The sequence below is a fragment of the Tenrec ecaudatus genome, chromosome 5 (assembly GCF_050624435.1).
Source record: "Tenrec ecaudatus isolate mTenEca1 chromosome 5, mTenEca1.hap1, whole genome shotgun sequence".
Classification (NCBI taxonomy): Eukaryota; Metazoa; Chordata; class Mammalia; order Afrosoricida; family Tenrecidae; genus Tenrec; species Tenrec ecaudatus.
In genome coordinates, this window is record NC_134534.1 from 100,484,063 (window position 1) to 100,556,151 (window position 72,089).

Here is a 72,089-nt window from a genome sequence, read left to right on the forward strand (position 1 = left end):
TGAGGTTCTCAGCTTCTGTAAAGACTTACGACCTTGGGAACCTACAGGCACAGTTCTACGGTGTCCTTTCAGGGGTCCTCAAACTTCTTAAACAGGAGGCCAATTCATTGTCCCTCAGACACGTTGGAGGGCCGGACTATAGTTTAAAAATAAAACTATGAACAAATTCCTATGCACACTGCACATACCTTATTTTGAAGTAAAAAACAAAATGGGGCAAAAGCACCCAGCGTGCCGGATAAATGTCCTCTGAGGGCCATTTGGCCCACGGTCCATAGTTTGAGGACACCCTAGATTGATATAAGTCAGAATCGACTTGATAGTGTTAGGTTCCTGGGGTGGTTGAGCTCAGTTCTTCCTTAGCAACCCTGAAAGAATTCACATGGCAGAAGCACTTTTGTAAATCCAAGTGACTTTTATGAAGGAAAGTTTCAGGTACCGCAGTCTCAAAAAGTACTTGCTATCCCCAGAAAGCAGGCCGGGCTGCATGGCAGGGGTGGGGAAAGTTTGCAGCTGAATATGGCGGTTCCATGGGAGGAATACCTGAGCTGGAGTGCAGAACCAGCTGAGGAGCCATGGCAGGAACCCCCAAGGGCCTCACCCTCCACTTGCAAAGCACATGAACAAGGGAGTGCAACAAAGAGCCCAGGCCTACTTCTATCACCTCCCAACACCACTGGCTGGTTTAGGCGCACTTGTGTGATGTCATATTCTGTGTGACCGGGTGGACCTTCCACCTGGGCCTACATGACTTGGGTGAGAGCATGCTCAGTTCTGAATTTTGCCATAGATGTCTAATTAGTGTGCCTGATGTATTTCCAACCCCTTTGTTGTGGCCCAGACAGCTCATTTATGGTTAGAGTTGGCATTTGGGAAGACAAGCCCTAATCTAGCAAGCTGTCAATAGCAGTAAGTGAATGGAATTAATACTCAACTCATAACCATAAATTCAATTCTGACTCATAGCGACCCGAGAGGATAGGGTAGAATTGCCCCCTGAGGGTTTCTGGGCCTGGAATTCTTTACAGGAATAGAAAGTCTCTTTTTTTCTCCTTCCCAGTGGCTCCAAAGGACTGACCTTGCAGGGAGATGTCCAGCGGGTGCCAGCAGGGCTCCTTCACTGAAAATCTCCGCTAGTTTCTGAAGGGGGAGGGAAATTTTGAGGAGGCCGTCTGTGGCAGAGTTAACTCTCCATTAAAGCCAATGAGCTTTTCCACATCTCTCAAAAAACAAACAAAAAACTAAAGTGAATAGTTCAGATCAATACGCTGTAGGTAGAAGGACCTCCCACCCACCAAACCAAACCATGCAAACAAACAAACAAAAAGCCTGTTGCCTTCAAGTGAATTCTGACTCTTGCTCGCCCCTTGTGATGCAGAGTACAATTGCTGCATGAGGTTGTCTAGGCTGTACCCTTTATGAAAGCAGATGACCCCTTCCTTTTGTGGTACAGCGAGGTGGGTTTGAACTAATAACCTTTATATAAGCAACACTATTCAGTGATCTATGTCAACTAACGTGTCAAAGCATGTAAAGGCTGATCCACGACCCCCACTTCTCTCTTCCTCTGCTGTGATGACCTGGAATCCACCGTTTGATCTGGTGGCACCATATATGTGAAGCAGCCCGAATCACTGAGTGACTGTGTGCAGGACAAATACCCTGTAGAAATGCCGTTCCGGCGTCAGAATTTGCATGAACAAGAAAGAAACTTCTAGATTTTAAGCCACTGAGGTTTCAGGGGTAGCTTCTTTCTGCAGAACAGACTAGGCGATCGTGACTGATCATCTCTTCACAGGGTTGTTCTGAAGAGCTTCTGGAGCAGCTTGCTCCAGGGGAGCTGCCAAAGCATATACCTACACTTTATCTGGGATTGTAGGTTGTAGTACCAAAGTTTTTATTTGCCAGGGAGGCACTGAGTAATTTTTTTTCTTCTGAAAGCAGGACAATAGGTACGTAAGTTTGGGGCCATATGTAGCTGGAGCTGAAAGTCTTCTTACCTTGCAGTTTTCTTTGGTAAAGATAGACTTGTTCTTAATGAAATCCGTGAGCGCAGCCAGTCAGTGTCACAAATGATTTCTGAGGAGAGGCCAAACAGCTAAGTCAAGGACCAGCCTACCATTCTCTTAAATGCTGTCTCATGCTCTCATCTGCTCTGACGTGTCTGCTCAGGGGCATGTTGCAGCCACTGGGTGGGGCTTACCATGGGCACTGAAAATCATAGTAGGGGATATTAGTGGATTTACATCAAGAAGACCTGACTTCTTGGCTATTGCTCGGGGCCACAGTTCCCAAGACAATCAGTGTCAAGAGCAAAACAAAATAAAACATGATGAGGCCTCAGGGGCTGGGTTGAGCTGGATATATAACCCAAACCCCTTTCTAACAAAACCTTCCCAAGAAGAGATTGCTCTTTTCCGTATCTAAACAATTTTGTTTAACACAAATTCTGCTGAGGAACCTTCTGGGAAGCAGAAGAAAATAAATCTGCCTTCCTTTGAATTAAAATGGGTTGGGTCCAAGCCCTGTGCAGTGTGTATTCTTATCATAATATCTAAAGGAGTCTGACTTCACCATTCTTAGCTATTAAAAAAAGTTCCAGGCACAATAATTCAATTTAAAATCACACACAAGGAGTAGTTCATATTTAATACAATTTATACAGGTATTGCAGGTACAAGGGAAGTACTTGTTAACTGCCAGGTTGCTGGCTTGAACCATCCAGCTACTCCGCAGGAGGTATTCTGTTTCTGTGCACATTTACAGCTTTGGAAGCCCACTGGGAGAGCTCTCCTCTGGCTTGAGTCTGAAGGTACTTGACAGCAGTAGCTTTTTGTTTTTATAAAGTTATAAGGCTTTCTAGAACAACAACAAAAATTCCTTTTGGAAGTAAGCCAGAGCTCAAACCACAAGTGACATGCTTTAGTTGTTTTCTGTCCTGCGTTTGGTAGCACCCCTCTCAACGATTGTGCACACCAGCATGGTGGTGAAGTGGTGACCTCGGGGCTCTCACTCCCCTGGCTTCACCCTCGGTCTCCTCACTCATCATGTGGCTTCACCCAACTCACGGAGCCTCCTGCAGGCTCCTCTCCCTGCCTGTGTAAAAGGGCGAAGGAGACAGACTTCCTCAGAGCTGTGCTTTAGAGAATCCTCCGAACATACACAGCACCGCCTTGAATAGGGCAGCGCTACATACATGACAGCTACTGTGTTATTGTTAATGGTGATGGTGGGGTTTTCATACCAAAAAAAAGAGCCCTGAATGGTTTATGTAACGAGTAAGGGAATAAATAGACCTTTCTTCATCCCCTGCATCTTCATTATTCTATTACTCTCTAATTGCAATATTAGAGGCAAAATAGGCAGAATTCCCACCTCTTGACAGTTTGTGCACATTGTGCGCATGCATGTGTGTACATGTGAGTGTATCTGTGCAGTGTGTGTGCACGTGTGTGTGCACATGTGCACTGGAGCCTAGCAGCAGCAGGGGAGGCGCCTGTCTCTCTTCAGCAGTATCTGCAGGTGTAACGAGAAGTAATTGATCTGTTCAGGGAGCTCCTGAGATGGACTCAGGGAAGGAGCAGCAAGTAAGACATAGTCATCTCCCCCATATGTAGATGAGGGGACGGAGGTGGGCGGTAGAGAAGCAGCTCCTCAGTAATGAGATCACAGGGGAAAGGCCTTGGATGAGGTGCCAGACAGCCCTGCTCTCCCAGAGAGGGTGGGGACTGGGAACGAGGCTGCATCCTGCCTCGTCAGTTACAGTTGCTGTGTCACTCTGGGAAGGGAGGCAGATGAGGCAGAGAGCTTCCAAAATCTCTCATCTCCAGTCCTTCTAGGTGGATGTGGGAGGGTGTGAGGACGGCCAAACTGGAGGGTCAGGGTTGATCGCCTTGCAGTGTGGAGCCTGGCCTGGACCTGCATTGTGCAGGTGACCAAGTAGCTTTGGGGGGAAGGGGTCCAGGGGGTGGGGCTTTGTCTACTAAGACCCACAGCCACACCCTGTATGGCAATGTTGGTATGCAATGAGCAGAGACTTGGGACAACGTGAAATGGACCATCCACTTCACTTGGAAAGACAGGAGGGCAAAAAATCAGATCGGGAGATCTCGTTTGCTGCACAGTTGTGAGAAGGGAAATATTCGTGGCTTCTCTCACACATTAGACTATATTCCTCCCCAGGCATCAAGTAGGTGACATGAATGCATTGATAGCCTAGAATCTGTCACCTGGGAGGCAAAACAGAGTCAGAGTCCTTATTAATCACTTGGAGATTAGCTGAGGAGTCAAGAAGCCAGGCATGAGGCTTTCCAGGGCGTCTCAGCCTGCACAGGAGACCTTTCCTGGGTTGGACAGAAGTGCTGCCATCTTGAAACTCAGATAGAGTAGTTAGAAAATTAACTGACCTAGTACAAGATCTATTTACATATATCAAAAGATCCTGGGTAATAACATCTCATGTTTGTGCAGCATGCCACTTTTGTCAAAGGGCTTTCTCATTAATGTCTTACTTGGTCCTCAAATGAAGAGGCCTTTGGTCAGGCATTGCTGTGTAATTTTGGACGTGGTAACAGCTTTGGGTGGAGTACTGGGCTTGGAATCAGACTGTCCAACCCACAGCAGGTCACTTAGCTGCTCTGGATTGGTTTTCTTCCTCTACGAAGGTCAGGACTTGGACTAGACCATTTTCCCAGTGGCAGCACTGCTGACATTTTGGGCAACATCATTGCTGTGGGGTCGTCTTTTTCCCTGCACCCGGATGCTAAGCGAGCATCCCTGGTCTCAGCTCACTAGATGGCAGTGGGACTCCCTTATGCAGAATGTCTCCAGGCATGGCCAAATGTCCCCTGCAGAGCACACTGCTGGGCTGGAGCACGGCAGGATGATGCACTCGATGGGCTGGATTTTAAGTTTTCAGGTACTATACATGTCTGCACAGGGAGACTACATCAACAATTACCCAGCAGTCAATGGGTCATCACTGACCCTCTCTGTAATTCCAACTGAGATCATCAAGCACCGACTGAGTTTCTGAGCTCAGCACCCTGCATGGCACAGCTTGTTTAGCACTCAGCTACAAACTTAAAGGTTGGCAGTTCAAACCTATCCTGAGGCCCCTTAAAAAAATCCTGGTGATCTGCTTCAGAAGAGTTGGAGCCATGAACACCCCATGGAGTAAAGAGATGTAAACATGAATGTGGATGTGACTCTAGGTATAGCTACAACCAGTAACCATGGAATCAACTACAGCATGGAATCAACTTCAACTCCTGGCCTCCTTGTGTGTCCAAGCAGAACTGTGCTCCCCAAGATCTTGAAAGGCTGCTTGGTCTGAAGTAGATTGGCAGGCCTTTCTTTCGAGGTGCTGCTGGGTGGACTCAACCTTCCAAGCATGCTATTAAAAGCCAATTCGTCACCTGTGTTCATCACTGAAGACACACGGACACAGGGAGCAGTGCCCTGGCTGGGGCACTGGAACAGCGCTGGCATGCAGTGAGTGCTGCCCAGTTAGCGAACAGGTCTTCCCTTGGTACTTTCTCAGGTCTGTGCGAAGCTTTCTAAGCATCCCGAGTTCTGGCCTGACTCTGCTGCCAACTTACAGTGTGACTTAGTCTCTTGCCCTCTCTGGGCTTGATAACAAAAGCAGGGCAGGCCAGCCACAAATATCGTGTGGCTAGCAGGGGAAAGCAGTTGAGGAAACAATTGCATATGGATTCCATCCTTTGGACTCATCGCCCCTCCCCCCTACCTCCCCCCCCCCACTACACACACACACACACACACCTTTTCAACTGCACCGGATGGGTTCTAACTTTCCGGCACCAGAAAAGCAGACCTTGAGGTTTTCCCTTTATGGAATGTAGGCCATCCCTGCTTATGTGTCACATTCAGTCCCCATTCTTCTCCCTACTCCTGTCCCTCCTCTAGTCATCAACAGTAAGTGGCTGCAGGGCAGTTTCCCAGCAGGGCTGTGCTCAAAGATTCATAATGCTGGGTTTTCCTTTAGTTCTCCACAGTCTTGGGCTTGGAACAATCCAGGCATTACCATATCAACTGCTCATTTTAGGTGGGAAGGGCGGGGCCACTGGAAACACCATATGGGGCTCAATCCTTCTCTGCACACATGTGAGGGGTTTCCAGGAGTTAGAATTTCAACTTAAGTGATTTATTTTTTGTTTTTTAATCACGTGCCTGGCACCTGCTGGACATTTCTTCTATAGTGTTTTGTTGTTGTTAACCCCATTTCTAAGATCGGAGATAGAAGGGTCAGGCACAATAGGCAGTTTAATTGACTAAATCTGGGGTGTGAACCTGCTTCTGTCTGATTCCCCATAGCCCTCACTCATTTTAATGGCGGTGTTGTGAAGGGTGTGGGTTCAGCAGCCGCACACTGCCTCATCTCGCCTCCTGGTTGATGGGTTGTGTAGCCTTACGTGAGTTGTTTAATCTCTTTCTAAGCTTGTGAGATCACTACTTTTATTAGCTTCATTTTACCGAGGCTGTGAGAGGTCAGGGGAGCAAAGGCTTACAGATTGCCTGGCATATAATATGCAAATGATAGTCAAGATATATAACTGTGTCTCTGTTCTTGGTTCTGTCAGTACCTGGTGTGGCCACAAAGGAGAAACCTGGTTTCCTGCTATTTTGAGCATCTAGTGTGAATGACAGGAGATAAGTCACATGCTAATGAACCCTGGTGGTGTAGTAGTTAAGCACCATGGTATCAAAGGCTATCAAAGGCTATAGCGTCTGGGGTCTTAAAGGCTGGAAGATAAACAGGGGGCCATCTAGCTAAGAAACAACAAAGCTCACATGGAAAAAGCACACCAGCATACCCCGACATGATCGCTGAAGACAAAGCGGGTGCATAAGCACATGCGAGCATGTTTTCTTGATGTGCACTCACCCTTTACATACAACTCTCTTATACATACGTGCTTCTGTGGATTTGTTTCTCGAATGCACCCAGACTAACATAAGCAGCATGGAACGCATTTAAGAAGCCTAGACAAGGGCAGGGCAGGATATTCAGAGAGACTGGATCCAGAATTAGAGAGGAAGGAGCCCTGGTGGCAAAACGGGCTACTAGCTCCCTGTCCCAAGGGGGACAATGAGACTGCTGGCTCCCATGAAGATTTACAGTCTTGAAAACTCCATATAGGGTCACTGTGGTTGGAATCCACTGGACGGCAGTGACCTTTTGGTATTGAAGGTGGAAGCCACAAATGACTTCCTGCCATTGAGTCAAGGAGCCTCCGGAGAGTGTGTGAACTTCTGGAATGCAGTGAACAACCTCTGCACATCTGCTTTTCATGCTGCCCAAGTCATGCCCTTGGCCTTTGCTTAAACATATTCATCCAGAAGTGAACCATCACAGCTGCTCCCTCGGGAAGCTGGGGGCTGAGCTCTCTGGTTCCACTCTGTCAGCATTTCTGGTCCGGATACCTCCCCTCTGCCCCGGCACAGGCAATGTGCTTTTGGAAGCAGTGCTCCCTGGGTAGTGGGTGTGATTTGCCTCCTCTGGCCTAACATGATGAATTCTGAGAGGGGGTGGATACTAGGGGGTTAAACTCCCTGAACTTTACCTAGCCCAGGGGAAAACTTATTATTTAAAGTAAGTTTTAGACAGAATCTTTAGAAAGATAAATTGTTAACTTTATGTACACAATTACTCCCCAACACATAGGCTGTGGATGACCTTGAGCAGGTGCTCAGTCACAATGGGTTTCTATCAGGATTGAGAGTTCAGCTCTCTCAACTCTCCAACTGGTTATTAGCACCATAGTCTCGTTTCTATTTATGTATTTACTTTGTTTTTAGGGGGAAAAGACTCCCAATTCAACTATATTTTATTAGGAACTCCTTTGCTAAGTTTTACACAGGAAAAAGGCAAAAACTGCTGTTCTGAATGAAGGAGAGCATCCACATGAGGCCACAGTCCTGGGAGAGAAAGCCAGGGTGGAGGAGGAAAGCAGACAGGACATTTGCCGACACACCTGCGGGTCCTCTGACGCCACTGGGGGGCTGGGCAAAGGCCAGCTGCTAAGAGATAATGATCTCATGGATCTATCAGCCAGAAGGTCACTCAGTCATCCCAGACCCTTCCTTTTAAAACTCAACCCCCTGGGGTATTGGTTGCCTTGAGAATGGGCACCAAAAAAGCAATTTAAATCAATAAGTAAACTATCCATAATGTACTGGTTAATTTTTAGGTCAACCTGACTGTCCTGGAAGAGAAGTCCCCCTTCTAACTTGGGTGGGGGGCGCCGGAAGTACAGAAGTGAAAACCTACCTTGCCCAGTGACTTCCAGCCAGACTTGGCTCAGTGGCCTTGGTCGCCATGGAAACCGGGTGAGTCAAGGTTGGATCAGAGCCAGTGGAGGTGTCCTTGCTGGCTGGCCACGCCCCCCTGAACCGCGGCTGTGGACTGAGCCTGCTGGTAACTTGGGAAAAGAAAACAAAGTTGTTTGGCAATGCAGTGTGTGCAAATTTGTCAGAATCGCTTCAGGCGGAATAAATCAGAGCCATTCTGGTCCATTAAATTAAAGCCACTCAGCCAGGCTTGGGAGTCTGGTTTTTAACCAGGGTATTGTAGGGCCGGGCTGGGTGGTGCAAACACTTAACCACTCACTGTGCTGCCTATGGAAAGCCTGGCAAAGATTCCCGGGAAGAAAGATCTGGAACTGAGCTCCCTAAATTCAGCCATTTTTACAGTTCAGCTGAAAAGTACTCTCGCACATGCATTTGAGTGGACTGAACAGCAACCGGTGGTTAAAGTTTGCCCCAACACCCCAACAGTAAAGGAACCCACACCCTGCACCCTAATTCCCTCTCTAGTGGAGCCTTGGCTCTGTAAAAGCTAGACCAGCCTTCCAGACCTTGCAATGCGGTGCAGGATTGGAAGGGTCTCTCCTCTTTGCAGGCTTCCCACTGGGGGGCAGCCTTGTTCTTCGCTCGGTTGCATTCCGCAAAGCAGTGGCCCAGGCTCCCCTGAGAAGTTCACGCTGGCTGGAGCCTTATGAACACAAACAAGCCTGTGTAGAAGATGGCTCTTAGGGAAAACCCCATGGGAGGAATGGGGCAGCCTCGGAGACTTTTAACTCCCAATCCTATTTGAATTCATAAGAACAACAAATTAATGATGCCCTGTAAGATAACACATGTGCATTCGATGATAGATTTATCAGCCTATATCATATTAACCTGCAATGGATAAGTTATGCATGCATAAATGGAATGAGGGGCGGTGAAGTGGGGGTGTGTTTTAAGATTGATGCAGAAAATCCCCCGCAGCAGCTGGATTTGACCGCTGAGTGAGTCTTGGGAACCAAAAGTCTTATCTTCCCACCTCCAGGACACAGTGTGGTAGCCTTTTGGACTACTGAGGATGCCCGGATACAATCTTCCCTGGCTTTAAAGTAGAAGTTCTATTTGCGCAGCATCCCTGGAAAAGTGCCATGGCAGCAGAAGGAATTTTCATAAATTATTGAAACGTCAGTTATTCACGTGCGAGATCCATTCAAACTGAGATTATATTATCTTCTTCATGTGGCCTTTTGGGGGCACGGTTGGGAACGCTCCCACGGCGAATCTGCACATTCTCCTTCCATGAAACGCATACCTGTGACCACTGTCAATGGAAGTGGGGCTGGCTCATTGCCCTCAGCTCTGTTAAGGAGTCCAGGTGTTACAATGGCATACACACTGGGCTGCCAACTCCAAGATTGGAAGTTGAAATTCATCATCCTTTTGGTGGGGGGAAAAATGAGACTGTCTGCCTGCCTATAGATTATAGCCTCAGAATCACAAAATTATGAGTCTGAATTAACCTGATTTTAGAGCATTTTATTGTGTGTTTGTTAGTACTCTCAGCCACCTGTGACTTTTTGCAGTGAGTCACTCCACCCCCGAGCTATAGGGACTGGTGTAGGAACACCTCGTACCAGACCGAATGTAGAACTAAAACATCCCCACTCCCCATAACTCTAACCATGAGGATGTGTGCTCTGCAGTCCAGTGAAAAATTCCTCCAAAGATGAGTCTCACTTAAAACGACTTCTTTCATAGTCTCTTCCATCTTAATTTACAAAAAAATAAACATTACAGATTCTTAAACCGGCTTTTAGGATATGAGATATAGCCCCACACTTTGGAATAATTCAAGTCCTTGATATTTAAATTCTGGCTGATGTAAATGAAATAAGAGACACAAAAAATTCATTTCAACGTCTTGGTAAGATGACTTGATGACTGTGGGTCTAGTGAGGATGCTGATTAAGTCGGAAGCATGGGGCCAGCATAACTGAAAGAAATCAGTATAGGACGTAATATAGAAATCAGAATACTACTGCCCAGGGACATAATAGCAACTCAAGTAGTATTACCATCGAACCCTTTAACAGGCGAGCCCCCCCACAAAGACAGTGATTATTACTTCAGAGTTATCATTCAATTCAAGATTTGGAATAAAAGTTTTACTGATCAGTATATGACTATTTTAAAATACTTTGTTGGCTCCCTGCTATGAAGGAGGAAGAAGTCCTAGCTTTATCCTTATTTTTTGTTTTCCAGCTGTCCTCCTGATCACATGAGTTTCCCTGTTCATAAGCTTGTTTCCCTTGTGTAAGTGTTGCTTGGTTCTGGGCAACCAGGGAGACAGGATTTCACTTTCGATTCCGCAGGTACAGTACCTCTAATTCTGGCATGTGACTGAGTGCCATGGCTACGCCTACAGTTGCTAACTGCAAGGTCAGCAATTCAAAGCTACCAATCTCTCCTAGGGAGAAAAACGAGACTCTCTACTCCCATAAAGGGCTACAGCCTCAGAAATCCATGGGACATCATGCTTGGCTTGGTTTGGTTATAAGCATGCTATAGTTTCATTTGCCTTTATCTGAACCTTATTTTCTCATACAGATTCCTTTGTTTTTCCTAATCATCCTTGAAAGAAGAGCAATAGGCAGAATTATCCTAAATGGAGAAAAAGTTGAAGTTGTCAAGGATTTTGTCTTGCTTGGATCCATAATCAAAATTCATGGAAGCAGCAGTCAAGAGATCAGAAGGCACATTGCACTAGGTAAATCGGCTGCACAAGACCTCTTTGGAATATCAAAAAGCAAGGGAATTACTTTGAGGACTGAGGTGTACCTGCCAAGCCAAGGCATTTTCAATCACCTGATATGCATGTGAAAGTTGGACAGTAATTAAAAAATGCCAAAGAAGAATCGATGTATTTGGATTGTGGTGCTGTCAAAGAATATTGAAATGATCACGAACAAACAAATCTGTTTTGGAAAAAGTCCAACCATACTACTTGATAGAAGCAAGGTGGCAAGACTTGATCTCATGTCCAACGGACATGCTATCAGGAGAGACCAATTCCTGGAAAAGGACATCCTGTTTCTAAGTAGAGGGGCAGGGAAAAGGAGGAAGGCCCTAAACAAGACGGATTATCACAGTGGCTGCAACAGTGCGCTCAGACATGTGAACCGTTGCCAGGTGCTGCCAGACGGGGCAGTGTTTCAGTCTGTCGCACATAGGGATGTCACTCTGCATTGGAACACGTTAGACTTCATAGACATGGCATCAAATATTTTCATCACTATTTTCTGGAGTCAGAGACATAAAAGAAATTGGGGAATTTATTAGCCTTTCCATTTCTTTCCCTTTTGATTGTTTAAGAGGGGCTCAATAGAAAATAAATGTCTAAATCAAAGCAAAAAAGAAAAGCCTGTAAATAGTTCAAGGTCTGTTTGTTGGCCTTTATGAATGTTTTCCAGTCTGTCTGATGGGGTGCCACGCCCTGGCCCCAAAGTCTGATTTTGGTATTCCCTTACTCTGCTCCCATTCTTGTTCTATAGCTCAGCTTAGTGTTTTAGTAGGGTCAGATCCGGTGCAATTCCCACATTTTGTCTCCAGTGTTATCCCCTGTAGGTTATGGGTCAGTGAGGAATGTTGTGCCTCGTAGTGGGGCTGGCCATATGGTCCGCTCTGTGCATTGTCCACTCTGAGCAGTGATATTGTCCTCGAGGCTTGGTGGGCTAGGATGTGCTCCACTCTCTCTTCCTTCCCCTTCATTTGCTCCCGTGTGCTCTGATCAGACGTGTCTCTCTCCCTGAGCTGTCACTTCAGTGCTGTCCTCTGAATTAATTTCTTCTCAGGCTGTCCACATAGTTGGGAGTGGGGCTGGTCCCTCAGACCTCTCTACTGGTTCCCTGATTCATGCCAGTATGTAGCATTCACATCTTGGAGCACCGGGTTGAAGTCTTGTCCCTCTTTCCCTCTGGAGATATAAACTATACCCTCCTCTTGGATAGGTTAGTACCCTGTTCCCCTGGTACCCATTTCCTTTTTATTTTGTTTGTTGCTTTGTTTTGCTCTGTCTTGTTTTTTTGTTTATTAGTAACTCTGCAGGTCTATCTTGATAAGATAGGTGGGATAAACAATCTGGAGGAGAAAACAATGGGACTGATGGTTCCAGGGGCGGGCATGGGAAGGGAGAGGTGGGGGAAAGGAAGTAATCTTAAGCAACCCAGGGACAGGGGAACAACAAGTGATCCAAAATCGGTGGTGAAGAGGGTGTAAGGTGTAAGAGACCTGGTAGGGCTTGATCAAGAGCAATGCAACTGAGAGAAATTACTGAAATCCAAATGAGGGCTGAGAATGATAGTGGGACAAGAGGGAAGTAAAAAGAAATATAGAAAAGAACTAGAAAGCAAAGGGCATTTATAGAGGTCTAAATATAGGCATGTACATATGTATATATATATATATATATATATATATATATATATATATATATGATGGGGAAATAGATCTATGTGCATGCATTTATAGGTGTAGTATTAAGGTAGCAGATGGACATTGGGCCTCCACTCAAGTACTCCCTCAATGCAAGAACATTTGTTCTATTAATCTGGCATTCCATGATGCTCACCTTCCCGACACAATCACTGAAGACAAAGCGGGTGCAAAAGCAAATGTGGTGAAGAAAGCTGATGGTACCCAGCTGTCAAAAGATATAGCACCTGGGCTCTTAAAGGCTTAAAGATAAACATGTGGCCATCTAGCTGAGAAGCAACAAAGCCCACATGGAAGAACCACATAAGTCTGCGTGATCATGAGGAGTCAATGGGATCAGGTATGAGGCATCAAAAAACAAAATATCATACCACTGTGAATGAGGGGGAGTGTGGAGTGGAGATCCGAAGTCCATCTGGAGGCAACTGGACATCCCCTTACAGAAGGGTCACAGGGAGGAGAGGAGCCAGTCAGGGTGCAGGGTAGCAACAATGAAACATACAACTTTCCTCTAGTTACTAAATGCTTCCACCCCACAACTATCAAGATCCCAATTCTACCTTACAAATCTGGCTAGACCAGAGGGTATGCACTGGTAAAGATAGGAACTAGAAACACAGGGAATCCAGGATGGATGAATCTCTGAGGACCAGTGTTGAGGGTGGTGATACCGGAGGGTGGAGGGAAGGTTGGGTAGAAAGGGGGAACAAGGATCTACATATAACCCACTCCCTGGGGACGGGCAACAGAAAAGTGGTAAAGGGAGACATTGGACAGTTTAAGACATGACAAAATAATCTATAAATTATCAAGGGTTCATGAGGGAGGGAGGGGAGGGAAGGGAGGGGAAAAATGAAGAGCTGATATCAAGGGCTCAAGTAGAAAGAAAATGTTTTGAGAATGATGATGGCAACAAATGTACAAATATGCTTGACACAATTGATGTATGTATGGCTTGTGATGAGTTATATGAGCCCCCAATAAAATGATGTTTTAAATGTAACCACTTGTATTGATATGATTGAGCTATTGAATTGTGTGATATGTGGAATAAGAGCCAATAAAACTGTTGAGATAAATAAATTAAATGTAAAAAAAGAAAAGAAATGTCTAGAAAATAATGACAACATATGTGCAAATGTGCTTGAGACAACTGATGTATGAATTGTTACAAGAGCTGTGAGGGCCCTCAATAAAATATATTTTTAAAAAACAAACAAAACAATGAATTGTGATGTTTACCCAAGCTCGGTCCTGCAGTTTCTCAAGGTTTTTCTACATGTTTTACAAAGATTTAAAAACAACAACTCAATTGCTACTGAGATGATGCAACTTATAGCGGACTTGTAGGATGGAGTGAAACTGCCCGTTGGTTCCTGAGACTATAAACCTTGAAGAGAGTTGAAAGACTGCTCACTCAGATGGTTCTGAATTGTTCACCTCACAGACAGCAGCCCAATGCTTTACCCACTGAGCCACCAGGGGCCCCTCAGGATCTGAGTTAGATTCTGGTACTGCTCCATGTTTTGTGTTGAAAGGTACTCTGCCTTCCTAAAACAGATGTCCACATGATCTGAGCAATTTGATTCAACCTCTCTATTGATTTGTGAGATGGGACACACAGAGATTGCCCTTTCCTGCACTTATGGAATGAGATTGCTTACAGTAAAGTGATTTGTTGGCTAAATCATTGGTTCTATGACTCTGTTACATTTCCTAGTTTAGAATTTGTCTTGAGTTTTGTCAAAAAGAACTCTGTCATTAAAGGAATTCTGTATTCATAGTCAACTCACTGGTTGCAGAGTAAAGCTGCAGTCCGTGAAATATCCATTGCTCTGACCTGGCCAGAGAATATCAGACCTTTCTTCTGTTTGACCTTGAACAAAAAGTTCTGGTGGCACATTTAAGCACTTAACTGCTAACGGGAAGGTCAGCAGTTTGAATCCACCCAGCACCTTCCCGAAGAAAAGCCCTGAGACTCCATTCCCAGAACAATGGTGTGCTGTTATACGTAATGATCTTATGTACAGGAGAATGACGCGCTGGCCAGTCCTGCACCACCGTCACAAGTATGGTTGAGCTCACTGTTATAGGCAGTCAAGCAATTCCTCTAGTTGAGGAGCTTCCTCGCTTTCACTGACCTTCTCCCAACCATGATGCCTTTCTTTAGGGACAAGTTCTTCCTGACAGCATGTCCAAAGTGTATGGGATGAAATCTCATCACCTTCCCTTCAGAGAAGAAGGTTGGGTGTGCTTCAGCCCAGACAGATGTGTTCACTCTTCTGACAGTTCACAGACTAGGAAACTCTAGGGCGCAGTGTGTCCCTTTGGAATCTCTAGATCTGATTCAACTCAAAGTGTGTCAAGACGATGAAATCCTTGAACAATGTTTCTTTTCAGCATTTCACAGTCCTCCTCCATTTTGATTTCTGGAGGTTTCCATTACAGCATCTTTTACAAGTTGCCGGTCTGTATCTCCACCCCAGTACAGTATTGTTTTAGCAATAAGCTGTTTCATCATTTCCTTGTTGGTTATACCAGAAACGCCTGGGACCTATGTAACTGCTGATGGATCTAGACTCTAGAATGTAGAGGTTCAGTTTGCACTGTTTTTTGTATCTTTGAAATTCATTTCTTCTTTTTCTGACGCCAGCATCTATCTCGTTTTTCCTTTTAGAAGTTCTATGCAATTCTGTTAAGTTGGGTGATCTTCTGACCCCTGTGACTTGGATCTGATTAATGACAGCATTTTACATATATTCTATATATTTTATGTACTCTTGTCTTTATTTTCCATGTTTTCCTTATCTTTTAATTTTAGTTTAATGATTTTCTATTGATTTATATTCCACTTCTGTAACCATGTCACCGTTTAAGGTAAATATATTATTAAAGGACCAATCCACTGAGCGCTTAATTTCATCTACACTATTGGCTTTGGGGTTTCTTTCATTTTTTTTTTTTTTGGTGGGGGAGGTATAATTTCCATTTGTTTTTCATAGTGTCAAATTGGTTTGCTTTTGGGAGACTACTGTTAGCTCATCAGAACATGGACCACGGTGTCCAATGGGCATGCTCAAAAATCCAGGCTCTGAGCCAGGAAAGGGCGGTGCACGTAGGTGAGTGGTACACCTGGGTGGGTCCCAATCTGAACTAGGTGAGCTTAATTCAGCCAATGAGGTCAGCCAGTGCCATCGACCATGCCTCCCAGCAGAGGGCCCGAAAAAGTCAGAATCCAAAGCCCCGGCCCCTTGTTTTCTTTCTCGAGCTGCTTTTTGGTGGCCAAGCAGAGGTTTCCTCTCGCCTCAGGTTCCCACGCTCAGGCATCAAGTGTCCGGAGGGGGCCTGTTTGGAACCTGACACAACCTCTGTCCTTTATAAAACTCACTTGGAGCACAAACCAGGCTTCAGAGTAAATTCTTTCCCACTGGAATCCAAGGATCGAGGTATTTCTCATCCGAGAAACCTAACACTAATTTACACTGAGGGAAATATGACTAGGACTATATTCCCTAACTTAGAACAGAGGGAATCTGGAAAGCTAGTATTCCACGGTAGGAAAGCCACCACTTTGGTAAGTTAGAGATAAAGTCCAAGCACATTATCCTGCTTTAAATATCATTCCCATAGATTCTCCCCTCACAGCTATGCTGCCTTAAAGTGAGCACATGGTTGATTCTGTCTCCCTGCAGAAGCAGATATTCCTTCATTATATCCTCCCGCCAAGGCACCCATGTCCCCTCATGCCTTCCTCCAATGCAGGTATTAAGTTTCCTCACTGTGAGCTCAGGGACTTTGCTGTGGTTACCACCCACCTTGTGTTGCATGTAAGTACTGAATATGCATATCTGATGGATACCTACAAATATCCCAAGTCAGTAAAGATTCTCTCTCTCTGCAGACGTGGCTGCTGAGATCATGGCCACCCATGAGGTGAGCATGCTACCATAAAATGTGTCTGACACCTTTATTTTACTGTCTCTCCTATCTTCTATAACTTTACTATGATCTTTATATGTTATAGCAATACAACTGTGCCTATGGACCCCCACGGTTGCAGAGGCTGGATTACTCTGACATTTGCTTAAATTGCACATGTTGTCTTTTTCTTTTTAACACAGTCATCTTTTTATACGCAATGTCTGATAACTTCGATATGAGTCAGAAACAACTCGATGGCAGTGAGGTTTCTTTTAAATCTATACCTGTTTGCTACTTTTTCCTTTAAAATGTTTATTTAATTGTATCTGCTGGTACATGTAGGTTTTTTTTAATTCAATATTTGGCATATTTATTTTAAACATATTAAATATTTCACATTTTGGATTTTATCATATTCTTATAAAGATCTGTTTTTGTGTATGGCAGACAGCTATGAAGTCTCAGTTAATTCAAAATTGGTCTTTAGTTTTGGTGGAGTGTTTTCTTGAGGAATAAGATGCGCCTGACCCAAGCCATGGTATTTTCCATTGCCTCATAGTCATGTGAAAGCTGGACATTGAATAAAGAAGACCGAAGAAAATTCAGTGCATTTGAATTGTGGGGCTTGCGAAGAATAGTGAAAGTGTCACAGACTGCTAACAGGACAACGCAATCTGACTTGGAAGAAGGAAGGCCAGAGTGCCCGTTAGAGGCAAGGATGGTGAGACGTTGTTGGACTTGTTGTCAGGAGAGACCCGTCCCTGGAGAAGGGCATCATGTTCAGTAAAGCAGAGGGGCAGCAAAAAGGGGGCAGGTCTTCAAGCAGATGGGTTGACACTGTAGCTGCAACAATGGGCTCAAGCACAGGAACAATTGTGAGGTGGGTGCTGGCCCAGGCAGTGTTTCATTTGGTTGCACATAAGGTCGCGATGGGTGCGAATCGACTCAATGGTACCTAACAACAATATATCTATTTCTGGTTTGCTCTGCCTCCAAAAGTGGGTCCCCTTTTGCACAATTTGAAATGCTGGGCACCCTTTTACCTTCTGAGCTTAAATTTTATTATTATTATTTTTTATTCTCCCAGCCATGTGAAAGGACCTTAGGAGAAACTGACCTTCTGACCTTCACTGTTGCATTTTTTCCTGGCCTATTGCCATGTGGCTCGTAGTCTCTTCAAGCCCTTGGCTTTCCGACTCCGGGCTGCACATTGTGAATGTACAGGTAAATGCCAACCTCCCTTCTGTGTTTCCCTTCTCTTGAGAAAACTGGACAGGTGACGTCGCTGCCTTTAACATTCTGATAGTGTAAAGCAGGTGTTTCCTTACTTCACCCAGCCTTTCGAATATCTGCCCTCACTTGATTTCTTAACTCTTGTCCTAGATTTTCCTGGAGGAAAAACTTGGGTTTTTGAGTTGTCTTTACTTGTTATGTATTGACTCAGTGTCTGTGAGGAACACTGTCCAGAGTGTTTAATATAGTTCCTATACTGCCGATGGGAAGTAGGTATTATCAAGGATTCCAAATTTATTAGGAGAAATCACTGACAAATTATATAATTTGCTCTTTTCACTTCCCTCTCCTTAGTCACTCTGTAAGCCTATTTGCCAGGATAAAGCCTTATTTTTATCTCATGCGGCCCAACTAACCACATAAGGAACTCTCACACTACACTCCTCTAACTAGTGCATTCATGCCAGGGCTAGCTAGATGGCGCCCCTATGCCAAACATTTCTCTATAGGATTTTGCAGCATTTCCTGACGTCCTTTCATTTGTCTTCTGCCAAGGCTCTACAGATTGTTGATGTTTTTGAAGATTCCATAGATTCAACCACTCTGTGTTTCAAAACAAAGGTTATTTAATAATAGAGAATATAGACCCTTTAAGGGGGCTGGGAGTCAAGTTTCAGCATAGTAGGATTTATGAAACAACCAAATCTATGCTGGCAAAGGTGTTACAAAAATAATTGTTCTCCTATTAACACATGTCTTATTCATCAATTAACACAGATGTAACAGAGATGTAACAAATAATTTAGTTATAAATCAATGTTAGTAGTTTCTGTAATTTCATTCATAATTAATTACAATATTATTGAAAATGTTTGGAATGTTTCTAAACATTCCAAACATTTTCATTAATATTATAATTAAAAATAGGACAAATGTATTTATTACACTTACATAGTATTGTATATATGTATAAAATAAATAGGATAGCTTTCTAAATACAAAATCCCAAAACAAATTAACACACAAAAGGCAAATTATAACCGATCAGTGGTTAAGACTCATCCCCTAATAAGTCTTAACAAGTATGCTGTCATGCAAGCCTGGGGCACATTGTCAGAAGTCAGAAGTCCAACTTGTATGGTCAGAAATATGAGTGTATAATGATTTGTTTACAATATGATACTAAAGAAAAGCAATATGTATGGTGTCTAATTTAGCTTGTTTCTGAATTATGTAACAAGCAGTTAACAATAACACAAGTGCAATAAGAATTTTGAAAGTTTCAATTCATATTCAATATCCTTCATCTTTATAGATTACAGATCACATATAAAACAAGTTGAATTTTTTCAATAAACCAATTTACATGTGAATATTTTACATGTATTAATATTTTAGCATTTTCTTACATAATTACTGTACTGTATATTTGGTATCCTTTCTGTATATTCTGTATATTCAAATACTTAATACTATTAAGATTATTGTCAGGTTTATGTTGGTACACATTTCATGTAGTGTTATAATCAATCTATAATTACAATTTGGGATTACCTCAGATAAAAATCCTTGCACAATAGTTGGGTTTGGTAGTTACATAATCAGGTGTTAATTTGGGACTTGAGTGGATTAGAAGTGAAGGGGTGGAGTCTAGTCTGTCAATCATAGTATAACCAATAATACCTCTGTGGGTGTGGCCTCCCCCAGAGGATTCCGGGAATTCCTGTATTTCCTCCTGGGAGGCAGGAGACATTTTCTGTCTGCTCACTCCCTTGGAGACTCTCTACTGGCAAGACTCAAGACTCACTCCCTGAGAGACAATCTATTGACAAGACACATGGCACTACACTGATAGACCCCATACCCTGGGAACTGGAGGAGCCATGTGGAGACCCCTGCCAGCGTTGAAATGCTTCTACTGCCACTGAATACACAAGATTAGATATTTCAATTTGTGCTTGTCTATTGTGAAAGGTACTACTTGAAAATGGGTATTTCTTAGAATTAATTTTTCTTAATCCTTCTAAATATTACACGTTTGTTGTGATAGATAAACATTAGGACTTTGTTATATCTTAGGAAGATTACCATATATCAGGGGAAAATCATATTAAGGAATATAATTTTGCCAGAAGTTATGATAGGAAAATTGCCTTAAATCTGACTCATTTGTGAAATACTTCATATATGATAGCTGTTTCATTCAGAAAGGAAACCTGACAGACACAAACATAATGTGAATTAAATTTTCTTATTTTCATGTGTGTTCCCTAAATCTTAAAAAAAAAGTTTCATAGGCCCCTTAAAGAATGACTATGAGTTCAGATCAGATGTCTCTTTATTCATTTACTTGGTTCCTGAAGCCCATTTGCTGTACTACTTTGTTGTTTCCAAAGGAGTCAGTCATTTCCCCACCCCCTCAGGAATTTGTCCTAATAAAATTACAAGTATGGTTGAGGACCGTTGACTACACAACATCTAAAATTGGACAGACTAGGCGTTCTCTCTCATTTGGTGTTGGCGGTTTTACTTCTATTTCAAGTTTAATCTATGGGTCAGACAGAGCTCATGCTAGTGAAAATGTTTCAGTGGAAAGAATTTCACACGTTTACATGTAGTCTGTGATTCTGTGTTCCCAAGCAATGCTATGAGGACAAAGGTCACAGTATTCAGGGGACGGCTGACAGTGTCTGAAAGTAACAAGGAGCTCAGGGGTGGACAGTGGCTGCTGTTTCTCCTGCGCTGGCCCTGTGCTACCTGGGAGGGCTTTGTGTGAGGGATGTGTGAGGTCTCTGAGATCTCTGTATGGAGTCTCTGAAGTCTCTCTGGAGGTCTCTGTGAAAGACAGGTGGCACCTAACCTCCTTGCACATCCTAACTGATTGCTGTCCCAGGAGTCTCTAATCTCAAAACTTTTTAAACGGGACCAGTTCACTGTCCCTCAGACCCATTGGAGAGTTGGACGATAGTTTGTTTTTTGTTTTTTTTTTAAAGAAGAGATTCCTATTCACACTGCACATATCTTATTTTGAAGTAAAAATCAAATGGGGCAAAAACAGCCGGCGGACAGGATAAATGTCCTCGGCCGACCGCATGTGGCCCATGGGCCATAGTTAGAGGATGCCTGCTCTAGGGGATGGGAAGTCTGTTCCCAGATGTGACTTCCTTTGCAGCGCTGTCCATCGAAGCCACCTCTCTCCAGGGAACATTCCTAGAGCGTGTGTGTGTGTGTGTGTGTGTGTGTGTGAAGAGCACCAGACTAGGAGTCATGTCTCCTGAGTCCTGGCATTCCCTTATTGACTCATCCCCACCCCCGCCCACCCTCGGTATCGACTCATCCTTCCAGCACCAAAGAGATGAAAATCAAGTAAAATAATGGTGTGCCGCCCCATTAAAGATATTATTGAGAAATAAACTTCCCTGCTTGAAAGCTGTGCCTTCTCTATAAAACCTGGAACTCTCTGTGGCGGATAAAGTTCTGCTGTGGGTAAAGCACCTTCCCCATCCCCCCCCCCCAAGCCTGTGTTAGCTCAGGTTGTATCTTGTATCATTTCCGGGGACCTTTATGCCCTTTGGCCCCCTTTGATAGCTCCAAACCTTCCTAGTCTTCGCTGTATCCTACCCTGTCCTAGGTCCATGGTGCCTAACCGTTAGTGCTTATTACACATATGCACACCCATTCTGTACCACTCAGCCTGAACTGCTGCTCCTTCTCTGGGGTTATACACAGAGGAAGGCAGGTAAGCTGTGAAGAGGATTTTCATTTGGTGCGGTAGGTGAGCAAAGCCCTTAGCAGTTCCCCAGCAGTTCCCACCCACATACCTCAGAACTGGAGTCCCATCCTTGTTGCTATCCTCGGGGGGGGGGGGGGTGGAGAAGGTTGAAGTTGGATAAAGAATGCCATTTCCTATTTCTTTATGGGTATATTGAATGGGGAAGCCAAACTCCCAGCCTTCATCAAATGGAGAAGTGGGACTTAGATAGCCCCCCACATGTCTCATGCCATCTTGGAACATGTGAAGCAACATTGGTCTGAACATTGCCTGATTTGGAATTTCTTGGCTGGATTACACCTTACTAAATCTACCCCCCTACGCCACATAAAGATCAAGGCAGAAAATTATAACCCCTGGGCCATTCTTTATTGGTTTGGGACCTTCCGAGGTTTCCAAATTTTGAGAGTGTTCAGATACATCATAAAGAGTGGAAGTGGGTGTGCAACACTGTTGTCAACTGGTCCATACCACTGCCCTTTGAGAAGATTAATAGCAGCACTCAGAAAAGTAGATGTCGTGTGATAGTGAAAGTTTATTGTGCCAACCGGGCCAATGGACACATGTGGGATTAATCACCTTTCTGGTCTCTTGCTCTCTTGTGGTCAGACCATGGTGCAGCTGCCTTAGCTAGTTCCCTGCTTCAGCTGGCAAGGCTCACTTCCTATAAGACATCCCTGAGGAGAAGCCACATGGACCTCCCCCATGCAGCCCTGGGTGCTGGAGACCCCTGCCAGCGCTGAGATGCTTACATGCTCACTCATTCGGCTTTCTTCCAGCATTCGGTGTCAATGCATATGTTTTATGAGTTTGAGGAGGACTGTAGATTGGTGTCAGACATAAGGGCTAATATCGGATTTATGTGCTTGGACTGGATTGGTTGGGTTGCTTTCTCAATGTACACTTACCCTTTATATAAAATTTTCTCTTTTACAATGTGAGTGTCTATCAATTTTGTTTCTCTAGCCGACCTAGATTAACACACATGGATACCTCCTCTAGGTCCCCACCACACAAGACAGAAGTTGCACTTTAATGTAGGGTGAAAAAAATAGCATTACAGAACAATAAATGTATTGGCTGAGCGAAGCCATTAGCCTGTGGAGAATAGTGTAACCTGGATCACGTGGATTAATTTCTTTGAAAACAACTTTCCTACAAATCAGTCTAGAAGAAGCGTCTTCTAGCTTACCAGATAAGACATATTCTCGAAGACAGTGATGTGGGCAGTGGTAAGGGTAACTGGAGTAAGCCCACCTCCTCTGCCTGAGCTGCTGAAAGCTGACTGAGGACACGAGCTCCCTGGGGGGAAATGCCTGATTGTTGCTTTTGAAAAGGAATCCCATGAACTTCCAGAAATTTGAGAATACATCCCAGATACAGGTGCTTCTGGTAGGAAGACTCTGGCAGTCAGTCTGGTGAAGGCAGGGTCTGACACTTGTCACTCTCCTGTGTTCTGCACAGGAAGGAGCCCTGCAGCTGGAGGAACACCCATTAACTGAGGCCTGCGTTTCTTTTCGTGAACTTAACTTTGAGGTATGATACTCATGTTGACATCATGGTTTATCCTCTAGAAATTGACCACCATGTCTCATGATTATCTGAGCTTCCATGACCTCGTCAGGAGAGACTGATTTACTTTTAACGGGACCACTGGGTTATATGGGCTTTACTTCCTGTTTGGAAAAAAATTGTCCTGTGATTCCTGCACCTAGCTTTTTTTACTGGAGGAAATCCACTGGGAAAAAAAAGTGCTTCTTCCGTTTTTTCAGTGGTCCTCTGCAGGAAGCTGTCCCTTCTCTTGTGGGAGATGCGGGGACTTGATCTTAAGGCACTCAGCCAGCTTCTTGTCTTGTACAGGCTGGCTTGTCTCACCGGCTTGGGGGATGCCTGTTCCTGCTAATCCTCTTCCATGCTCTTCTGGCTTGAGCATTTTATGGGCCTTCCTCTTGTCAGTGGGAACTGCATTCTTCCTCTTCCTCGTCAAGGGTTCCTGAAAGTAAGGAATCTTGGGCTTCTGCTGCCCCTTGCAACTTGCTCTAGCCACTATGAAGCCCCTTAGCCTTGATAAACTGGCTTATCCCCACTGAACAAACTCTGGGAGTGGCACTGGACAACCTGAGAAGCCATAATATCCATGGCCTGGAGCACATCAGTGAGGGAGGTTGCAACAAGAGTGGGTATGCTTTTGCTTGCATTTGAGCTGGTAAGGCATTAGGAATTTCATTAAATAAGACAGTGGAAAACTCTAATGCCCACACAGGGACTCATTGGCTATAACCCTATTGACAAACTAGACTCGACCCCTTAACTCTTAATCCTCTCAAGTCCCAAATTGACACCAGATTATGTAACTACCACACCATGATAGAGCACCTCCTCCAATCAGTAGTTTACTTTCCTTTAGAAAAAGTTGCTGAGTTAGATGATCTGATAGATTTTTTGTTTTATTTTGGTGTGTGTGTGTGTGTGTGTGTGTGTGTGTGTGTGTGTGTGTGTGTGTTGCTGCTGTGTAAACTGATTTGCTCAGGTCAGGTTTGGGATCCTGGGAGGTGTGGAACGTTTCCCAGTCTGGAAAGTACTTTTGGAGCTTAGTATGAAGGTCTCACTCATGGGGGCAAATTAGGGAGAGAAAGACACTCCTCAGAAGGACTCTTCTCCAGTCTCCTGGCTTTATGACATACCAAGATAAAAAATATGACTGGGCTATTAAATTTTCCCAATTTCTTGTCTTCCTGGTGAGAAAATGTGGAAATGATCATGACAGAGTGGGAAAAGAAATATAAGTAATAAAAGGGAAAATGTCTTCATTAAACTTAATTATGACCATCTTTGAGCCATCTACTCCCCTCCCCCATACACCACCTTACTCAGGCCTCACTTCTTTGTGGCTAATCCAGCCTTTGTGGAGCACAATAACATCGTTTCAGTATTGGAGCACGTAGAATGGGTTTGAGTATGAGGATAGTATTTGCTCAATGTTGTCAGACATGATAATGACTCTAATTTGGAGAGGTGATCGTGGTGTCTACCTTCTTCCATCAAAGTTGACTTAGGGATAGTTAGTTAACTATTGTTGGGTGTTGTGGTTGTTAGTTGCCATTGAGTTGGTTGTGGCTCATAGCGACCATACATGGAACCGAACATTAACATTGCCCAGACCTGGCCCATCCCAAACCCACTGCTATCAAGTCAATCCACATCTATTAATCTTCAGGGTAACAGATAGCCTTCTCTTTCTCCCAAGGAGTAGCTGGTGGATCCCAGCAGGTCGCAGTGCAACACCTAACCCACAGCACTGGGTAATACCTGCTCCAAAGTTCAAATGCTGAAAACCACACACATTTAGGAGCTTTATCTCAGAATTTGTGGGCCATGAATCGGAGCGCCGATTACCTTGGTTTTCTCACCAAATGCAATTAAGGCTTTCAGCTGAGGCTGGGTTCTCACTGAAGGCTCAGCTAGGGAAGGATCTATACTCACTTACATAGTTGTTGTGGGTCTGAAGGGGGTGGGCTCTGAATTTCTCAAAGCCTTTGAAACTTAGACCTCTATTGAATATACATTAACATAACATCATAATTTCTTATTGCGTTATTACAGCTAGACTATCAGAAGGCATGATCCATTGTGTGGAAAAGGCAGTACCAGAAACTTAGTGCAAGCTACCTACCCCAGTGTCAGGGATCCTTTCCAGCTACCCATGGCCAAAGGGCTTCAAAATAAGTGAGAGGTGGTGTATGAAAGGGCCTAAGTTACTGGTCACATGTGGTGTACAGCTACTTCCATCTATTCAGATGGATGAAGTAATGAGAAGCATATTGGGTGTTTTCCTTATCTCCGAATGCTCTTACATGCATTATCCCACTCAATCTTTATAGGAAGTAGGTATTTTTGAAGTGTGTGCCATTTAGTAAATCCAATTCACAGTGACCCACTAGGACAAAGTCGTTCTGCCCCTTTGGGATTTCACCTTTATGGAAGTAGACTACAACATCCTTTTTCTAGGAAGCAACTAGTGGAGTTAAACTTCCAAACATTGATTAAGTCCCTGGATATTTGAACTTAACCACTGTGCCAACAGCTTTAGCTAGTTTTAAAGTAGGCGTTTTTATTATCTGTTATCAAAGGTAAACCTGAGCGTCAAATATATATATATATATATATATATATATATATGTAGTGAGCTAGCACAGAAGGAGATAGGGATTTAGAGTCTTCTTAAACTTACACTGGAAATTTAAGTTGAATCTTATTAGCAGTTGAGCCCATGCACAGTCATGAACTGTTTTAAGTAGAACTGCCACACGGCACTTTTGAGACTATGTCCCTTTATAAACATTCACCAGGACAGTTTTCTTGCTGCCGGCAAGAGGTCTGGGGACCACCTGTGCTCATGGATCCAAAATCATAGACTAGGTTGATTTGAGAAATTCTAAGTTTATTCCTGTAAGTGCCAACAGAAGGAAACAGTCAGGTTTTTACCTCAGAATTGTTTCAGAGTTTATTTTCTGTCCAGTAAGTTATATTTCTATACTCTAGATGACAAGAAACAGGCTTTGCGATGGTCCCAAGAGGAAATTAACAGATGTTTATAATGATCAAAGGACAAAAGGGATCAAGGTTCCTAGGAAACAGTTTACATTTCCCCAAGGGATAATCAGAGCATCAATTGATATTTTCATGACTCCAGGGGCTGTCAGACCAGCCTACCCCCTATGGTTGCAGGATCTATCACGTCTTGAACGCATCTGCCTTCCCTCTCCTGAATGAAGAGCACCCTGGAATAAGTCACAGACTTAAAGGATTTTTGTTTTCAACCCATTGAAGGAGACTGTTACATTCTAGGTCCCCTTTAGCAAACTCTTAAAACACCATGTTGCATCTCCAAAATTTGATTCATAACATGAATCATTTCTCACTCTCAGATGCCTCTCACACAAGCCACACAAACAATCTCATTGCCATCCAGTCTACGCTGATGGATAGCAAGTGTGGGGTGTGGGTGTATAGATGTCTACCTGCATGTGTAGGTACAAATGAGTACAAATCTGTCACAAAAAAAGTATCCAAATGTATGTGCCTTCACACATGTATTCAAAGAGACTATAGCTAGGGATATTTCTCAGACACAGCCAAATACTTTCCGGGTATGGTGTTCAGGGTTTGAAGAATAGGTCTTGAACCACATGGGAAAACGTGGTCAAATGAGCAGCACAATGTTTACTTTGTGTATCCTGGTAAGGTTAGTAGCATCTGGGTTCTTGAAAGCTGGGTGGCCATCTAAGATACAACTTTTGGTGTCATCCCTTTAGGAGTAAGGAGAAAAAAATGAAACTGATCTACAAGTCCAACAACCTGCACAAGCACACCCCTGTCTATCCTGAACCTCGATGGTGCCTGGCTAGCACTCTTGGCTCTTCTGATCAGGGCCACAATTGAGGGACCCAGATAGAATGGGAAAAGGAAGCCAAAATTTCAAATCATTGGAATGCCTGGACTTACTGGACTAGTTGAGACTGGAGGACACCTTGAGACTATTGGCTTGAGATATGCTAAACCTAAAATCAGAACTATTCCCTGGTGGAACTGCTGAACTAGTTGAAAGTCCAGTTGAAATTCTTTATGTATTAGACACCTTAGACAGCTTCTAGAAAGGAGTGAGTGCTAATTCTTAAGTACTTAAGTGAGATTTAGAAAAATTTATAGTAAAACAGATGATCCTTATGAGTCCTATTGGTGCATAGAATAGGTGAGGGCTGTTTCTGGAAGCCAACTTGAGATAGTACTGCCAGGAGCATTGAATACTCTTCCAGACTGCCTTCGGCCAGCATTCTAAACATGGGACCTCACCGGAAAGGAGGCTGTCCCTCTAGTTTCAATTCATGAATTCTGTATAGCGTTTCTACTTAGAGCACAAAGAAAGCCCTTTAACCAAGTTGTTGGGCTACAGAGGTCTGCAGCAGTCGGATGCTTTCACTCCGTGGACCAGTTTGTGAAACTGAACCAAATGGTATTACTTCTGCCTTAGTATTCTATGTCAAGAATATGAATGACAATGTTTTACTGTACACTCGTGTTTCATACATTTTCATTCATCAAAATTACTTTAAAAAAACACACCCCAAACTATCCCCTGTGGTCACCTTTCAGCAGCACAATAAGAGAGGATCTTACCTGAGTTTGAGGCTCCCTACTTATAAAGAACCATCATCTATGCAAGGCCCAAGGCGTTGTCCACACCTTCTGTAAGGCAAAGACGAGAAGACAGCAGAGGCAGGGAACTAGAGTACTGGAAATGGAAACGCCAGACACAATGATAATGTTGACCCGTTCTGGAAAATGGAACTAATGTCACTAATTTCTGTAGACACTATCAAATGAGAACTTAATTTGCTGTGTAAACTTTCCCCAAAAGCACAATAAAATGGCGGGAAAAAGACTATTATGAGCACAATATAGATGCCCAATATGGAAGTTGAACTATAAGGAAGGTCCTATGTAAGATGTTGAAGACAATCAGATGTGCATCGGGCAAACAACAACAACAAACCATGAGGATTAGAGGCTAAGCGGCTAGGTGTCAGGCTTTCTTACGCCCCTCATTGACCAGATGGCATGAAAAGGGTCCTCCAACACCAAGCCTGGACCACACCTGACAAGGTAAGCCATCGTTTCAGGATCCCTTCATGTAATTACTGGGGACCTGTCCTAATGCACACGAAGCTCTTCCTAACAATGGGAGTAGTGCACAGAAACTGATCCTGATGCTTGGCTGGGCTGGTCCGTGCGTGCATTGGTCAGTTGGGAGCTGTGATTCACAGACTCACTTCACACAGATGAAGATGCTTGTTTCCTTCCCTGTGAGCTCACTGTGCTTCAACAGAGAAGAACCCGTTTCTTGGGTTTTGCCACTGCCTTGCTCCTAGCGCTGCTGTAACAGGAAGACCACAAGCAGGAGGCTTTATAAAACAAACCCTTAGACTCTCACCGCTGAGGAGGCTACAAGTCCACACTCTGAGAAGCCTTCTCTCAGTGGACTCCCTGGGGACGTGGCTTGTCTCTGTCAGTTGCAGTAGCACTGGCATTCCTTGGTTCCTTGGGAGCTCTCAGACATGCACATGTCTTCTCCAGTTCCTCCTTCTTCTGTCTCTAATCTGCTCTCCTGAAGTGATTTCATTTAGGACATATCCTTCATGCATATGATTTTATCTGTTTTTTTAAAAGAAAAAAACTCAGTAAACAAGTGGGATTATAGCAATAGTTGTTAGTGTTGCAACATATTTTGGGGAAAGCAGCTCAAGTGGTCGTGGTAAAGACAAAATTCAATGCACATTATCCTTTTATTTTGCTCAGCCTGATGTCTGCTTCCAGTGCCTGAATAGTAGCAAGGTTTACTGTTCCATCAAGAGTTCCCCCAGCAAGCCCTAAATGGACAATAGCCAGATACAAGGAAGTACTACAGGAGACACAGAGGTGACTACATTGTTAAAAATGATTAATTTATAAGTGTTCCCTGTCCCCCAGAATGCACCATCTTCGAGAAAATTCAGATACAGATACAGACAACTCAAGCAGGCAAATGCCCGTACTTGCTTTAGTAGAATTTACCAGAGGCCATTGAATAATGAATGAGGATAGGTTAATTTTTCAGGGTCCTAGGGAGATCCCTACCAAGGGGCAGTGGTGGTGTACGGGTTAGGCATTGGGCTGGTACCTTCAAGGTAAGCAGTTCAAAGCCACCCGGAGAAAGACAGGACTGTCTAATCCCACAAAGAATTACAGTCTCAGAAACCAGAGGGCTAGTTCTACTTTGTTCAATAGGGCCACTAAAGTCAGAATCCTCGGGATGCTTGTGAGTTTTATTTACTTATTTTTGGAGTTTGGGCTTGCATTTAATCTTAGCTCCAATCTAAGAACAACTCTTTTTTTCCCATTAAAAAATCATTTTATTGAGGGCTCGTACAATTCTTATCACAATCCATACATACATCCATTGTGTCAAGAACATATGTACATTTGTTGCCATCATCATTCTCAAAACATTTGCCTTCTACTTGAGCCCTTAATATTTGCTGCTCATTTTCACCCTCCCTCCTCACTCCCCCCTACCTCCTGAACCCTTCATCATTCATATATTATTATTATTATTATTTTGTCATATATTACACTGTCTGACATTGCCCCTTGCCCTCTTCTTTGCTGTCCCTCCCACAGGGAGGAGGCTATACGTAGATTCCTGTAATCAGTTCCCGCTTTCTACCCCACATTATCTTCACCCTCCAGGCATCGCCACTCTCATCACTGGTTCTGGAGGACGTATTTGTCCCGGATTCCCTGTGTTTCCAGTTGCTATCTGTACCAATGTATATCCTCTGGTCTAGCCAGATTTGCAAGGTAGTATTGGGATCATAATAGTGGGGTGGGGGGTGGGGAGGAGGAAGCATTTAAGAACTAGAGGAAAGTTATATGTTTCATTGTTTCTACCCTGCACCCTGACTGGTTCATCTCCTCCCCACAACCCTTCAGTAAAGGGTGTCCGGTTGGCTACCAATGGGCTTTGAATCTCCAATGTGCACTCACCCACATTTTCAATGATATGATTTTTTGTTCCTTGATGCTTGATACCTGATCCCTTCGACAGCTCATGGTCACACAGGCAGGTGTGTTTCTTCCATGTGGGCTTTGTTGCTTCTGAGCTACATGCCCACTTGTTTATCTTCGAGCCTTTAAGACCCCACTGTGGGAAGCCGCAGCTCTCGCCGCCATTACAAGATGGGCCGGGCAGTCAGGGCGGTGGCCCATTAAGTGGTAAACAACCACTTGAGGCATGCGCACTGCTTAGATGACGTAGTCACAGCTCCACCCTGGAGTATGCAAACGAGGGTTCTGGCGAATGCACCAATCAATGCATGGCACGTCCCCGTAGAGCGTATATAAGCAGCAGTAGTTTGGGGCTTCGGGTTCTTTTTCCGCATCTGCAAATCGAACCCGTAATAAAACGCCTGTGGAAGAATCCTGTTGTGGCGCATCTTTCTTGCTGGCGAGACCTGGCGCGCGACACCCCACGACGCTATATCTTTTAATAGCTGGGCACCATCTGCTTTCTTCACCACATTTGCTTATGGACACTTTTGACTTCATTGATTGTGTCAGGGAGGTGGGTACCCCCCAATATGGTTTTTAGCTCTTTGATGTCTGATAACTGGTCACTTCTGCATCTTGTGGTCAGACAGGCTTGTTTGCTTCTTCCTTATGGGCTTTGATGCTTCTCAGCTAGATTGCCACTTGTTTATCTTCAAGCTTTTAAGACCCTAGACGCTATGTCTTTTGATCCGGGCACCATTAGCTTTCTTTACCACATTTGCTTATGCACATATTTGTCTTCAGTGGTTGTGTCAGGAAGGTAAGCACCCACTTATATGGTTTTGGTTGTGAGTTTTAGAGAAGGAGAGCTCTTAAAAGACCCATGGTTTCCCCTGGACCATTGTGATAGAGAAATAGAGAGCAAGGAGGAAAGTGGAGAACAATTCAAGCCAACTAATCTGAAAGTAGTGGCACTTTTGCACAGAATGAGCCAGAGATTCTATTCTTGTGGAATTGTCCTGTGTAGCACGAAGGAACATGCTAGTAAGATTACTACATGGAAAAATTCAGCAGCTCTAGCAAGCAACGTAGTCATGCTGGACTGAAAGTGACACAAGTACAGGGAGACGGAATAAAACATGTACACAGCACCTAGCCACGTAACATACAGATACACACAAATCAGCAAAGTAACAGCCAGGAGCTTGTTGCTCTTGGTGGGGGAAAGGTTACTAGGAGCAGGGCACTCATAGTTCAGGACGAAGAGTGTACGGGGAGCTTAGAAGAATCACTTCATATTTTCTAAAATGTGGATAATACAAGGCGACTTGAAAAAGTTTATGAAACGATTCCATTATTTTTTTAACTCTCATTTTCTATGGCCTTTTTGAAGACCCTTTCCTATAAATGCTCTAGAGTGTTCAAGGGACGCAAACTATTTGCACCACCAGGGACCTGAAAATACTTTTACAGGATGGGGCTTCTAAAAGGTAATGGAAAAATGGAATAAAAATGATGGAGGGAGGGGAAAAGAGGAGCAGATACCAAGGACTCAAATAGAAAGTAATGTATAGAAATTGATGATGGCAACATACGTACAAAAATATGCTTGAAACAACTGATGTGTGGAATGCTGTAAGAGTTTCAAGAACCCCCAGTAAAATTATTTTTTAAAGGAATTTCCACCTCAGAAGCCCTAAGGAAAAGTTTTAATCTGCTTTACAGAGGAGCTGCTTGTCAAGTGAGTTTTTTAAATGATTGTATAGCAATACATTTTTATTCATCCTCTTATGGAAAAAAATAAGGTTAGCTGACTTAAAAAATAGGTTTAGATTCGGGGAAGATGGCGGACCAGGGGATTCGCATACTCTGAGAGCTCTTTCTAACAAATCAGGTTTGGTGTCCAGGTAGCCGAGAGGTAGAAGTCTGGTGAGTGAAATATCCTCCCAGGACAACACCCCACCCCCACCCCACACAGTTGTCCTGAGCAGGGGCCATGGCAATAAAGGACCCAATTCGTGGGACATCTCCTCTGGTCACTACGCTGCCACCATCGTGGCTGACTCTAGCTATAGCCCCACTCCATCCCCAGACAGGGACCCAGAGCCCAGGGTCGCTTGCCTGCCCACTCAGGGAACCCCACTAGGAGAGAAGCTTCCCTTTCCCACAGTTCCCCTCTCCCTATCTGGCAACATCTGCCCTTGGGCCCCCGTCCCTCCCTCCATTCACCCAAAGCCTGGTAACTGACCTGCAGGCCATGGGGGGCTGCCTGGTGACCCCCACATGGGATCATCCACCCCCACCGCTGCCTGGTCCTCTCCACTCGCACTCCAATTGTACGGTCGCTCACCCGCATCAGCTTAGCACCTGTTCCACTCCCAGCCCGGGAACCTGCACTGAGCACTTCCCGCTGGTGCAAGCCATAGCCCAGCCCTCGCCTACCCCGCAGGCTGGCCTGGGAGATGTGTAGCCACCGCCCAGGCCGCTGAATCTGCCTGCTGAGGGTGGCTCCTTCCAGCATTGACAGCGCCAGGATCAACAGTGGGTGCCTCTGCCTACAGTGAGCATGAACAACAGGGTTCTGCCATCTTATGGGATTCCAGCGGCCAGCGGCTCCAAGCTCTGTGTCTGGCCGGAGGACAAGCATCATTGCCCATAGTTTACAGCCAGAGCCGCTGCAGTCTGATCCGGCTCAGATCATGTCACTGCAGAGGCTCACAGTGCTGGTGGATTAAACAATAACTGTCTCTGCCTGCTGGGGAGCCTAGCACACGGCTTTGTAGTCCCTACCGGAGCCATCTGTGTGCTGCAGCCAGTTCTCACCACCAAGGGGCCCTGTGAGGTCCCCAGTGCCACCTCCTAAGCCTGCCCCAGAGCTTCCCAGCTGGCATAGAAGGCTGGCGCTGTGGCCTGTGCCTATCTCAGCACCCGTAGTGGCCCCAGCATTTTCCAGTCGGTGCAGGAGGCCTGCTCTTGGGGGCTGATCCTGCCTGAATAGCCTCCACCCACAGGCTTAACTCTACAGGCATTCAGGGACATGGGAGGGCTTGCTGATCAGAAGAGCATTTCCCCCCGCCCCCACACAGCCTGGCACTGGAACCCAGATCAGCACCACATCCTGTAACAGCGAGGCCTCCCCCACCTCCACATTCTATTAGGCATCACTAGGATTTAGAGGGAAAATAAGGGGGGGGGGTAGATTAATATATTAGCTCATGCTGGTTTTCTCTTTTCTTCCTTTTACTTTCTGTGCTGACTTTTCTCTCTGCTTTCTTCCTCCTTTTTCGTAATTACTAGTACTTCTCTTCTGACTCTTATCTATAGGTTTTCCTTCTATCTCTTTTTTCTTCTCCTTCCACTTCTACTATTATCACTTGTTTTCTCTCCTCTTTTATAGCTTCTCTTTCTTCCTCTCTCTCCATTTTTCTTTTTCTGCCAAAAATTTAGTTAAAAATTATTTTTAAATTTTTAACCTTTTAAATTCTTTTTTATTACTAAACGAAAAAAGAGCTGCAAAGGGTACGCTGACAAACCGGGTCAAAGCATCATGAGGGCACTCCCTGGAGCTCCAGCCCACACTCCAGTTGTTGAAAAACCTAACCACTGCAGGTCAGTAAGCCACCGGGGAACTCTGCCTACATAGAAGTCTGACCCATCATTATAGTAGGTCATAGGCAGTCACCTGAAAATCTCCTTAACAGTAACACAGATAAGGTTACCCTGGCCTCTCAGAAGCATGAAAGGATCAAGGTAAAATCAACAGAACACATCACTCCCACCCCAAAAAAAGGACAAAACACAGCAGCAGAGCTAACGTCTCTCATAGAAGAAACAGATACAGATCTGCCACAGAAGGAAATCTTCAGAAGTCTGCTTGCAGTAATACAGAGGCTAAGGGAACCAACTCAGAATAAGGATGCAATGATAGAGGAGATGAAGTCCACAATAGAGGGGACGAAATCCACCCACCAAAGGGAACTAACATAGGAGGTAACAGAAGCCACACACAAGGTCACACAATTTACTATTATGCTTAAGGAGGCAGAGAACCCTTTCAGTGATCTCGAGGACACTCAAACAGACCCAAACAAGCGATAAAGACAGTCATATAGGAAAATTAAAGAAACAGAAGACAGCCTGAAATCAATGACAGATGCTATGAAGAGGAATAATATTTGAATATTCGGTCTACCAGAGCACGATAAAACACACAAGTTGACAGGCAAGATAGCAAAAGAATTTCTGGAAGAAAATTTTCCAGTCCTAACAAGGGAGAACCAGACACTCATACAGGAAGCAGAAAGGACGCCAACTAAACTAAATCCCAAGAAGAACACTCCAACACACATAATAGTAAAAATATCCAACTTAGAGGAAAAAGAGAAATTTTATGAGCAGCAAGAGAAAGGAAGACAGTCACATCCAAAGGAGCACAGGTAAGAATATGCTCAGACCTATCAACAGTCACCATGAAGAAGAGGAGAGAATGAAGCAATATTTTCCAAAAGCTGAAAGAAAAATCGCCTCCCCCAGAATCCTGTAACCTGCCAAGTTATCCATTAAGATAGATGGTGAGATAAGGATCTTCCAGGGCAAGGAACGACTCAAAGAATATGCTGCAAGTCACCTGACCCTGAGGAAGATACTGGCTGACTCACTATGGCCAGAGGATCAACTTACACCAAGAACAAACAGGAAACCACCATATAGCCCATCTCCATCTAGAAGCCAACATGCCAGCAACATTTACCAGGACAACAGGGTCTCAGATGGAAAAGAGGACAAGATAGAAACTCTCCACTCAAACACAGTACACTGATATGAAGTGAGATAGGTAAGGACCCAAAACACAAAACAGGGTATAACAACTATGAATCCACACATAGTAATAATAACTCTTAAAACCAATAGACTCAATTTGTACTTTAAAAGAAAAAGACTTGAGGACTGGTTCAGAAAACATAATCCATCAATCTGTTGCCTGCAAGAGACATATCTTAAGTGCATAGACAAGAATATGCTAGGAATAAAGGGTTGGTAGAACGTTTACCAATCAAATGGTAATTCCAAAAAGGCAGGGGTGACTATCTTAATCTCCAACAAAATGGACTTCAAGATTCAATCCATAAAAAGAGACACAGAGGGACACTACATAATGCTCAAAGGTTCAGTAAACCAGGAAACATGTAGCATATTGAATATTTACGGTCCTAATAATGGTGTGGCGAATTTCGTCAAACAAACTATTAAAAATATGAAACAAGATATCACGGAATCAAAAATCATAGTAGGTGACTTTAATACTCCTCTATCAGAGAAAACAGATCACTGGGAAAGAAGATCACTAAAGAGGCCAGAGAGCTAAACAATGTAATTAGGCAACAAGGCCTGATAGACATCTATTGAGCTATCCATCCAAAAGCAAAGGTTTTCATATTCTTTTCGAATCCACATGGATCTTTTTCAAGAATAGACCACATGCTTGGACACAAGTCCAGCCTGAGTAAATTCAAACACATAGATATTATCCAGACATCTTTTTCAGATCACCATGCCATAAAGCTAGAGATTAATAAGAGGGGGTCCAGAAAAGCAAGGGCAACCATTTGGAGAATGAACAACGATCTCCTGAGACATGAATGGGTACAGGCTCAGAGCTGAGAGGATATTAGGAAGTTTATAGAAACTAATGAGAATGAGCATACAATGTATCAATACTTATGGGCCACTGCAAAGGCAGTTATCAAAAGTAGCTTGATATCATTAAATGCATACATGAAAAAAGAAGAAAGGTATATGAAAGGTATATACATTAACACAAAACCTCCAAGAACTTGAACAGAGTCATCAGAACAACCCCTCCAATAGCAAAAGAAAAGAAATAATAAAAATCATGGCGGAGTTAAACCCTTGGGAAGATAAGAAAACAATACAAAAGATAAATGCAGCTAAACGCTGGTTTTATGAAAGAATTAACAAAATTGACAGTCCTCTGGCAAAGCTTACCAAAGATATTAAGGAAAAAACATCAATAACCAGGATGAGGGATGAATCAGGGACAAAAACAACAGACCGCAATGAGATTAAAAAATAATCACAAATTGCTATGAAGGTTTGTATTCTAATGAATTCAGAAACTTGGAATCATGGATAATTATTGGGAAAAACAGTCTCTCCGTAGATGATCTCAGACAGATCATAAACCTCAACAAACCCACAGTGAAAGAAGAAATAGAGAGGGTCATCAAAAACCTCTCAACAAAAAAGGTCCCAGGACCAGATGGTTTCACAGCAGAATTCTACCAAGCATTCAGGAAGAGTTGATACCAATCCCCCACAAGGATTCCATAACATAGAACAGGATGACAAACTCCCAAACTCGTTTTATGAAGCCAGCATTACTTTGATACCCAAACAGGGCAAAGACCTCACAGGTATAGAGAATTACAGACCAATATCTCTAATGAACATAGATGCAAAAATCCTTAACAAAATATTGGCCAATAGAATACAAAAGTACATAAAACATATTATCCACCACGACCAGGTAGGATTCATCCAAGGGATGCAGGGATGGTTTAACATTCCAAAAGCCATCGATATCGTACATCACATCGAAAAAAAAAAGGATAAAATCCATATGATAATATCCATAGATGCAGGAAAAGCATTTGACAACATACAGCACCCATTCCTAATCTATACACCTTGAAGATAGGATTGGAAGGTAAGTTCCTCAAGTTTATACAAGCTATCTATGAAAGACCAATGGCCAACATCATAGTCTATGGAGAAAAGACAAGAATAATCCCACTGAAAAAGGGTACAAGACAAGGATGGCCCTGTCCCCACTTCTATTCCACATTGTTTTGGAGGTTCTGGCTAACAACATAAGACAGCAGCAGGACATCAAAGGAATCCAAATGGGAGAGGAGGAGGTGAAACTATCGCTATTTGCATACAACATGATCCTGTACATTGAAAACCTCCAAAGCTCCACAGCTGGAGTACTTACAGCAATAGAGGAATATGGAAGAGTAGCAGAATACAAGATCAATAAACAGAAGTCGGTAGGTTTTCTATACACATCAGACAGAGTCATGGAAGAGGGGATTAAGAAGGAAATACCCTTCACAGTAGGTAAGAACAAACTGAAATACCTAGAAATATATTGAACAAAAAATACTAAAGACCTATATAAAGAAAACTATAAACCATACTACAGGAAACCAAAAGCGACCTCCACAAATGGAAGAACATCCCCTGCTCATGAATTGGAAGGCTCAACATAGTAAAGATGACAGTCCTACCTAAAGCACTTTACAAGGTCAATGCTATACACATTCAAATCCCATCAACCTTCTTCAAAGAATTGGAAAAACTGACCACCAATTTCATATGGAGAGGTAAGAAATCCAGAATTAGCAGAGAACTTCTCAAGGAGAAGTACACAGTTGGAAGACTCGCCTTACCCAATTTTAATGCCTATTACACAGCTTCAGTGGTCAAAACAGAGTGGTACTGGCACAACGACAGACACTCAGACCAGTGGAAAAGAATAGAAAACCCAAGAGTAAAATCATCAGCATATACACAACTAATCTTCAACAAGGATCCCCAAACCATCAAGTGGGAAGTGGATGCCCTTTTTAACAAGTGGTGCTGGAAACAATGGATAGCCACATGTAGAAAGATGAAACAAGATGTTTACCTCGCCCCATGCACAAGAATAAACTCAAGGTTGATCACAGGCCTAGAAGTTAAACCCCGGATCATCAAGGAGGGAATTGGGACTAACCTCAGAGCACTGGCCCAGGGAGCTCATAGGCTCACTGCAATAGGGAAGGGTACACACAGGCGAACTAGAAATTGACAAATAGGATCTAATAAAAATAAAGCACGTGTGCACCTTGAAAGACTTCACTAAGAGGGTGACAAAACAACCCACAGACTAGGAGTGAAGGGAGACAACAGGCAGTATTAGATAAAATAATAATTTATAAATTATTAAGGGTTCATGAGGGAGGGGGTAGCGGGGAAGGGGGGGAGGGAAAAAAGGAAAATGAGCTGATTCCAGGAACCTAAATGGAAGGCCAATTTTGAGAATGATGAGGGCAATGAATGTATAAGGATGCTTTACTCAATTGATGTATGTATGGATTGTGATGAGTTGTATGAGCCCCAATAAAATGATTTATTTAAGGAAATATATTTAAATATTATTAAGTCACAGGGGATTTATGTGGGGAAAAAGTGATGACACTTGGACAACCAGAAATCATTCGCTCCCTATGCCCTGGTGACACCGTGGCTGACTCATTAGGCTGTTAATTACACGGCCAACTATTGAAAACATCGGATGCTCTGTAGGAGAAAAATGACACTTTATATTTCCATGAGTGACCTTGAAACAACAAATAAAGAATAAAAAATATTTTTTCTATAAAGACAACATGGAAATTCTGTATTTGAAAAGTACCATAACTGAAATGAAGAATTTATAAGAAGTGCAGACTGAAATTTCAGAAGAATTAGTATACTTGAAAACAGATTAATAAAAATTATGCATTCTGAAAAACAAAGAAAAATTGAATACAAATGGCCCATGAAATATCAAAAAAGTGCTAGAAATATATAAATTGTGTCCATTGATGGCTTAAATATTAAAATAGCTTCATACTTAGTTAAATATTTTTATTAAATATTAACTTATGAACAAGTCTCCTGGTCAAAGACGTTAAATTTCAAGCTTTTTATCCAACATTCATAAAGCTAAATAAATATAACGTAAACCTAAGCTCTCTGTCTTGGAAGAGGCAAAGTAAAACCATGACTTAGGAAAGTTAGCATTGAGAACAGAGACAACTTCAGATATTCGAAACCTATGAAATCGGTCATGATCAAGGCAACTTGTCAAGGAACCAGGTAATACGTAGGTTGGAGATGGAATGAATAAGAACTTGCACTAAGATTTTATTCCATGAGGAGTAGCTGGAAAGCCCAGAGCAGGCGGTGGGAGAGAGACCAGAGCAGGGGAGGGATGTGATGAGCTGGAGGGTAGAGGGAGGGATTATGAGTTCAGTCCTGTAGTCACCTCCCACCTCAGTGTGAACCTTTAGTGATGTGGCCCTAGGTCTGTGATGCAAGTGGGCTTGAAGCCAGAGGAGGCTCAGAGTGCTCAGTTGCCTGAGTGCAACAGTTGAATCCAGAAGATGGAGAAGATTCTCTTTCTGCTGGAACTTATTAGTGCTTCCTGGCTCACCTACCAGTACCCCAACTGGCTCACTGAAATAACCTTGGGCATCCAGTATGGAGTGGCCTGTTTCTTCCTGTTACTCCCCTTCCTTCCAAATAATCCACCTGTACGACCACCCAAGAAAAGAATAAAGGTAAGAAATCCCCAACCCAGCCATAGCAGAGATTAATTTTTCCCCATTATATATAGTTTTAATTTTGTAAATTAATTTCCTGGGGCACAAGAAAGGAATTTAGGCTGGGATCCAATTCTCAGTCTGTTCTTTGTGATAAACTGCAGGCATTCGCTTGTGATTAGAATGACAATCTCCATGGAATAAATTAAGTTCTGACTTTTCAGAGCCGATAAAAACTGCTCTGTGAGATCTAGTCTGGATTTCATCTGTCAGCCTTCCTCTGCTCAAGAAAGGCACACACTTTCAGGCCTCTCTGGGAAATCTCAAGAAAGAACAGAATGTCAGCACTTCATGGGCAAGGCAAGCAAGGTAGGGGCTAGAGTGAGCATTAATTATCTCCTACTTGTTTCCCCACAGAAATTTCAGCCCTGGCTTTTGGAATGTTGATGAGGGCTGTTGCTTTCTTACTCACTATTTGTATTTTGGTCACTATATTAGTATCATTTTATCCTTACCACAGTTTTTTGATTTTGGTTTTTATTATTTCTGTTGGGTTCTCCAGTTTGTGAAGCACAGGAGCCTTATATGCATATTGATCATAACGGATGCAAGGGTTGACAGGGATGCAGGTGGAGGGATCCAATGGCATAGGGAGGGATTGTGAGTTCAGCCTTGAGGTCACCTCCCACATAAGGGGTGATAGGGAGGGAAAGGGGATTTCAGGAATAAAAAAATGAAGGTAGGAAGGTTCAAAGAGCACTAGAACTGCCCATGTTTGCACAACTCGTTTTAAAGATATTTTAACCACAAATGTAGGGGGGTGTTCTAAAATGGATATGGTAATGATTGTACAATTGCCCCTTATCTGATTGAACGACGGAATTATTTACTTGTATGATATGTAAATCATTTGCCAATAGGATTATTTTTTAAAAATAAAAGGTTTTTCTCTGAAGATTTCAGAACACCCATCTCTTTAGCTTTTATAGAGGGCAACAGGTAAAAATCCCATATACAGTGATTCAGTGGCTGAGCACTAGATGACTAGAAATTTCAAGGGCCAGATCTCATCACTGGCTCTTCAGTCTCCTTCCTACAGCTGGGTGTCTCTGGGCCAAGGACTCCATTTCTGTCTGGGCTGATCAAAAAATCAATCCTGATTCCCAGAGAAACTAATCAAGGGGCTGCCACAGAGCCTCCGCCTCCATAACCAAAATCTTGCCCACCAGAACAGAGAGGTCTGAAAGTGTGTGCCTTTCTTGAGCAGAGGAAGGCTGACAGAAGAAATCCAGACTAGATCTCACAGAGCAGTTTTTATCGGCTCTGAAAAGTCAGAACTTAATTTATTCCATGGAGATTGTCATTCTAATCACAAGCGACTGCCTGCAGTTTATCACAAAGAACAGACTGAGAATTGGATCCCAGCCTAAATTCCTTTCTTGTGCCCCAGCCTCAGGTGAAGACAAGAAGAAGCAGCAGGAAGGGGGACAAAGATGACATTGTGAAAGGTAAGGTTTTGCCCATTCAACCAAGCTCTATAAGCTCTCCTGTCCCCGAGGTCCCCTCGTCGTAAGGTTGCCAGTTGCGGGAGCCCATCTCTCTCAGGTAACAGTCCTGAACCGAAGGCTACTGGGGATGGAAACAGAACCAGATATTTCTCAGATTCCCAGCGGGGCCCGAGGGTGGGATGAAGTCTTGCAGAGGTGTGGCTCCATAGGGAGCCGTGGGGGTGTCAGGAGCAGATCCTGGTGGTTTTGGAGATGGACCATCCAGCTGAAACTGGGATAAGTTGTGTGACTTTACCCACAGAGGGTAGTGGAAGCCGATGCATGTTGGAAGTGCCAAAGCACCTCCTGCACATGCGCCTTACTTCGAGTGTAAGCTATCTTTTGACCTTGGGCTCTGAAGAGTAACTACCCAACGGCATAGCCCGCGCTACATTTCTTTCAGTCTTCTGTGAGATCTTCTCTAGGCAGCCTACATCATAATGGTTCTCCTGATTTCCAGCTTTCCAAAGCTGCCTGGAAGAATTACAGGGCGCTCAGAGCCTGCTTTTGCTTCTGCGGAAGTAAGTAACCTTCCTGCTTCTCCCTGCGGTCCATCTTCTGACCAGGGTTCCTGTGTCACCCCGGGGCTGCAGTGCAGCTGGGATGTGCTGGGTTGGGGGACACGTGCGGGGTTGGGGAGGGAATGACTGGGGCTCGGGGGAGTAAGGGTTGGGTGTGCCAGGAAGAGGAGTCAAGGCTTGGGGAGGGGTAGGGCTTGTACCTCAGGTCAGGTGCCCCTACCCCTGCTACCTGGCGACGTCCTCCTGCCCCTTCACTCCTGTCTGGAGTCTGGTCCTTCTGTCTCCTGCAGCCATTTGGGGAAAACCTGTGACACGGACAGAATTTGTGAACTGGAACATCAAGATCTCTCTGGCAGTTCGAGAAATAGAGGGACTGCCGAAGCCCACACAGGTGTGGATGCCCCAGAAGGTTGTGCAGGTGCGGATGTCCCAGAAGGTACCGTAGCTCATCCATCCCGGTCCCCTCAGTCTCAGACCTCCACCCTTCCACGAGGCCTGATGACTCTCTCAACTTTTCAGCTTTTGCCCTCATTGAGTCTATCACCAGACTGGGCACATTCCCGTGACCGTGACAGTCTTTCACCCGCACCACTGGCTCTTCCCTCTCCCAATCCCCATCCCCGGATTCACAGCCCTACCTGCAACCTCCAAGCACTCTCTGTGACTCACCCCCCGCCGCCCCCCCGCACACGACAGGCACTCTTTCTCAGAATGACTTCATGCCCTCATCCTTCTCAAAGTTCCCACTTTCCGTTTGCGTTCCTGGAATCAGCTCCTCATTTTTCTTTTTTTTCCTCCTATCGCAGCCATCGCAAGCCATAATCCCACGGTCCGCCCTCCTTCCTCCCCATGTTTGGGTCGGGCAGCCGCCAAGGCCTTGCAGCTTCCCTCATTGGAATACTTTGGGTCTCTGGAGGAGCGCACTACCTGCCACCCCCAAAAAGTCACTTCTGGGGGAGGAACCACAAAGAGGCAGGCAGAAGTAGTGAGAGCCACTTTGCCAAACTCTGATGTCCAGAAGCTACAGGACATAGAAATCACAAAGGGAGAGAAACGGAACATGTATAAAGAAAAAGGAAAGCATGTATCAGAATACCATCTGGAAGCTTTAAATATGGTGAAGGCAATCGACGGGGAGCAGGTCATTGTAACTCCAAAGCCCTTTTGGGATGCCAGCATTGAAGCACAGCAGCTACCCAGCCCTCAGAAGAATTTTCAGCATAAATTCAATGAGTTTTTCTTTGGTCTCCCATTTCTGCACAGTGAGTCCCTGGTGGCTGATCTCAGGGTATCTGGTTCCACATTAGGGTTTCCAACTGTCTTATTTAATGAAATTCCTAATGTCTTACCAGCTCAAATGCAAGCTAAAGCATACCCACTCTTGTTGGAACCTCCCTCCTTGCCCTGCCCTGAAACCCGATTCCAACCTTCAACTCCAACTGCATGCCAAGCCCAGGCCCCACCACTGGCTACAGTCCTGACTCCACCCTGTCCACAGCCCTGTGGCCCATTCACACTACCGTTTTCTCCTACTCATACTAGTCTCGGTGATGAATCCTGCCCTACTGTCCAGAATATGTCCCAATCACTCATTCAAAGTACACTTCAATATCTGGAATGCCATATTTTAAAAAAACAACAGGAAAGTGAGAGTTCTTTACCCAATATGATCCTACGATCCCAGGAAGCTTTTTCTCTTCTCAGCCATACTCATCCCCAGGACAATCAGACCTTCCAGACCCCAAGGTCAGACTCCATCCTTCCTGGCTATTATAACATCCCTGAGTTCCCGAAGCAATCGCAGCCACACCTCCAAGAGAATTTCCCTCAATTGCAGGAGGAACTGAGCAACGGAAGCCTGGAGCCTCAAGAAAAATTGCCAGGGATGTGTCAGGAAATGAAGCAGTCCGAATCCTCCTGCTCCACGCCTAGAGACAAGCACAGAAAGAATGTAAAGAAGACCATGCCCCCAGGAAGACGCAGACACTCTGGACCGTCTGATACGTGCTGTAGAGCAGGTGCCCAGCTGAGGAACAACTCAGCCAATGTGCAAGGGAATCACTTGAAGAAAATGTCAAAATGTAACCTATCTATCCAGGGATCAGGAAACTACTGCCCCATGGGAGCTCTGGGAGAGGACTCCAAGGAGTTAAGTGATTTGCGAATACACACGGGGATTAATGCAGGAACCTACACCCTACGGTGCCCAAACAAAATCCAACTAGAAAACACACTGAAAGTCCACCTGTGCAGGAAGGTGGAGCAGATAAGAAAGGACCAGATCCCTGCCATTGTATGCCGTTCCTGGCTTACTACCAAGCACGCTTTGTCAACGTCTCTGACCCACCCACATGGTGTCAATCTGGAATCCTGTGGAGATCTGGCAGATTACCTGAACACAACGCAGAGCCTTTCCTTTCTCAACCCGGGCACTCAACAGGTGCTGGACTCGCATATCCTAAGGCTTCGAATGAGGCACAGGTGGTGTCTACCCCTCAAAGTCCTAGAGCCCATAAATCTCTTTAAGACAAGAAAATGCAACGCATTGTCCTTTTCACAGTCCATCTTTCCCTGCTTAGTCACCCCTAAATCTTCAATGAACCCAGTAGATGAGGCTGTCAAGATCCTGGGAGAAGCCCTTCAAGCAGACTGGGGCGATAGAGTGACAACAAAGAAATCAACCTCTACCCTGGAAAGTCCTTTTGCTGATTGCTGGCTGACAGATGAACAAGTTCAGGAAATCCCAACCTGCCCACAACCTGATAATGACAATGGATCCTCATTGGCCCTCAGGCAGCATTTTCCAACCTTCCTGCCCAGTATCCTTGGCAGAACCTTCCAGAATGGAAGTGCTCTGGAGGCCCAGACCCAGAGCCTAGAGCAAAGTTCAAGCCCAGTATTGACCTGCAAGCGGTCTAGGAAAGAGGGTGCTAGTTGTGCCCCAGGATGCCCCAGCTATAGCTTAGGTAGATGGAAAATGAAGTACGAATGTCCATCTTCAAGAGCCAAAGAGATAGCGATGGTGAAGTTAAAGAAGTCCTCTGCAGTGCCGCTAGAATGTAGAGACATTTTTAAATCCAGTGTCCTGGCAGAAACCCAAACCATAGATGTGGATCTGAGGGGTCTCGAGGTTCCAGGATGTACTAAAAAGTGTGCTCAAGTTCCAGAAAAGCCAAGCCTTACAGCACGAGTGTGCAGTGAGGTTAAGCTCCAAGTGGAGGTAGAGGCAGAGGGTGGGTCTCCATGCTGTCCTGTTGACGTGTTCCTTCAGGACTGCACCACTGATGTGCTCCAGGCCACGGATATTTTGGCTTCTCAGGTAGTTCAGTGCCACCCCCAGAGTTTGTTGAGTGCGGATAAGCCAGTTTGTCAAGAGCTAAGTGGCTTTGTGGTGGCTAGAGCAAGTTGCCAGCGGCAGCCCAAGAGCCCCAAGGGGCAGCCCAAGAGCCCCAACCCTGAGGAACGCTTAACAAGGAAGAGGAAGAGTGCTGTTTCCACCGACAAGAGGAAGGCCCCTAAAATGCTCAAGCCAGAAGAGCATGGAAGAGGATTAGTGGGAACAGGCATCTCCCAAGCCTGTGAGACAAGCCAGCCTGTACATGACAAGAAGCGGGCTAAGTGCCTTAAGGTCAAGTCCCCACAGCTCCCACCAGAGAAGAGAAAGCTTCCTGCAGAGGATCACTGCAAGAAACGGAGGAATCGGTTTTGTCAATGGATTTCGTACAATAAAAAACTTAGAGAACAGGGTGATCCTTTGCAAAAAGGAAAACCCGTATTAACCGGTGGTCACAGCCATGGGCCCGTTAAAAGTAAACCAGTTTCTCCTGACAAGGTCATGGAGGCTCAGGTACTCATGAGAGATGACCAAATTCTAGACGATAAACCAGGATATCAACATGAAATACAGGCCTCAGTTAATGGATGTTCTTCCAGCTGCAGGGCTCCTTCCTGCGCAGAACACAGGAGAGTGACAAGTGTCAGACCCTGCCTTCACCAGGCAATACCTGACTGCCAGAGCCTTCCCACCAGGAGCACCTGTATCTCGGATGTATTCACAAATTTCTGGAAGTTCATGGGATTCAATTTCAAAAGCAACAATCAGGCATTGCCCCCCAGGGAGTTCGTGTCCCGCTGTAGCTCCCAGAAGCGCAGACTGAAGAGGTGGGCTTACTCCACTTACCCTTACCGTTGTCCACGTCACTGTCTTCGAGAATATGTCTTATCTGGTAAATTAGAAGACGGTTCTTCTGCCCTGGTTAGTAGGAAACTTATTATCCAAGGAATTACTCCATGTGAGCCAGGCTAGCCTATTCTCCACAGGCTAATGGCTTCTCTCAGCCAAGATATTTATTGTCCTGTAATACAGATTTTTTTTCTCCTGCATTAAAGTGTGCCTTCTCTGATGTGTGGTGGGGACCTAAAGGAGGTATCAACATCTACTCTTCTGAGGGCAAGCTTTGCCTTCTCAAAGGGCAGAGCTATGAAACAGGTTGGCAACAGTGTTGCACACCCACTTCCACCCCAAGTTCTTCAGTTGCACCTTTTAGGATTTCTCAGAACACTCTCATAAAGGGAAAACCTCAGAAGATCCCAACCCCGTAAATGGCCCTACGTGCTATTACTTTCTGCCTTGAACTGTATGTGGCTGCAGGTGGATAGGTTTGGAGAGGCAAAGAAATTCCAACTCAGGTGCTAGGAAATGTTCAGACCAATGTAACTTCGCATGTCACAAAGTCAGTATGAAGCATTGGGGCCTACCTAAGTCCAACTTCTCTATTTGATGTGGCTGTTGAGTTTGGCCCAATGGTCTTCCTCTGGGTAGTCTGGGTAGACTAGAGAAACACACACAGAAACTCATATGTATATAAAGTTTTAAATAAAGAGTGAGAGTACATTAAGAAAGCATCCCTGGCTATCAAAAGATACAGCCTTTGGGGGCTTTAAAAGTTTGAAGGTCAACAAGCAGCTATCTAGCTCAGAAGAAACAAAACCCACATGGAAGAAGCACACCAACCTGTGTGATCATGAGGTGTTGAAAGGATCAGGTAGCAGGCTTTAAAGAACAAAAAAAATCATATCATTGTAAATGAGGGGGAGTGCAGAGTAGAGACCCAAGGCCCATCTATCTGTAGGCACCTGGACATCCCCTTACAGAAGGGTCACAGGAAGGAGAGGAGCCAGTCAGGGTGGAGGGTAGTAATGATGAAACATAATAACTTTCCTCTAGTTCCTAAATGCTTCCTCCCCACTCCATACCCCACCCCCTGACACACACTACCTTACAAATTAGGCTAGAGCAGAGAATGTATACTGGTACATATAGGAACTGAAAACACAGGGAATCCAGGATAGATGATCCCTTCAGGACCAGTGCTGAGAGTGGCAATACCAGGAGGGAAGGTGGGTTAAAAAAGGGAACCAATTACAAGGATCTACATGTGATCTCCTCCCTGGGGGATGGACAACAGAAAAGTGGGTGAAGGGAGACGTTGGACAGGGCAAGATATGACAAAATAATTTATAAATTATCAAACGTTCATGAAGGAGGGGGGGAACAGAGAGAGGGGGAAAATGAGCTGATACCAATGGCTCAAGCAGAAAGCAAATGTTTTGAGAATGATGTTGGCAACAATTGTACAAATGGTGTGCTTGACACAATGTGTGTATGGATTGTGATAAGAGTTGTATGAGTCCCCAATAAAATTATTTTCGTGATCCGAATTATACCTTGCAAGTCTGTTCACTGGTGCAGATAGGAGCTGGAGGCACAGGGAATCCAGGGTGGATGATACCTTCAGGACCAGGGGTGTGAGGGGAGATACTGGGAGGGTAGAGAGTGAGTGGGATGGAAAGGGAGAACCAATTACAAGGATCTACATGTTACCTCCTCCCTGGGGGATGGAAAACAGAAAGGGGGGTGAAGGGAGACACTGGATAGGGCAAGATAAGACAAAATAACAATTTATAAATTATCAAGGGCTCATGAGGGAAGGGGGAGCGGGGAGAGAGGGGAAAAAAGGACTTGATGCAAAGGGCTTAAGTGGAGAGCAAATGCTTTGAAAATGATTAGGGCAACGAATGTACAGATGTGCTTTATACAATTGATGTATGTACATGTATGGATTGTGATAAGAGTTGTATGAGTCCCTAATAAAAGGTTTAAAAAAATAAAATGATTTTAAAAAATGCATCCCAACCCAGTGCTGTCCAAGCCCATAAGTCCAACATTTGCCCATATGTCTGACACTGATTTACAAAGTCATTCTCAATCTCACAAGACACACACAACTATGCTGACTGCAGGAGGAAAGCCGAATGAGTGAGTGTGTAAGCATCTCAGTGCTGGCAGGAGTCTCCACATGACTGCTCCAGCACCCAGGGCTGCAATAGGGTAGGTCCATGTGGCTTCTCCTCAGGGATGTCTCCCAGGAAGTGAGCCTTGCCAGCCGAGGCAAAGAACTAGCTAATGTAGCTGTGCACAGTGCTCAGACCAGCAGAGAAGAAGAGACCAGAGATCCAAAAAGGTGAGGCTCATTGATTCGTTTATCTCTCCACTCTTCAATTAATCCCACATGTGTGTTTTGGCCTGGTTGGCACAATAAACCTTAACTATCACACCCTCTTAATATAACCATAAATAAATGTGAAATGACCTACTTTGCCCACCTTCACCCCTCTCCAACCCTAGGGTAGCAACAGGGATGGAACTCCCAGTTCTGAGATATGCAGGTGGAAACTGATAGGGAGGCTACCTGCTAAGGGCTGTGCTCACTGACTGCACCAAATGAAAATCCTGTTCACAGCTTATATGTCTCCCTTTGTATATAAACCTGGAGAAGGAGCAACAGCTCAGGCTGAGAGGTACAGGGTGAGTGTGTGTGTGTAATAGCACTACTTGTTAGGCACCATGGACCTAGCATAGAGTAGGACACAATGAAGAAGACTAGGAAGGGTTGGAGCTAGCAAAGGGGGCCAAAGGGCATAAAGGTCCCCGGAAATGATGCAAGACACAACCTGAGCTAACGCAGGCTTAGAGGGGGGATTGGGGAAGGTGCTTTACCCCAACTTTAGCTAGCTCCGCCCACATCAGAACTTTATCCACTACAGAGAGAACCAGGTTTTATAGAGAAGGCACAGCTTTCAAGCAGGGGACTTTACTTTCTCAATAATATCTTTAATGGGGTGGCATACCATTACTTTACTTGCTTTTCATCTCTTTAGTGGTGGAAGGATGAGTTGATACCGAGGGTGGGCGGGGGTGGGGATGAGTCAATAAAGAGGATGCCAGGACTCAGGAGACATGACTCCTAGTCTGGTACTCTTCACACACACACACATGCTCTAGGAATATTCCCCGGAGAGAGGAGGCTTCGAAGGACAGCGCTGCAAAGGAAGTCACAACTGAGAACAGACTTCCCGTCCCCTGGGAAATCAGTTAGGATGAGCAAGGAGATTAGGTGCTGCCAGAGTTAAGATTTATTGTGTCAACATGGCCAAGGAACACATGGGGGATTTATTGAAGGGCAGAGAGATAAATGGCTCAGTGTGCCTCACGTTTCTTGTCTCTCGCTCTTTGATGATCAGACCAGTGTGCGGCTGTCTTGCTTGTTCTGTGCCTCAGTTTTTTAGATATACTATCTGTGGGACACCTAACCTGCAGACTGTGTCGATGTAATTTGAGGTTCCTTCATGACCTGCTTCGCCACACCATTGGAATATACATCTCTGGAGCTGGGGATGGTCAGACCTTGTCATCTGGCTGACTGTCGGTGACCTGCCTTGCTGTTTGCTGCCTGTGGACAGATAGCCTGAATTGCTTGACAAAGGACTACCCGGCGTCCCTCAACTTGAAGGACTGCCAGTGTATTATCTGTGTCACGGAAGTGAGTTACACTGAGCCATTTGTACTGCTTTATAGATTATAATCAACTGTTTATTTCTTATGTTATCTATCTATATGAATATATATAATTATTAGTGTCCTGGTTTTCTCTCTAGAGCACCCTGTCTAACATAATTAGTCCCAGGTATGGTTCTAGAGAAATAAAACAATAAATATGGGCTTCTTAAATTGGCTCTCTGGCCTGATTAGTCTTAACAGCACTGATAATGTCAGTTCTACACTTAAAGGTATGGATAAGTCTGCCACTCTTACTAATCCATGGTGTGAAATAGCAATGCTACTATTTACAGTACCACCACTTATACATGAGGTGCTAGTTAAAGAAGAGGCTCTGGGTGATCGTACGTTTGATATTTTCCAGTAGTTTTGTCAGGATGACATGTATAGGGAAGCTGGTTGCCTGGTCCTCCTTGCAATGGAAAGTGTGATTTAGGAGAGGGATGGTCTCAGAAGTACACCGCAAGTGCCGCCTAGCAGACTTAAAAGCTTCCGTCTGTGCTACGAAGGAGAGTCTTCTCTCCTCTAGTGATAGAGCTGACATTGCTTAAATCAGGTCGAGTCTCCTTATGCGAGTGGCTGAATTACATCAGCTGAATTGCAGATCTAGAGCAGTGTCTGTTACTACAGTGAGGGCATTTATAGGAAAAAGTTGGAACTCTGAAACTTGGGATGAGAATATATGGGCTGATGACCCAGAAGAGGAGGATATTGAGCCCCTATAAATGATTGAACTATCACAGTCAATAGATTCATGCTTCCCAGGTGAAGGTATTAATTCACTATCAATAAAACAACTCGTACCAGAGAAGATTAACCAAACAGTTCAAGCTGAAATTCCAAGTGAGGCTGCATCTCTAGCATTGTCTGAGGGAGATGCCTTACAAGATATTGCTGAGAGCACCCAGGAAACATCCTCACCACCTTTATGTCTTCTAGACCTGTAACTAAAATTAAGACTCAGAAACCTCCAAAAGGTGAGGTTGAAATGATTACCCAAGAGGAAGCGCACTATACTCACAAAGATCTACTCGAGTTTTTGAATACGTACAAGCAGAAGCCTGGGAATATCCCTGGGAATGGTTACTAAGGGTGTGGGATACTGCAAGAAATGTAATATTAGACCAGTCTGAGTTTCTGGATATGGGTCTCCTAAAAGCACAGACTCTTCTTTCAATGTCTCACCAAGAAAGGCTCAGAGAGGGTCAAATTCCTCATTTGTCTGATTCACTGAAGCAATGACTGCCAGATGGCCTAGATTAGACCAACTTGAGATTCCTGACCTACCTTGGTACACTGTAGAAGAAAGCATCCAAAAGCTTAGAGAAATTGGTATGTTGGAGTGGATCTATCAGGATATTCCCATAGACCCCAAAAAAGGCTATTCCAAGGACATGCCTTTAACCACAACCATAAGGAACAAGTTTGTGAAGTGGGCCCCAGCATCTCTTAAGGCTCCTGTAATTGTTATTTTATGTGCACCGGGATTAACTTGGGAACGGCCCTAAGCAAACTGACATTTGTGCACAACGGGACTGACTGGGCCCAATGGGGCTGATTGGGCCCCATGGTGGTAGAGGGTGTCAGGACTGAATCAAAAGAGATAGGGTGGATGTGGTTATAATAGACATCCATAGTAATCAAAGTAACCTGTCTCCTGATTGCTGAATTGTGGGGTTCCTACATTTCTAACAATGGTCTATCATACATGCCGTGAGATCTTATTTCATAACCCTCTTCTAGTTTGAGCTTTGTGATGGCTTTTAGCCAAAAACATTTAGGTTCTGAGAGGAAGATCACAAGTTTGCAACTTGATGGTAGCGGTCCCAATGGGTCATAAGCCAGCTGACCCGCTCCCCGTGTCCTCCTGCAAAGTAGGATAAAGCCGACAGAAGGGGAAGGGGAGGGGAAGGGAGGGACGGCCTCCACCTTGGTAGTTTTACTAACTTGGACCGGTTGTTTTACCAGTCATGCCATGTTTCCTGAAATTTGGAAACAAGACTCCATTCTGTTGGGGGAGGGAGTAAGTCTTTTATATATGCTGGCTTATTAGAGGGCACACATCAATTTTAGATCGGGATGTCCTGGTTGCCCAAAAGCAGAACTATGACCTCTGAGAAACAGGGGAAGGGAAAACAAGTCTTGTGTGGGCCAATCGGGGACTCATTTGCCCAATCACCTTTAAACAAATTGCGGAGTCTCCAGGCTTTTGGGTTGAAACCACATGCTCTTTGTGAGTACCTAGAGCAGGGGTCCTTAAAGGACAGCCTGCGGGCCACATGGGGACAGCCAAGGATATTGATCCTGTCCACCGGGTGTTTGTGCCCAGTTTGTTGGTTTGTTTTTTAACTTCAAAATAAGACGTGTGCAGTGTGCCTTGGAATTTTTTCATAGTTTTATTTTTTAAACTATAGTCTGAACCTCCAACGGGTTAAGGGACAGTGAACTGTTCCCAGTTTAAAGAGTTTAAGGACCCCTGTCCTAGAGAAATCAGAAATCCCCTAGTTCTGGGGAGAGCACTCCTGTACAAGTAGTCTCCTTTCAGTGCAGGCCCAAACAGTGGCGGTCGGAGTTCAGTGCACCTCAAAATGTTGTAGCCACTGTCCATTCCCAGAAAAAAACAACTGACACCGTCAGCAAGTTCAACAGAAAAAGTTTTATTTCCTGAGCAAGGTCTGTCAGCTCTATTGAGAGGAGACGGAGCATCCCCGAGTCGAATTTTTCAAAGGTTTTAATACTTTTGCAATGTGCATGTGTGCAAGCAGGCAGAGTGAGAAGCGGGGTATTAGGGTTAGCCATTCTTAGTTGAACAAAAACTGCTCTGGGTGTTATCGCAAGCCTTCTGAACATCTATTTCCTTCATGACATTCCCTTGGGCAACGTCTGCACAGCATACCTCCCCAATATCAGCTAGTTGATTTACACTTCCTAGCTTCTTTATTTTCTTTTCATGGTGGCTTCTGTCAGCCCCAAATGGCTTCACTCTTGTCAAAGCTGTTTCAGCTTTTCCCAGAGATCCTACATAGTCACCATTGTAGCCGAAAGGTAACAGGGTCTGTGACCATGGCCAAGATGGCACCGACCAGTCCAAACATGTGGAAGGGCGCTGCCTAGGGAGCTGGGTGAAGAGGCCTGGGAGTAAGCCCTGCCTAGTCCCGGGAGCCAAATGTTTCCCTTTCCCCTCCATTACCTTTGCCTTTCTCCTGGTTTTTCAAACAAGCTGCTCTAGCCCTATAACGCCAAGCACAAAATTGTCATAATTCTTAATGAAAACGTATCTGGTACCCAAATTATAAATGTGACTATTTGGTTACATTTCAAAAACCTTGAAGATTTTATATTTTTAAAATATATTTTGTATGCCATATATAACGATAAATATGACAGTAAAGAAGAAAAACAAAAAAAAAATCCTGAATTTAAAACTTGAGGTGTTATAGGGCTAGTGTTCATCCAGTTTAGGTTTGTTCCTTGTTACAGGCTGGTTTTCCTTTGCCCACGGTTAGGCCAATGGCGCTCCGAAGTCTAGGTGGATTAACTGTTACATGTAGGCTTTCAGCGATGCTGCTTCAGGCACTTTTGGGGACAGCTTTAAACTTAATACACAGCTCCTCTGCCATGATGTTCCAGCCAGAAATTCCAATTTCCCTTAAGGTTCCCTGAGCTGCCACGTGTCACTTCCCTTCAGAGATTTGAGCATCAGCCCTGCCAGCAGGCGTCTTGGAGGGCCTTGGGGCCATCCCAAGCAGTTGTCCTACTAGCCTGTTGTCCAGAAAAATGGTTGGACCTAAAGGTCGCCCTCGGCGACTGGTCTATGACCCCTTCCCTCGGGCTGAGGCATGAGATTCAGGGCAACCCAGGTGTGCGCTCTCAAGTGGGGGTTATTGCCCTGGACCCAGCAAACTCTCAATCGCCTCCTTGTTTTGTGCTTTCTAGATGGGACTTAGCAGCTTGATGCTCAGGAATTGCCCCCTTGCATGAATCCTGTCCAATTGGGAAAGAGTTGATAAAGAGAGGCTGGGCAAACAAAAGGTGACAGATTCACTTTACAACTCTATTTGGCCACAGTATCATTTCGAGAAAGGAGAATGGTGGGCAGAGAATGGTACGCTTTCCCTTCCAACCGTGATTCACCTGGAACAGTTCGGTAGAGTGCCGGGAAATTGGGGGGAGATGCCAGAACTTAGAGCATTTCTCCTCTCGAGGAGCAGTAGGAGGCCTTCATCCCCAGTGTACCCAGGAACCCCTAAGGCAGGCGTCCTCAAACTGTGGTCAATGGGGCACATGTGGCACGATGCCATTTATCCCACCCTCGGGGTGTTTTTGCTGCCACTGCCTGTCCTGCTTAGCAGCCGACTCGTGCAGTGTGCATAGGAATTTGTTCATAGGTTTTTTTGAAAACCATAGTCTGGCCCTCCAATGGTCAGAGAGACAATGAACTGGGCCCCTGTGTAAACAATTTGAGGACCTAAGAGATCCAGGACTTCAGGTTACTATTACCCCAGCCCTGAGCCATCCCTGAACATTCTACCCCTAGTAGAGGCATCAGGGGCATTTGGTCCCCGGGTAATTTACAAGCCTGTTACTCAAATGGAACCCAAAAAAATTAAAAATGACACGGGCAGTTACTCTACTTTTGATCCCTGTTGACTCAGCCTGTAGTATCCCAATATTACAATTTAACCCTATAATGCCAAGCATGATCTTTCCCTAACATTTAATGAAATGAATTTATATGTATATATATTGATAACTATGAAAGTAATGAATCAAAATGAAATTTTTTTTGCCCAAAAATTTAAAAGTGAGGCGTTATAGGGTTAAAAAGAAGGATGGTTCTTATCAGCAGGTCCAAGACCTTAGGATCATAAATGAAACAGTGATACCACTTCAACCAATAGTGCCCAAACCCTGGACCCCCCTAGGGGAAATTGTGAATGCTTTTACCCCCGTGCCGGTACTTTGAATGAACAAACACACATGCCTGATAATCCTAAGATTTTTACTTACTTCCTGTGATACTCACCTACTTTCTAGGGCACTCCCACCTCACAATCCTAGCCTAGTCTCAGTTAAACTGTTCACCCTTTTGCCCGTTTGTTGGTTTTTCCAGAAGTTTTCAAGTTACCAAGGCCCCTAATCCAAGTGTGCCAGCTCTAGGACCACCATCTCCTGGACCACTTCAAGCTTATCCATCCTAGTGCTGAATTGACAACCCCTCCCAGCAGAGCAGGAAGGATGTGGACCCAAAGCCCCACCTCGCCCCTTTTGCCAGCAGTAAGTAGCTAGAGATGTCATTGCCCAGTACCCCAAAGATTTGGGTCCATGTCTCTTCAGGGTGGAAAAGTTACATAGCTAGCACAGGGACTGGGGTGTCCATTACACATGCTCAGAGGGCCCAGTTAGCGGCCCAGGAAGGAGTGGCACACTGTGCGTGCTCAGAAACACTGGGATCGACCAAGATTGCCCACCATATCTCCCTAACTCTCCTAAACCTCATTTATGTCACAAACCAGGCTTTGGCGTGAATTCTTTCTCATGCAGAACCAAGGACCGAGGGATATCTGTCCACAGAGAGATCTGACCAACCCAGTAAAGCTCTTTGGAGTCAGCAGGACTGGACATGAATGGCTGGTGGATACAGTTCAGATACATGGCTTTCTGCTTGGAAGGGTTTTTAGTCTCAGGTGACTGGAACGGAGCAGGTAGTACGTCTGGATCACATAGTATCCATGTCCACAAATGAGCTGCCCATTCCAAGTCCTGACAATGCCTTTGGAAAGCCCTCTGTTTTGGAATGTCACTCCTTGGAAATGGCAGTGGAAGGGGCTGGGACCCAGGTATGCCGCCCCTTACTCCCAGTTGCCGGTTTCTGGATCCTGGTCATATCTCTCACAGGATCAGTTAGTGGGCTTGTTGTCTGCCTCAGGCTTTGTTCACCGAGGTCCGCCAGCTAGGTGGTGGTGTGTGTGCATGAGCAGAGGTTTCCTGCCAATCCTCCATGAGTTGTAGAGCTCCCCTGGTGTGGGCTCCGTGAAAGAGGTGCCGCAGAAAGCAGGACTACCCAGGAGGGTGGGCCCTGCAGGAACCGGAGGGCCATTCCCCCTGTGGAATGACCTCAGAGCCCCACCTCTCTCATTGTCCAGCTGCCGGGGCTGTGGACCCTAAGCTTCATGCCTCACACAGGAATAGACACAGGGTGAGGCGACTGCAGCACCTGCTTTTGCTGGTCTAATCCAGCCTGAGATCATCCTAGCATCAGCCCTCTGCCAGGGTCTTTTTTTTCTCTCCTTTTATAGGGGCTCATACAACAATAACCACAATACGTGCAAACATCACTGATATAAAGCACATTTGTACATTCATTGCCCTCATTATTCTCAAAATATCTTCTCTCCACCCAAGCCCCTGGCCTCAGCTCCTCACTCCCCCCGCCTCCATTCTCACTACCCCTCCCTCTTAAATCCTTCATCATAAACTAATTATTATTTTGTCATATCTTGCACTGTCTGATGTCCCCCTTCACCCCCTTTTCTTTTGAGGTTTTATGTAGATCCTTGTCATCGGTTCCCTGGTGCCTGCCTACCCTTCCTCCACCCTCCCATCATCCCCATTCATAACACTGGTCCTAAAGGGCTCATCCACCTTGAATTCCCTGTGTTTCTATTTCCTATCTCTCCCAGTGTACATTCTCTTTTCTAGCCAGATTTGTAAGTTATCATTGGGATCTTGATAGTGAGGGGAGAGGAAGCATTGAGGAGCTAGAGGAAAGTTGTGTTTCATCGTTGCTGTCTCATACCCTGTGTAGGCTTGTCTCCTCCCTGAGACCTTTCTTAAGGGAATGTCCAGTGGACTGCAAATGGGCTTTGGCTCTCTGCCCAGCACTCCATGCTCATTTGCAATGATAAGGTTTTTTGTACTGATGATGCCTGATCCCTTTGAATCCTCATGATCGCAGAGGGTGGTATGCTTACCCTATGTTGACTTTGTTGCTTCTGAGCTAGATGGTCGCTTGCTTACCTTCAGGCATTTAAGACCTCTTATGCCATATCTTTTGATAGCTGGGCACCATCATCTTTCTTGACCATATTTGCATATGCAACCGCTTAATCTTCAGTGATCGTGTTGGGAAGTTGAACATCATAGAATGCCAATGTAATAGAACAAAGTATTCTTGCAATGAGAGAGTACTGGAGTGGAGGCCCAAAGGCCATCTGCTACCTTCATAGGAAACCTATAAAGATATGGACATAGGTGTATTTCCCCATGCTCACAGATAAATATATTTACATCTGTTTGTGCCTTTCTTTAGACCTCTAAACTGGCCCGTGCTTCCCAGGTCGCTCTGCTATTCCCTTTCATCTCCCTCTTGTGCCCACTGCCATGCTCAGTCTTCATTTGGGTTTCAGTAAATACTCTTGGTTCCTTTATCCTTGATCACGCCCTACCAGGATTCCTACATCGCCCTCACCATGGATTTGCATCCACTTGTTGTTCCCTTGTCTCTGGGTTTCTTAACACCACTCACTTTCCCCCCAAACCCTGTGTCCCATGGCTTTGTTGTTAACCTATTGTGTTCCTGTGGGTCAACACCTGTGTCTTTTTGAGTGAGTTTTCTCATCTGGAAAGTAAAGGTACTCCATTGTCCAGACTCCCATGTCACTAAGTGATCGAGAGGGGTTAACCCGAACCTGATTCAAACAATGTGCACATGTCAGGAGCATTCTACATCTCGGGTGGCGATTCAGAGCCCAGGACAATGATAATGTCCAAGAGGTGATATAGGTGGCTTCGTATTGAAACAGGAAGCCCACTGTGGAGGTTTTGTCCTTCCGCTGATGGCCATCGGCCACCTAAACTCTTGCTAAAAGAGTTTCACTGGCTCAACAGCCGAGTCGGGGGCCAGTGCCATGAATACCATGTGGCTAACTGGGACAAAGGGCAGATAGACATTTTTTACCTTGATGGCTAGGGAAGCCCCCCAATCTCCATGCAAACCTTCTGGTGTGAGTTATCTTTGGAAGCAATCATAGGCTGACAGTAATTCAAATCTTTCCTTTGACAATGTGCCCGTTCTCTTTTTTGAGCCCGAGAAGTTGGCCCCTATGTTCTCCAAGACATTTACTGGCTAGCCCCCGACTTGGACAGTTAGCACGGGATCCTGGGGGCCAGTGAAACAGAGCCCTGAGACATTCCTTCAGCTTCCTCAAGCCTTATTGTCTCTCGCTTGGGCTTTTCTAGGTGAGGACGAGGCCCGACCTCTATAGTGGAGGTTGTCCATCTCTCCTGGTATTTTCAATGCAGTTATTTTTCCAATGTCTGTCTTCTCTGTAGTAGGCACATATTCCTTCCTTCCTCGGGGCTTGGTGGTTCCACAGGTCAGTCTCTCTGTCAGTGGGCCATGATCTCTTTTCCTGAGTCTCTTGGTGTGTCTCATGGCAATTCCTAATATTTTAGCTATTACTTTGTCTCTGTCGTGGTAGGGTCATCTGTGTAGTGATACACCCACTAAGAAACTTCTACCAAATCACTAAGATTGTTCCCTTCAAATGCTTCCCATTTCTTTTTCTTGGCTGAGGCGGGCTGAGTAATAAAGGCAATACTTATTGCCCTCTTGTTTTCGGGGGTCTCTGGGTTGATAGGGGTACAAAGACCGCAGGCTTCCATCAGCCACTCTAAAAAGGCAGGCAGACATTCTCTTGTAGGAACCTGAAAATTCTCACTGATCTTAGATAAGTGCATAGGTTTCCTAGCTGTCCTGCGGAAGCCCTGCAAAGAGAAACTGGGGATACCTGGTTAAGCCCTTGGGGCCTTGCTAGGAGTTTGAACCCCATATTTTTCGTTCAGTGGCAAAAAGAGTTTCTCTCCAGAGGGGAGTGCCTGCTGGCTGACCATCATGTCTATTGACTGCTTTCTGGGCCTCTCTCTGGAAGGCTTCCAGTTCCTCTGTTGTGAGCAGCACCTGGAGAAGTGGTTAGCAATTGTCTGAGGTGGGCTGATGCATGTGGAAAAGCATGTCTTGCAAAGAAATCAGACCTTGTCATTTGTCAGAAAAGGTGATTTTGTTTATTCCAATTATATAATCCCTGGAAGAAAAGGGGACATATACCCAACGAGAGAACCGGGATCTTCCCTTGGTGTTGGGGCTGCTTGCCTTAAGCAGAGAATGCTGCTGCCTAGTGATCCCTCTTGGTGGGTAGAGAAGACATGCCAGCTCTAGTGCACGTGTTGGCGGGTGACTTTAAAAGGGGTTGTGTTTCTCTCTCTCTGGCCCCCGGGAACTGATAGGCAGGCAGCGGTCACAATGGGTCATAAGCCAGCTCTCCCACTCCCCGAGTCCTCCTGCAAAGTGGGATAAAGCAGACAGGGTTGGGGAGGGGGAGGGGAGAGGGAAGGAAGGCCTCCACCTTGGAGGTTTTAGGAACTTGGACCGGTTGTTTTTCTGGTCATGCCATGTTTCCTGAAATCTTGGAAACAAGAACCTATTCTGTTGAGGGAGGGAGTAAGTCTTTTATATATTCTGGCTTATTAGTGGCCATGTCAATCCACACATCAATTTTATGCATCAGATCGGGATGTCCTGGTTGCCCATAAGCAGATCTATGACCTATGAGAAATAGTGGAAGGGAAAATCAGTCTTATGTGGGCCAATCAGGGACTCCTTCTGCCCAATCACCTTTAAACAAATTGCAGACTCTCCAAGCTTTAGGGTTGAAAGCACATGCTCTTTGTGAGTGCCTAGAGCAGGGGTCCTCAAACGACAGCCGGCGGGCCACATGGGGACAGCTGAGGACATTGTTTGTGCCCCGTTTGTTGGTTTGTTTTTTAACTTCAAAGTTAGATGTGTGCAGTGTGCCTGGGAATTTGTTCATAGTTTTTTTTTTTTAACCTATAGTCTGGCCCTCCAACGGGTTGGAGGGACAGTGCACGGGTCCCTGTTTAAAGAGTTTAAGGACCCCTGGCCTCGAGAAATCTGAAATCCCCTAGTTCTGGGGAGAGCACTCCTGTACAGGTGGTCTCCTTTCTATGCAGGCCCGGACAGTGGCAGTCAGAGTACGGTGCACCTCAAAATGTTGTAGCCACAGTCCATTCCCAGAAAAAAACAACTTACACCGTCAGCAAGTTCAACAGAAAAAGTTTTATTTCCTGCGCAGGGTCTGTCAGCCAGTTTGTCCCTGTAATGATTTTTTCAATGACCTCATCAAACAGAAATAATTGTAGTTACCCCAAAAGATTTTTTTCCATCTCTTTTCTTTTTTTAAAAAATATTTTATTAGGGGCTCATACAACTCTTATCACAATCCATACATATACATACATCAATTGTATAAAGCACATCTGTACATTCTTTGCCCCAATCATTCTCAAAGCATTTGCTCTCCACTTAAGCCCTTTGCATCAAGTCCTCTTTTTTTCCTCCTTCCCTTCTCCCCGCTTCCTCGTGAGACTTTGATAATTCATAAATTATTATTTTGACATATCTTGCCCTATCCGCCATCTCCCCTCAACCCCTTTTATGCTGTCTGTCCCCCAGGGAGGAGGTCACATGCAGATCTTCTACTTGCATGCCAGGTGCTCCTGTGAGTGGGAACCTTGGTGGAGCTCGCTGGTCCAAACCCGAGGAAAATCGAGCACCACGTCTGCCCATCGCAGAGCTCAGGTGTGAATCTTCCTCACTGTCATCCTTTATCTGAACAGTGTCAGTGTCGGTTTATGAATTTCCCAAGGAACCACTATCACTCAATTTTGTGCAAAATTCTGGGTCACTGTCGCTGTTATTTCTCTGGTCTAAAACCCATTTTGTGTTAAAATGACACTTTTTAGATGGCATGGACTAAAAATTCTAGTCAGAACCTTTCCCCAATGACATTGAAAAGGCAAGCAGGCACTGTAGACTGCTCTATGGGTAAATCTGAGGTGCTTTGCTTGGATACAATATACTCCTCAAAGATTACACAGTATCACTCTATGTTTGTATTTCTCTTTAAAACTTACCCTATTGAATCTTCTGCCCAGTCTGGCCTGCCTGTGGCTGTCCTCCACTGGGAGAACAACACTGGAAAGGGGAGCAGTTAACCTCCCTGCCTGTCTAATAATGTCAGTAATTCTGGACCCATATTTTCATTATTTGTGAAGTGAAAAAATGTTATTATCCACAATTATCAGTATTCTAACATGAAGGCTCCCGAAAACTGAGCTGCAAGTAATTTATTCCTGGTCCAATACCATTTCTGCCGGCGTTGCGCCCCCACTCCCTGAAGGAATGATTAGACCCAGAATTTTCCAAAGGTCATTTTGTTAAGTAGATCTCTCTTTCTGCTTCTAGAAATCTTATGAAACAGAGTAGCGGATTGTTGCTCTTCAATCGGTTTTTCCCAATAATAATTTTTTTATTACTTCATCGGTCAGAAATAATTGTAGGTATGCCAAAGCGTTCTTGTGTTCAACGTCTGCATACATAGCAGGTGCTGCAGTAAATGGGAATCTTGGTGGAGCTGGCTCATCCATACCCGAAGGCAATAGAGCACCACGTTTGCCCATCACTGAGCTCAGGTGTAGAATCTTCCACACTGTCACCTTTTATCTGAGCAGTATCAGTGTCAGATTATGAATTTCCTGAGGAACCAATATCACTCAATTCTGTGCATAATGCTGACTCACTCTTGCTGTTATTTCTCTGGTCTAAAACCCCATTTGGGCTAAAATGACACTCTTTTGATGCCATGACCTAAAATTTCCAGTGAAAAAATTTTCCCAATGACATCACATGGACCTTCCTCTAATCCTGACCAACTTTTTCACATAGACCAGCTTCTTGTATTAATTGCTCAGCATACAGATGGAATAAGAACAGTGAAAGATACAACCTGATGCACACCTTTTCTGATTTTAAACCATGCAGTACCACCTTGTCCTGTTCACAGTCTCACCTTGTCCTATCTCTTGGCCTTTGTATAAGCTCTATATGAGTACAATGAAGTGTTGTGTAATTCCCATTCTTTTCAATGGTATCCCCAAGATCCACCCCCTTCCACTTGTGGTTTCCAGAATGTGGGGTTGGGACAAAGCCTGGATAGTCTCATGGCAAGACCAGATCAGGAATGGAGCTGAGCCGGGAGCAGCTTTATTTGCTTGCTCCAGGGAAAGTCTGCCAATGTGACTAAACCTTAGGAGCTTTCTACCAAAGACAAAATGTGAATCCTTCCCTCTTTACCCGCTGATCCTCTCTGAGCCTCTTGCTCTCGTATCCCTTGCACAGACCTCTACCATCAGACGGACAATTCGGTAACAGTTGAACACTTTTCTGATGTTGAGCCTGGGGAGCAACTAATAGCTGAGTAAATATTGATTGAAAGATGGTGAGTGGAAGAAAATAGCTTTGCCAGATCTAGGTTGTGATGGAGATGAGAGTGTTACCAAATCCCACTCTCCCCATGGTGGGTTTGCTGCATTGTGCCCAGTCCTGAAAGTCTGAGCCAGGGGTTTTAGCGTGGATCCTTTCAGAACATATAAGTGGAATTCTTGGACCATGCGCTGTCCATAAAGTGTGGCTTTACCAAGGAGATGTCAGCCATGGAACGAAACAACCCAAGAACCTAGATCTTTGTGAAGGTGTTGGTAAGGGATGCAGTGGAAATCATAAACTTGACTGAAAGCAAAGGAAACTTTGCCTTCATGTGTCTGCAACTGGATGAAGTGGTGCTGGAGCACACCCTCCTTTGTGATTCTTCTTGTTCTTTTTATGAGCTGCTCCCTGGCCTGTGCTCACCCGCAAATCTGGAAACTCTTTGCTGGTGGGGGAAATTGCTATATCCGCCCCCCAGATCCAGATGTCTTGTCCATGGTCAGTGTGCAATCCTTGTTTGCCAGGTGAGTGGGGCATCTAAAGGCAGGCAGGGTTCACATACTTTTTTCTAGATTTTCTAGAAGGACCAGAGCTAAACATCGTGCAGCCCTTTTCATGTCCTCTTTCTCTTCTGTACTTATTTTCCACGAAAGAGGAGAAGAAACATGATAGCATCTACTGACAGCAAATCAAATGCCGTCGTGTGTGTTCGGAGGGCAGGCTGTTTCTCATTTGCCTAAATCATCAGTCCCATTATGCCATGTCCATGTTAGATGTTTTAGGGAAACAGATGACATATGTTATGATGCTAAATAAGCTGAAACAGTGCCAGCATGGAGACAGAAGGTGTTTGTTTGTTTGTTTGTTTTTAAATAAGCACTGCATTTTAGTGACTTATTGTGGTGGCAAAGGAGGGCACCGAGGGCAACAAAGCGTGGTTGTGACAGTGGTCTAGGAATTAAGACAAATCGTTGCTTCTGCAGCAGAGATGAGCTGCCTCTGACCTGTCAGTTACTTGAAGGGAGACTCTGCGTTTGGTCAGACAAGTCTTAGTTTCCAGATGGTACCAGCTTTCCTCCTGAGCCTCTATGGTTCCCATTGGACTACATAAGCCCAAATCGCTTTTAGCTGAGCAACAGCAAATGGTAACGCAGACGTGCCATATTGCTCTTTTGCGTACACTCTTTAAAAATTGTAGTAAATATACATGCATCAAACATTCGACACTTCCACCCTCTACAAGATTATAATTAAGTGGCATTCTGCATGTTGTTCATATATCATCCTAACACGTTCCAAAATTATGCCATCACCCCTATGGAAGCTCAGTATCATCTCAGGGCTGGCACTTCCCCTCCAGGCCCTACTGGGTTAGGCTGGGTTGACTAGAGAAATAAATCCAAGGACACTCATATAGGTATAAGAAAGACTCCACCCCACTTTTTTATCCAATTTACATGAAATTATGTAACAACCATACTTACCTTCCTACCTATCCCTGGAAACAATTGATAGATGTTTGTCTCTATTCATTTTCCTAGTCTAGATATTTCATGTAAGTGGAATTAAACAAAATGTGTCCTTTTTGAAGCTGATTTCTTTCACTCAGCATAATGTTTATGACGTTCATTCCTCTTGTAGCCTGTGTCAGGAATTCATGTCTCTATGTGGCTGAGTAGCAGTCCATTGTACATACCATAGGCAACATGTTTGACTTATCCATTCATCTATTGATGGGTATTTAGACCATTTACATGTTTGCGAGATAGGGAATAATGTTGCAAGGGCCATCTGTGTATTTGTATCTATTTATGCTCTTGCTTTTAATTGCTTATATCCTTCATTTCCTTTTCTTTCCTTGTTAGACTCAGTATGATCCCCTTCTACCCATCCTCTAGCCTCACAACCTCTGTGTCTGATGTGCCAGGATCTCACCAGGAGCCTTAACACCAAGATTCTGAGCCCTGACTGAGCATTCTGATCATCCAGGGAATTGAATATTCCGGAGCACACAGAAGATGAAGTTATAAAAACTCCTTAGGCATAACCAAACAACTGGAGGGAGTGCTTTACTGGGCTTGGGGGCTGGGGATTATAGTTGTAAGGGACACCGAGGTCAATTGGCATAACCTAGACTGTAAAGACAATGTTCGACATCCACGCTGGTGAGTAGCAGCTGGATCTTAGAAGCTCACAAGTGGCCATCTAGGGGGGCAAGTATTGTCACCCTCACTCTGGAGGAAAGAAGAGTGGTGAATGGGCCACATGAACAGTAGACTTCCTGACTCTGAGCACAGACTAACTAGATGATCTCCAACTATCAATTCCAACTTCGGAACTCTTACCTGTGGCTCAATATCCAGCCAAATAATAGATCGGTCTATAATGGGAGCAATGACACAAGTGAGGCACACAAACCTTAAAATAGCAAATCATTTGATCTCAAAAGGGCAGTATTAATCCAAGGACCAAATTCAGAAGGGTAGGCAGGGAGGAGGAATAGAAATGGAAGGCACAAGTAGGAAGTGGAATAAGGGATATTATATTGTGGAGATTGCAATAAGTGGCATAAAACACAATGTGTATGAATTGTTGAATAGAAAACTGATGATCTTGATAAACCTTCACCCAATTCACAATAAACACTTGAGAGAGAGAAAAAAATCCAAGCACCTAGGCTGCATTCCAGGCCAATAAAATCAGACTCAATGGAGATGGGACAAAGATGTCTCTTGGAAAGCTCTCTGGCGATTCCAATGAGCACACAAGGCTGATGCCCACCATCTGGAAACTATGGGGTAGCTGCTTCTCTGGTAATGCCTCAGGAGAGCATTTGAGTCTGTCAAAGAATGGGGGATGCAGAAGGGGCAAAGGTCATCAAACATCACCCACAGCTTTACACTGGGGGGCTGCTCTATGAAGAATCTGAGAATGGTCCACTTGCATGCTGTCTCTGTGCAGCAGATCCAACAGACTCAACACCTTTCCAAAGCTGGCAAGAAAGTCTGAGAGACTAGATGTGGGCACCAAGCTTTGAGTTTCCCAGAAGGCACGAGACAGAGCAAGAGCAGTCACGGGAACACAGATTCCTCTGGAAATGCCGCGATGGGCAGAACATGCATGTCTAATTTCATTTCAAACTCACTCAAGCATTCACTCCTTTTTACGAAAACCCAGCTTCTCATTACAGTAATCGGTTTAAAATGACAACCTTCTGTTGACCAAGTCTAAGAAATAACCTTCCTTTATTTTACATGGATAAAAATTCCATTTCCTAGGCCGATGGGCTCTCAGGACAGGTGTTTTTATGTACTAGACATGGCTTTCAAAGTTCTTTAATTGCCTAAATTAATAATGACTTTTCCTTTGGCTTTTCTAAGGGACAAAATAATTTCAATCTTTTTCTAAGGAAGTGAATCTCTAGCTATCTCATTTGGATAACCTTCTGCCTTCAGGGTAGAATTTGAAATAATCTGCGAGGTCACCCCTTCCACACCCTGCCCTAGCAGCCCAGTCTCTTTCTTCCTTCCAGCCCCCAGCCAGCGGGGCTTGGTTGGGAAAGGGGATGCAGAAGGGAGTGTCTATGGGCTTTTCTATCAAAAGGTTGGCCACAACCCCCAGTAGACCAAATGTAATTCATTGGGGGTGGGGTTGGGTGGGGGTGGTTTGCTACATTAAGAGTTATCCTTAGGGAAATTACAAACAAACAGAAATACGAAGACTTTATATTTTATTATGGGATGCACTGCTCAGCCTCATTCTTTTTTAAAGACAAAGTGTAAAAATTCTTAAAATGAAAGTCTAAATGAATAAATAAAATAAACCACAAAACCGTTTTCTCAAGAAAAGGCATAATAAAGAGCTCGACTACTTTTTGAGCTATTTAAGATGCTCGTGTTAAAGGGAAGAGTATCATTGTTGACTTTGAAATGTAGAACCATTTGCTTAATTCAGTGATGGAATCTTTGCTGAAATGGGCAGTTCGGTTGAAGAAAGAAATTGACTTGTAGCATTTAATGAGCAATTTCATCTTTTGAATATAGAAATGACCATGGATGCCGACAAGCTTTTTATTCTTTGAGGACCCTCTAACCAAGAAATCTTTTAAATGACCATTACACAGTGAATGCCTGGAGGCTTTGGAAAATATTTATTTTAAAATTATTATAAGCTCAAAATGATTCACCAATGCAAAAGAAGAAGAGAAAAAGCAATTAAATACTAAGCTGTAAACACTGGAAACTTTTCTGTGCTGAAAATAATTGGACAGAGTGTGTTTTCTTAAAGTAATATTGTCCAGAGAGATTTAATGATCTGGTTGCTTATGGATATGGAGCTTAAATATATTCCTTATTTTAAATCTGATATTAGAATAGCAAGATTATAGACAATGATACAGTTGACTGGGAGAAGTATCGTTTCATTAAATTATCAAGTTAAGGCTCAAGGAGCCTGGTGGAATGTGTGTGACCATAGGCCAGCCAGTTGGAATCCACTAGTGGCTCACAGAGAAAGATGAGGTTCTCAGCTTCTGTAAAGACTTACGACCTTGGGAACCTACAGGCACAGTTCTACGGTGTCCTTTCAGGGGTCCTCAAACTTCTTAAACAGGAGGCCAATTCATTGTCCCTCAGACACGTTGGAGGGCCGGACTATAGTTTAAAAATAAAACTATGAACAAATTCCTATGCACACTGCACATACCTTATTTTGAAGTAAAAAACAAAATGGGGCAAAAGCACCCAGCATGCCGGATAAATGTCCTCTGAGGGCCATTTGGCCCACGGTCCATAGTTTGAGGACACCCTAGATTGATATAAGTCAGAATCGACTTGATAGTGTTAGGTTCCTGGGGTGGTTGACCTCAGTTCTTCCTTAGCAACCCTGAAAGAATTCACATGGCAGAAGCACTTTTGTAAATCCAAGTGACTTTTATGAAGGAAAGTTTCAGGTACCGCAGTCTCAAAAAGTACTTGCTATCCCCAGAAAGCAGGCCGGGCTGCATGGCAGGGGTGGGGAAAGTTTGCAGCTGAATATGGCGGTTCCATGGGAGGAATACCTGAGCTGGAGTGCAGAACCAGCTGAGGAGCCATGGCAGGAACCCCCAAGGGCCTCACCCTCCACTTGGAAAGCACATGAACAAGGGAGTGCAACAAAGAGCCCAGGCCTACTTCTATCACCTCCCAACACCACTGGCTGGTTTAGGCGCACTTGTGTGATGTCATATTCTGTGTGACCGGGTGGACCTTCCACCTGGGCCTACATGACTTGGGTGAGAGCATGCTCAGTTCTGAATTTTGCCATAGATGTCTAATTAGTGTGCCTGATGTATTTCCAACCCCTTTGTTGTGGCCCAGACAGCTCATTTATGGTTAGAGTTGGCATTTGGGAAGACAAGCCCTAATCTAGCAAGCTGTCAATAGCAGTAAGTGAATGGAATTAATACTCAACTCATAACCATAAATTCAATTCTGACTCATAGCGACCCGAGAGGATAGGGTAGAATTGCCCCCTGAGGGTTTCTGGGCCTGGAATTCTTTACAGGAATAGAAAGTCTCTTTTTTTCTCCTTCCCAGTGGCTCCAAAGGACTGACCTTGCAGGGAGATGTCCAGCGGGTGCCAGCAGGGCTCCTTCACTGAAAATCTCCGCTAGTTTCTGAAGGGGGAGGGAAATTTTGAGGAGGCCGTCTGTGGCAGAGTTAACTCTCCATTAAAGCCAATGAGCTTTTCCACATCTCTCAAAAAACAAAAAAAAAACTAAAGTGAATAGTTCAGATCAATACGCTGTAGGTAGAAGGACCTCCCACCCACCAAACCAAACCATGCAAACAAACAAACAAAAAGCCTGTTGCCTTCAAGTGAATTCTGACTCTTGCTCGCCCCTTGTGATGCAGAGTACAATTGCTGCATGAGGTTGTCTAGGCTGTACCCTTTATGAAAGCAGATGACCCCTTCCTTTTGTGGTACAGCGAGGTGGGTTTGAACTAATAACCTTTATATAAGCAACACTATTCAGTGATCTATGTCAACTAACGTGTCAAAGCATGTAAAGGCTGATCCACGACCCCCACTTCTCTCTTCCTCTGCTGTGATGACCTGGAATCCACCGTTTGATCTGGTGGCACCATATATGTGAAGCAGCCCGAATCACTGAGTGACTGTGTGCAGGACAAATACCCTGTAGAAATGCCGTTCCGGCGTCAGAATTTGCATGAACAAGAAAGAAACTTCTAGATTTTAAGCCACTGAGGTTTCAGGGGTAGCTTCTTTCTGCAGAACAGACTAGGCGATCGTGACTGATCATCTCTTCACAGGGTTGTTCTGAAGAGCTTCTGGAGCAGCTTGCTCCAGGGGAGCTGCCAAAGCATATACCTACACTTTATCTGGGATTGTAGGTTGTAGTACCAAAGATTTTATTTGCCAGGGAGGCACTGAGTAATTTTTTTTCTTCTGAAAGCAGGACAATAGGTACGTAAGTTTGGGGCCATATGTAGCTGGAGCTGAAAGTCTTCTTGCCTTGCAGTTTTCTTTGGTAAAGATAGACTTGTTCTTAATGAAATCCGTGAGCGCAGCCAGTCAGTGTCACAAATGATTTCTGAGGAGAGGCCAAACAGCTAAGTCAAGGACCAGCCTACCATTCTCTTAAATGCTGTCTCATGCTCTCATCTGCTCTGACGTGTCTGCTCAGGGGCATGTTGCAGCCACTGGGTGGGGCTTACCATGGGCACTGAAAATCATAGTAGGGGATATTAGTGGATTTACATCAAGAAGACCTGACTTCTTGGCTATTGCTCGGGGCCACAGTTCCCAAGACAATCAGTGTCAAGAGCAAAACAAAATAAAACATGATGAGGACTCAGGGGCTGGGTTGAGCTAGATATATAACCCAAACCCCTTTCTAACAAAACCTTCCCAAGAAGAGATTGCTCTTTTCCGTATCTAAACAATTTTGTTTAACACAAATTCTGCTGAGGAACCTTCTGGGAAGCAGAAGAAAATAAATCTGCCTTCCTTTGAATTAAAATGGGTTGGGTCCAAGCCCTGTGCAGTGTGTATTCTTATCATAACATCTAAAGGAGTCTGACTTCACCATTCTTAGCTATTAAAAAAAGTTCCAGGCACAATAATTCAATTTAAAATCACACACAAGGAGTAGTTCATATTTAATACAATTTATACAGGTATTGCAGGTACAAGGGAAGTACTTGTTAACTGCCAGGTTGCTGGCTTGAACCATCCAGCTACTCCGCAGGAGGTATTCTGTTTCTGTGCACATTTACAGCTTTGGAAGCCCACTGGGAGAGCTCTCCTCTGGCTTGAGTCTGAAGGTACTTGACAGCAGTAGCTTTTTGTTTTTATAAAGTTATAAGGCTTTCTAGAACAACAAAAATTCCTTTTGGAAGTAAGCCAGAGCTCAAACCACAAGTGACATGCTTTAGTTGTTTTCTGTCCTGCGTTTGGTAGCCCCCCTCTCAACGATTGTGCACACCAGCATGGTGGTGAAGTGGTGACCTCGGGGCTCTCACTCCCCTGGCTTCACCCTCGGTCTCCTCACTCATCATGTGGCTTCACCCAACTCACGGAGCCTCCTGCAGGCTCCTCTCCCTGCCTGTGTAAAAGGGCGAAGGAGACAGACTTCCTCAGAGCTGTGCTTTAGAGAATCCTCCGAACATACTCAGCACCGCCTTGAATAGGGCAGCGCTACATACATGACAGCTACTGTGTTATTGTTAATGGTGATGGTGGGGTTTTCATACCAAAAAAAAGAGCCCTGAATGGTTTATGTAACGAGTAAGGGAATAAATAGACCTTTCTTCATCCACCTGCATCTTCATTATTCTATTACTCTCTAATTGCAATATTAGAGGCAAAATAGGCAGAATTCCCACCTCTTGACAGTTTGTGCACATTGTGCGCATGCATGTGTGTACATATGAGTGTATCTGTGCAGTGTGTGTGCACGTGTGTGTGCACATGTGCACTGGAGCCTAGCAGCAGCAGGGGAGGCGCCTGTCTCTCTTCAGCAGTATCTGCAGGTGTAACGAGAAGTAATTGATCTGTTCAGGGAGCTCCTGAGATGGACTCAGGGAAGGAGCAGCAAGTAAGACATAGTCATCTCCCCCATATGTAGATGAGGGGACGGAGGTGGGCGGTAGAGAAGCAGCTCCTCAGTAATGAGATCACAGGGGAAAGGCCTTGGATGAGGTGCCAGACAGCCCTGCTCTCCCAGAGAGGGTGGGGACTGGGAACGAGGCTGCATCCTGCCTCGTCAGTTACAGTTGCTCTGTCACTCTGGGAAGGGAGGCAGATGAGGCAGAGAGCTTCCAAAATCTCTCATCTCCAGTCCTTCTAGGTGGATGTGGGAGGGTGTGAGGACGGCCAAACTGGAGGGTCAGGGTTGATCGCCTTGCAGTGTGGAGCCTGGCCTGGACCTGCATTGTGCAGGTGACCAAGTAGCTTTGGGGGGAAGGGGTCCAGGGGGTGGGGCTTTGTCTACTAAGACCCACAGCCGCACCCTGTATGGCAATGTTGGTATGCAATGAGCAGAGACTTGGGACAACGTGAAATGGACCATCCACTTCACTTGGAAAGACAGGAGGGCAAAAAATCAGATCGGGAGATCTCGTTTGCTGCACAGTTGTGAGAAGGGAAATATTCGTGGCTTCTCTCACACATTAGACTATATTCCTCCCCAGGCATCAAGGAGGTGACATGAATGCATTGATAGCCTAGAATCTGTCACCTGGGAGGCAAAACAGAGTCAGAGTCCTTATTAATCACTTGGAGATTAGCTGAGGAGTCAAGAAGCCAGGCATGAGGCTTTCCAGGGCGTCTCAGCCTGCACAGGAGACCTTTCCTGGGTTGGACAGAAGTGCTGCCATCTTGAAACTCAGATAGAGTAGTTAGAAAATTAACTGACCTAGTACAAGATCTATTTACATATATCAAAAGATCCTGGGTAATAACATCTCATGTTTGTGCAGCATGCCACTTTTGTCAAAGGGCTTTCTCATTAATGTCTTACTTGGTCCTCAAATGAAGAGGCCTTTGGTCAGGCATTGCTGTGTAATTTTGGACGTGGTAACAGCTTTGGGTGGAGTACTGGGCTTGGAATCAGACTGTCCAACCCACAGCAGGTCACTTAGCTGCTCTGGATTGGTTTTCTTCCTCTACGAAGGTCAGGACTTGGACCAGACCATTTTCCCAGTGGCAGCACTGCTGACATTTTGGGCAACATCATTGCTGTGGGGTCGTCTTTTTCCCTGCACCCGGATGCTAAGCGAGCATCCCTGGTCTCAGCTCACTAGATGGCAGTGGGACTCCCTTATGCAGAATGTCTCCAGGCATGGCCAAATGTCCCCTGCAGAGCACACTGCTGGGCTGGAGCACGGCAGGATGATGCACTCGATGGGCTGGATTTTAAGTTTTCAGGTACTATACATGTCTGCACAGGGCGACTACATCAACAATTACCCAGCAGTCAATGGGTCATCACTGACCCTCTCTGTAATTCCAACTGAGATCATCAAGCACCGACTGAGTTTCTGAGCTCAGCACCCTGCATGGCACAGCTTGTTTAGCACTCAGCTACAAACTTAAAGGTTGGCAGTTCAAACCTATCCTGAGGCCCCTTAAAAAAATCCTGGTGGTCTGGTTCAGAAGAGTTGGAGCCATGAACACCCCATGGAGTGAAGAGATGTAAACATGAATGTGAATGTGACTCTAGGTATAGCTACAACCAGTAACCATGGAATCAACTACAGCATGGAATCAACTTCAACTCCTGGCCTCCTTGTGTGTCCAAGCAGAACTGTGCTCCCCAAGATCTTGAAAGGCTGCTTGGTCTGAAGTAGATTGGCAGGCCTTTCTTTCGAGGTGCTGCTGGGTGGACTCAACCTTCCAAGCATGCTATTAAAAGCCAATTCGTCACCTGTGTGCATCACTGAAGACACACGGACACAGGGAGCAGTGCCCTGGCTGGGGCACTGGAACAGCGCTGGCATGCAGTGAGTGCTGCCCAGTTAGCGAACAGGTCTTCCCTTGGTACTTTCTCAGGTCTGTGCGAAGCTTTCTAAGCATCCCGAGTTCTG